Source organism: Bos indicus x Bos taurus, chromosome 15, assembly GCF_003369695.1.
Source record: "Bos indicus x Bos taurus breed Angus x Brahman F1 hybrid chromosome 15, Bos_hybrid_MaternalHap_v2.0, whole genome shotgun sequence".
Lineage (NCBI taxonomy): Eukaryota > Metazoa > Chordata > Mammalia > Artiodactyla > Bovidae > Bos > Bos indicus x Bos taurus.
The window spans coordinates 36,446,643-36,510,850 of record NC_040090.1 but is presented as its reverse complement, the minus strand read 5'-3'; the positions used below and the strand labels follow the sequence as shown (position 1 = coordinate 36,510,850).

At 37.2% G+C, this 64,208-nt stretch overlaps 2 protein-coding genes and 1 pseudogene across 2 annotated transcripts; all 3 read right to left on the bottom strand.

Annotated features, from left to right (window-relative positions):
• Positions 1-22,079: 22,079 nt before the first annotated feature.
• Positions 22,080-23,063, bottom strand: LOC113904994 (olfactory receptor 52N4-like). The gene has a single exon (XM_027562040.1). The coding sequence runs from the start codon at positions 23,061-23,063 to the stop codon at positions 22,080-22,082; it is 984 nt and encodes a 327-aa protein (XP_027417841.1).
• Positions 23,064-37,716: 14,653 nt separating this feature from the next.
• LOC113904810 (olfactory receptor 52N4) lies at positions 37,717-38,682 on the bottom strand. The gene has a single exon (XM_027561897.1). The coding sequence runs from the start codon at positions 38,680-38,682 to the stop codon at positions 37,717-37,719; it is 966 nt and encodes a 321-aa protein (XP_027417698.1).
• A 14,374-nt stretch (positions 38,683-53,056) lies between these two features.
• On the bottom strand, positions 53,057-59,127 carry LOC113904993 (annotated as a pseudogene).
• Between the last annotated feature and the right edge of the window lie 5,081 nt (positions 59,128-64,208).

The following is a 64,208-nucleotide window of genomic DNA, read 5'->3' as shown; positions in this document are numbered from 1 at the left end:
TCAGCAAGGTGAAAAGACAGCCTTCAGAATGGGAGAAAATAATAGCAAATGAAGCAACTGACAAACAAATAATCTCAAAAATATACAAGCAACTCCTACAGCTCAACTCCAGAAAAATAAATGACCCAATCAAAAAATGGGCCAAAGAACTAAATAGACATTTCTCCAAAGAAGACATACAGATGGCTAACAAACACATGAAAAGATGCTCAACATCACTCATTATCAGAGAAATGCAAATCAAGACCACTATGAGGTACCATTTCACACCAGTCAGAATGGCTGTGATCCAAAAGTCTACAAATAATAAATGTTGGAGAGGGTGTGGAGAAAAGGGAACCCTCTTACACTGTTGGTGGGAATGCAAACTAGTACAGCCACTATGGAGAACAGTGTGGAGATTCCTTAAAAAACTGGAAATAGAACTGCCTTATGAGCCAGCAATCCCACTGCTGGGCATACACACTGAGGAAACCAGAAGGGAAAGAGACACGTGTACCCCAATGTTCATCGCAGCACTGTTTATAATAGCCAGGACATGGAAGCAACCTAGATGTCCATCAGCAGATGAATGGATAAGAAAGCAGTGGTACATATACACAATGGAGTATTACTCAGCCATTAAAAAGAATTCATTTGAATCAGTTCTAATGAGGTGGATGAAACTAGAGCCTATTATACAGAGTGAAGTAAGCCAGAAGGAAAAACACCAATACAGTATACTAACGCATATATATGGAATTTAGAAAGATGATAACAATAACCCTGTGTACGAGACAGCAAAAGAGACACTGATGTATGGAACAGTCTTATGGACTCTGTGGGAGAGGGAGAGGGTGGGAAGATTTGGGAGAATGGCATTGAAACATGTAAAATATCATGTATGAAACGAGATGCCAGTCCAGGTTCAATGCACAATACTGGATGCTTGGGGTTAGTGCACTGGGACGACCCAGAAGGATGGTATGGGGAGGGAGGAGGGAGGAGGGTTCAGGATGGGGAGCACATGTATACCTGTGATGGATTCATTTTGATATTTGGCAAAACTAATACAATTATATAAAGTTTAAAAATAAAATAAAATTAAAAAAATATTAAATACATAATATAAAGGCATGCTATTTTAATACTAGGCGGTTCAAAATTATACTATCTACAAGAAAAAATATTAATATGGACTTGGTGGACTTAATCTTAAACCATGTAATAATATTTCATTTACTTTTAACATAACCAAGAAAGGTAAATAAAAGTTATATATTTATATACATATGTATGTTGCATCATATATTTTTATAACTTCTAAGTTTCAATCATTTATTTTAGTACCTTGCTTTGTTTTTTAAATTTGGAACTCTTTCTTAAATGTCTTGCAATAGTTTACTATTACCTAACACTAATCAAAAGCCTTTAGAAAGCGGATTTGAAGCTATGTAATTACTGAGACTCATCTACTGGTAGTATTGACTTGGAGTGCTCTTTTCTTTATTGTGGAAATCCTTAGTTAGAAGTGATCTCTCAGGGACTTTCAGTTTTTCCTGAATATAATCCACCAATTTATTCCTGTAAGAATATGTGACTGGTTGTCAGCATTCTTGACAGTGAATGGTAGAAGGACAGTGGAAATCATACCATAATGTAAATGATGGATTAAGCCTTCTCATTTTTATGATGGCTCATATTTGGCATTATATTTACACTCTTTTGTTAAATATTCTTCCCACAGTAAACTTGTAGTCGTCATAAGATTACATTAACATTTAGCATTGTTTAAAATGATGAATAAATCTAAGATTTCAACTGTTCCTTATTGTATTTTCTAACTACATCCCATTTTACCTTTATGTTTTCACATCAAATACATGGACAGAGGAGCATGGCAGGCTACAGTCCACAGGATCTTTAAGAATTGGACACAAGTGAAGCAACTTGGCATGCACACCTTCACATCAAAGGAAGACAGTTTAGATATTGTAAAAAGTGACTTGTTTTGAAAATAGCAAAGTAATACATGGCAAACTACTTCATAAGAGTGCTTTTCAAAGACTTATATTGTGTTACTATAAACTCAGAGTAATAAAGAAGTAGTCAGGAAATGGCAACTAAGCAAAATTCTGGAGATTAGGATATTTTACAAAAAGGAAAGATGAATGGTCTTTGACCTAAAGCTTGATTTGTTTGTTGCTGTTGTTTAGTTGCTAAGTTGTGTCTGACTGTTAGAGATCCCATGGACTATACCCCACCAGGTTCCTTCGTCCACAGGATTTCCCAGCCAAAAATATTGGAGCAGATGCACCTACGGACATCTTATCTTTGACAAAGGAGGCAAGTATATAAAATGGAGAAAAGACAACCTCTTCAATAAGTAGTGCTGGGGAAACTGGATAGCGACATGTAGTAGAATGAAAATAGAACACTTTCTAACATCATACACAAAAATAAACTCAAAATGCATTAAAGATTTAAACATAAGGCCAGAAACTATAAAAATCTTGGAAGAAAACATAGGCAGTGCACTCTTTAACATAATCACAGCAAGATACTCTATGACCCACATCCTAGAATAATGGAAATAAAAATGAAAATATACAAAAGGGTTTAATTAAACTTAAAAGCTTCTGCATAGCAATGGAAACAATAAACCAGATTAAAAGGCAACCCTCAGAAAGTGAGAAAATAATTGCAAGAGAAACAACGGGCAAATGATTACTCTCCAGAATATATAAGCATTCCATACAGTTCAACATCAGGAAAACAAATAGCCCAATCAAAAATATGCAGAAGACCTAAACAGACCTTTCTCCAAAGGAGACATAGATGGCTATAAACATATGAAGAGATGCTAAATATCACTCATTATTAGAGAAATGTAAATCAAAACTACAATAAGGTATCACCTCACAACAGTCAGAATGGCCATCGTAAAAAAATCTACAAATAATAAATGCTGGAGAGGGTTTAGAGAAAAGGGAACTCTCTTGCACTGTTGGTGGGAAAGTAAATTGGTACAGACACTATGGAGAATAGTACGACAATTCCTTAAAAAAAAAAAAAAAACTAGGAATAAAACTTTAGAGCTTAAAACTTAAGACCCTAAAACACTTTAAGACCATAAAACACCTTAAGACCCACAATCCCACTGCTGGGCATATATCTTGAGGAAATGATAATTGAAATAAACACAGGCACTCCGATGTTCGTTGCAGCGCTATTTACAATATCTAGGACATGGAACCCTCCAATGTTCTTGCCTGGAGAATCCCAGGGACAGGGGAGCCTGGTGGGCTGCTGTCTATGGGGTTGCACAGAGTCGGACACAACTGAAGCGACTTAGCAGCAGTAGCAGCAGCAGGACATGGAAGCAACTTAGATGTCCATTGACAGATGAATGGATAAAGTAGTTGTGACACATAGATACAATGGAATATTACTCAACCATAAAAAGAACACGTTTGAGTCAGTTCTAATGAAGTGGATAAACTTAGACCCTATTAAACAGAGTGAAGTAAGTCAGAAAGAGCAAAACAAATATACACTAAAGAATATATATGGAATCTGGAAAGATGGTAATGATGACATTTACTCAGGGCAGCAGGGGAGATGCAGACATAGTGAACAGACTTGTGGACACAGTTGTAGAAGAAGAGTGTGGGATGAATTGGGAGAGTGGTATTGAAAAATATATGTTACCATATGTAAAATAGTTAGCCAGTGGGAATTTGATCTGTGATGCAGGGAGCTCAAACCTGATGCTCTGTGACAACCTAGAGAGGTAGGATTGAGTGGACGGTGGGAGGAGGTTCAAGAGGCAGGGGACATATGTATACCTATGGCTGACTCATGTGGATGTATGGCAGAAACCAGCAAAATATTGTAAAGCAGTTATTCTCCAGTCAAAAATAAATTTAAAAAAGATGACTGAAGTGGGTTGACATTTCCTTCTCCAGGGGATCTTTCCAACCCAAGGATTGAACCAGCATCTTCTGCATTGGCAGGCAGATTCTTTACCACTGAGCCACCAGGGAAGTCCAAAGCTTGATTAGGAATGTGCTAGATTAGTGTTTCATTCTGATCTGTTTGCTCTTTCCAATTTATATCAGATTAATAGTTTTAACCTTGTGATTTACCAATCAACCCTCTATTCTGTCTTATGCCCTTCCACCAACAAATCTAACTTCCATCTGTGCTTCTTTAGAACAACTTATTTTCATAGAGGACAGAAACCCACTTCTTGAATCTTTTTAGCATGATATCATTGGAACTGTGGCAGGCTTTGTAGGGAGAGAATAAATTTATTGATGCCGCTTATATATATCTGTGTGTGTGTATTTTAGTTTTAATGTCATGGTAATATAAAAACCCTTTGTATTTTTTAATCAACCACAGTTTATCCAAACCCTTAATATTTGGACGTATTGTATTTATATTTACAATATCTAGCAAGACATCATGGATATATTAGAATACAGTCCTTGTAAGAGAATAAATAGCATTCTTAAATTTTATAATATCAATGTAACAATACATTTCATATATATGTGCCTATATATTGTGTTTTGACAAAAACTTTAATCATATGATATTAAAACATAAATTTGGCTATTTTCAAATGACATATAATTAGACCATTCTAGCAAGGATTATTTAGCATTCAGTTCAGTTCAGTTCAGTACCTCAGTCGTGTCTGACTCTTTGCGACCCCATGAATTGCAGCACGCCAGGCCTTCCTGTCCACCAACTCCCAGTGTTCACTCAAACTCATGTCCATCAAGTCAGTGATGCCATCCAGCCATCTCATCCTCTGTCATCCCCTTCTCCTCCTGCCCCAATCCCTCCCAGCATCAGAGTCTTTTCAAATGAGTCAGCTCTTTGCATCAGGTGGCCAAAGTATTGGAGTTTCAGCTTTAGCATCAGTCCCTCCAATGAACACCCAGGACTGATCTCCTTTAGGATGGACTGGTTGGACCTCCTGGTTGAATAAAAGTTCATAATGTGTATTTAACAAGTTTTTCACAATTTTCTTCTTCTGTGAAGTTACTTTTATTTCACAGGAAATGAAAGAATAAATATATGTTTAAAGAATATTTTAGCAATCAACTTTTGAACGTCTTTTTAAAATTAAATTCACACAACATAAAATTAATAATTTTAACCATTTAAGTTGTACAACTGAGTGGTTTAAAGTACATTCACAATGCAATTCAAACATCATTGCTATATAATTTCAGAACATTTTCACTATCTCAGAAAGAAATACTACTAAACATTAAACAGTTGCTTATGATTGCCCCATTCCTCAGCTCCTAGCAACAGCTATTTTCTTTATATTTCTATGGATTCACCTATTATAGACATTTCATAGAAATGAAATGATGTAATACATATCCTTTGTGTCTGGATTTTTTCCCTAGCATAATTATTTCAAAATACATTTATGCTGCAGCATGTATAAGTATTTCTTTTCTTTTCCTGGCTGAATAATGATCCATCTTATGGATATGTTTCATTTTCTTTATCCATTCAGCAGCTGATGAACATGTAGTTTCTTTGCACTTTTGGGCAAATGATGCTACAAGTGATCCTATAAATTATCATATAAATGATTAAATATGTACCAAAACAATATTTGTTATAACACCTGTTTTCAATTATTCTGATTCAATACTTAAACACTAGGTGGCTACACCACTCAGTAATTTTATATGCAACTTCTGAAAAACTGCCACATTATTTTCCACACTGGTTGCAGCATTCTACATTCTCACCAGCAATGTATGAGAGTTTCAGTGTATCTACATCCTTGCTAACTCTTGCCATTTTATATTTTTTTAAGTTATTGTATCCATTCTAGCGGTGTATTGTTATCTTATTTTGGTTTTGGTTGACATTTGCTAAATGATTAACAATATTAATCATTTTATGATTTATTGGCTATTTGTATTATTATTCTTTGAAGCATACCTACAAAAGTTATTTGCTCATTTAAAAAGATAAGAAACATACTAGCCAAGCAAACAGCAAAATGACAGAAGTCAGTCCTTCCAGAGAGTAATCACAACGTATGTAAATGGGGTAATGTTTATATGTTTATATGTAAAAGGGGTAATGTAATGGGGTAATGTCTTATATTAAGAAAGTATAAAATTTGTGCACTGATGACCAAAAAATTATGAAAAGAATTTAAAAAACCTAACTAAATGGAAAGACTTCCCATGTTTATGAATTATAAGACTTAATATTATTAAAATGACAATATTATCCAAAATATCTATAGATTCAATGCAATTCCTACAGTTTCAAGAAAATGTAAATTGCCAAAACAATCTGAATACAGAATAAAATTGGATGACTCAAACTTCCTAATTCTAAAACTTAGTACAAAGCCATGATAAGAGGGATGGTACGGGGAGAGAGGAGGGAGGAGGGTTCAGGATGGGGAACACATGTATACCTGTAGTGGATTCATGTTGATATATGGCAAAACCAATATAATATTGTAAAGTTAAATAATAAAATAAAATTTAAAAAAAGAAAAAAAAAAGATGCAATATTGACATGAGGATAGGCACTTATGGTGTAGAATTAAAAGCATAGAAATAAACTCATACATCTAAGGTATATTTATTAGACTCTAGCCCCTAGACCTTTTGATGAGGCAAGTATTGTCTCCAACAGAAATGCTGGGGTGGCAGGATCCCCAAATGCAAAAGAATGAATTTGGACCTTGACTTCACACCACATACAAAAATTTACACTAGATCAAATACTTAAATACAAGCTAAAATTATAAACCAATTACACACAAAAAAGAGAGGTAAAATGTCATGACCTTAGATTTGGCAGTAGCTTATTAGATTCATATCATATTGCTTGAGGACCAAAAGAAAAAAAATAAATTGAACTTTATCAAAATTAAAAAGCAAACAATTTTTTTTATATCAAAGAATACTAGCAAGAAAAAGACAAATCACAGAATAGAAGAAAATACATGCAAATTACAGATCTGAAAAGGATCTAGCATTCAGAACATGTATGAGTTCAGTTCAGTTCAGTCACTCATTCATGTCTAACTCTTTGCGACTCCATGAATTGCAGCACGCCAGGCCTCCCTGTCCATCACCAACTCCCGGAGTTCACCCAGACTCATGTCCATCGAGTCATTGATGCCATCCAGCCATCTCATCCTCTGTCGTCCCCTTCTCCTCCTGCCCCCAATCCCTCCCAGCATCAGAATCTTTTCCAATGAATCAACTCTTCGCATGAGGTGGCCAAAGTACTGGAGTTTCAACTTTAGCATCAATCTTTCCAAAGAGCACCCAGGACTGATCTCCTTTAAATGGACTGGTTGGCTCTCCTTGCAGTTCAAGGGACTCTCAAGAGTCTTCTCCAACACCACAGTTCAAAAGCATCAATTCTTCGGCACTCAGCCTTCTTCACAGTCCAACTCTCACATCCATACATGACCACAGGAAAAACCATAGCCTTGACTAGATGGACCTTTGTTGGCAAAGTAATGTCTCTGCTTTTGAATATGCTATCTAGGTTGGACATAACTGCATCTTTTAATTTCATGGCTGTAGTCACCATCTGCAGTGATTTTGGAGCCAAAAAAAGTAAAGTCTGACACTGTTTCCACTGTTTCCCCATCTATTTCCCATGAAAAGATAAGACCAGATGCCATGATCTTCATTTTCTGAATGTTGAGCTTTAAGCCAACTTTTTCACTCTCCTCTTTCCCATTCATCGACAGGCTCTTTAGTTTTTCTTTGCTTTCTGCAATATGGGTGGTGTCATCTGCGTATTTGAGGTTATTGATATTTCTCCCAGCAATCTTGATTCCAGCTTGTGCTTCCTCCAGCCCAGTGTTTCTCATGATGTACTCTGCATATAAGTTAAATAAGCAGAGTGACAATATACAGCCTTGATGTACTCCTTTTCCTATTTGGAACCAGTCTGTTGTTCCATGTCCATTTCTAACTGTTGCTTCCTGACCTGCATATGATTTTCCAAGAGGCAGGTCAGGTGGTCTGGTATTCCCACCTCTTTCAGAATTTTCCACAGTTTATTGTGATCCACACAGTCAAAGTCTTTGGCATAGTCAATGAAGCAGAAATAGATGTTTTTCTGGAACTCTTTTGCTTTTTCCATGATCCAATGGATGTTGGCAATTTGATCTCTGGTTCCTCTGCCTTATCTAAAATCTGCTTGAACATCTGGAAGGTCAGAAGCCTGGCTTGGAGAATTTTGAGCATTACTTTACTAGAGTGTGAGAGGAATGCAACTGTGCAGTAGTTTGAGCATTCTTTGGCATCGCCTTTGTTTGGGATTGAAATGAAAACTGAGCATTTCCAGTCCCGTGGCCACTGCTGTGTTTTCCAAATTTGCTGGCATATTGAGTGCAGCACTTTCACAGCATCATCTTCTGGAATTTTAAATAGCTCAACTGGAATTCTATCACCTCCACTAGCTTTGCTGATAGTGATGCTTCCTAAGGCCCATTTGACTTCACATCCAAGATGTCTGGCTCTAGGTGAGTGATCACACCATCGTGGTTATCTGGGGTCGTGAAGATCTTTTTTGTATAGTTCTTCTGAGTATTCTTGCCACCTCTTCTTAATATCTTCTGCTCTTGTTAGGTCCATTCCATTTATGTCCTTCATTGAGCCCATCTTTGCATGAAATGTTCCCTTGGTATCTCTAATTTTCTTGAAGAGATCTCTAGTCTTTCCCATTCTGTTGTTTTCCTCTATTTCTTTGCATTGATCGCTGAGGAAGGCTTTCTTATCTCTCCTTGCTATTCTTTCGAACTCTGCATTCAAATGGATTCTACTTTGTTTTTTGCTTCTCTTTTTTCTCAGCTATTTGTAAGGTTTCCTCAGACATCCATTTTTGCTTTTTTGCAGTTTTTTTCCCCTTGGGAATGTTCTTGCTCCCTGTCTCTTGTAAAATGTCAGGAACCTCCATCCATAGTTCTTCAGGCACTCTGTCTATCAGATCTAGTCCCTTAAATCTATTTATCACTTCCACTGTATAATTGTATGGGATTTGACTTAGGTCATACCTGAATGGTCTGGTGGTTTTCCCTACTTTCTTCAATTTAAGTCTGACAGCTCCTGGTCTTGTTTTTGCTGACTGTATAGAGCTTCTCCACTTTTGGCTGCAAAGAATATAATCATTCTGATTTCGGTGTTGACCATCTAGTGATTTCCATATGAAGAGTCCTCTTGTATTGTTGAGGGCAACATAACCAGGAGGGGAAGAAAAAACAAAAACAAAAAACCACAGAATACTTGCCTAACTACACTCACAGCAGAGAAGTAGCACAGATGCTCACATCCACCACTAGCTAGAGGGGGCTGGACAGGGAGGCGCGAGTTGCATGTTTAGGGTAAGAACCGGGCCTGAATGCCCTTAGGACAATCTGAGGGATCTAGCATGAGTTAGCAACCCAAACTGTGGGATAGCCAGAGATAGAAAAAATAAAATAAAAAAGAGAGACAGAGAACTTTCCCACGGAAAGTTCTAACCTAGGGTGCATCCTGGCATGCTCACAGAACAAAGGATTGAGTGAATAGCAAAGGAGAGCTAGCCAGCTGCGGACTGGACCCTCCCCCTACCGGATGCAGAGAAGCAGGCATGCGACAGCTCAGAAGGTAAGGGGCAATCCCGGCCCCAGAGACCAGCATCCTCCACCAAACTGTGAGAAGGCTCCCAGTTGCTAACCATCTTTCTGGGATCCTGGATGGTTGACATCTGCCAGGAGGGTCACAGCCAGAGATCAGTTCCCCAGAGGAGACACACGGCACACCTGAGATGGCGCTCTCATGGTGCACCCTGAAAACAAAGCAGCTGGGACTAGCATGATAAATGCCCACCAAACCAAACAAAAGAGGGGGAGATAAGGAGTCTACCTGAAAAAAAATTCAGGATAATGGGATAATGATAGCAAAGATGATCCAAAATTACAGGTTACAGGTAAGTAGACTAGAGACAAGGATTGAGAAGATGCAAAAAATGTTTAACAAGGACTTAGAGGAAATAAAAAAAAGTCAATCAGTAATTAATAATGCAATAACTGAGTTTAAAAGCAGTCTGGAGGGAAGCAACAGTAGAGTAACTGAAGTAGAAGATAAGATAAGCAAGGTGGAAGATAGAACGATGCAAATAAATGAAGGAGAAAAGAAAAAAGAATTAAAAGAAATGCAGACAACCTCCAAGACCTCTGGGACAATGTTAAACTCCTCAACATTGGAATCATAGGAGTCCCAGAAGAAGAAGACAAAAAGAAAAGGCATGAGAAAACACTTGAGGAGATAATAGTTGAAAACTTCCCTAAAATGGGGAAGGAAATAGCCACCCAAATCCAAGAAACCCAGAGAGTCCCAAAAAGGATAAACCCAAGGCAAAACACCCCAAGACACATATTAATCAAGTTAATGAAGATCAAACTCAAAAAAGCATAGATTAAAAGCAGCAAGGGAAAGCAACAAAAAACCCACAAGGTGATCCCCACAAGGATAACAGCTGATCTTTCAATAGAAACCCTTTAAGCCAGAAGGGTACTGCAGGACATATTTAAAGTGATGAAAGAGAAGAACCTACAACCCAGATTACTATACCCAGCAAAGATCTCATTCAAATATGAAGGAGAAATCAAAAGTTTTACAGACAACCAAAAGCTGAGAGAATTCATCACCACCAAACCAACTCTTCAACAAATGCTAAAGGATCTTCTCTAGACAGGAAACACAGAAAAGGTTTATAAACTCGAACCTAAATCAACAAATTAAATGGCAATGGGATCACACTTATCAATAATTACCTTAAATGTAAATGGCTTGAATGCCCCAACCAAGAGACAAAGATTGGCTAGATTGAACAAATACAAGACCCCTATATATGCTGTGTATAAGTACCCACCTCAAGCCAAGGGACACATACAGACTGAAAGTGAAGGGCTGGAAAAAGATATTTCATGCAAATGCAACCCAAAAGAAAGCAGGAGTAGCAATACGCATATCAGATAAAATAGACTTTGAAATAAAGGCCGTGAAAAGAGACAAAGAAGGACACTACATAATGATCAAAGGCTCAACCCAAGAAGAAGATAAAACAATTATAAATATATATGCACCCAACATAGGAACACCACAACATGTAAGGCAAATGCTGACAAGTATGAAAGGGGAAATTAACAGTAACACAATAATAGTGGGAGACTTTAATACCCCACTCACACCTCTGGATAGATCAACCAAAGAGAAAATTAGCAAGGAAACACAAACTTTAAATGATACAATAGACCAGTTAGGCCTATTGATATCTAGACATTTAACCTAAAAACAATGAATTTCAGCTTTTTCTCAAGTGCACACGGAACATTCTCCAGGATAGATCACATCCTGGGCCATAAATCTAGCTTGGGTAAATTTTAAAAAATTGAAACCATTTCAAGCATCTTTTCTGAGCACAATGCAGTAAGATTAGATGTCAGTTACAGGAAAAAAGCTTTTAAAAATACAAACATATGTGGCCAAACAACATGCTTCTGAATAACCAACAAATCACAGAAGAAATCAAAAAAGAAATCAAAATATGCAAAGAAACAAGGAAAATGAAAACACTACAACCCCAAACCTATGGGATTCAGTAAGAACAGAGCTAAGGGAAAAGTTCATAGCAATACAAGCCTACCTCAAGAAACAAAAGAAAAATCAAATAAATGGCCGAACTTTACACCTAAAGCAACTAGGGGGGAAAAAAAAAAAGAAATGAAGAACCCCAGGGTTAGTAGCAGGAAAGAAATCATAAAAATTAGGGCAGAAATAAATGAAGAAGAAAACAAATGAGACTATAGCAAAAATCAACAAAACTAAAAGCTGGTTCTTTGAGAAGATAAATGAAATAGACAAACCATTAGCCAGATTAGTCAAGGAAAACAAAGATGAGAATCAAATCTACAAAATTAGAAATGAAAATGGAGAAATCATAACAGACAACATGGTAATACAAAGGATCATAAGAGACTACTATCAGCAATTATATGACAATAAAATGGACAACTTGGAAGAAATGGACAAATTATTAGAAAAGTATAACCTTCCAAAACTGAACCAAGAAGAAATAGAAAATCTTAACAGACTTACCACAAGCACGGAAATCAAAACTATAATCAAAAATCTTTCAACAAACAAAAGTCCAGGACCAGATGGCTTCACAGCTGAATTCTACCAAAAATTTATAGAAGAGCTAATACCTATCCTACTCAAACTCTTCCAGAAAACTGCAGAGGAAGGTAAACTGCCTAACTCATTCTCTGAGGCCACCATCACCCTAATACCAAAACCTGACAAAGATGCCACAAAAAAAGAAAACTATAGGCCAATATCACTGATGAACATAGATGTAAAATTCCTCAACAAAATTCTAGCAAACAGAATCCACAACATATTTAAAAGACCATACATCATGACTGAGTGGGCTTTATTCCAGGGATGCAAGATTCTTCAGTATTCACAAATCAATCAGTGTGATACACCCCATTAACAAATTGAAAGATGAAAACCATATGTTTATCTCAATAGATTCAGAGAAAGCCTTTGACAAAATTCAACATTCATTTATGATAAAAAAAAAAAAACCCTCCAGAAAGCAGGCATAGAAGGAATATACCTCAACATAATAAAAGCCATATATGACAAACCCACAGCAAGCATTATCCTCAATGGTGAAAAATGGAAAGCATTTCCCCTAAAGTCAGGAACAAGACAAGGGTGCCCACTCTCACCACTACTATTCATCATAGTTTTGGAATTTTTAGCCACAGCAATCAGAGAAGAAAAAGAAATAAAAACAATCCAGATTGGAAAAGAAGAAGTAAAACTCTCATTGTTTGCAGATGGCATGATCCTCTACATAGATAACCCTAAAGACTCCACCAGAAAATTACTAGAGCTAATCAATGAATATAGTAAAGTTGCAGGATATAAAATTAACACACAGAAATCCCTTGCATTCCTATACACAAACAATGAGAAAATAGAAAGAGAAATTAAAAAAACAATTATATTTACCATTGTGATGAAAATAAAATAAGATCAGATCAGATCAGTCGTGTCCGACTCTTTGTGACCCCATGAATCAAAGCACCCCAGGCCTCCCTGTCCATGACCAGCTCCTGGAGTTCACTCAGACTCACGTCCATCGAGTCAGTGATGCCATCCAGCCATCTCATCCTCTGTCGTCCCCTTCTCCTCTTGCCCCCAATCCCTCCTAGCATCAGAGTCTTTTCCAATGAGTCAACTCTTCACATGAGGTGGCCAAAGTACTGGAGTTTCAGCTTTAACATCATTCCTTCCAAAGAAATCCCAGGGCTGATCTCCTTCAGAATGGACTCGTGATTTCCTTGAAAATAAAATACTTAGGAATAAATCTACCTAAAGAAACAAAAGACCTACATATAGAAAACTATAAAACACTGGTGAAAGAAAGCAAAGATGACACAAATAGATGGAGAAATATACCATGTTCATGGATCGGAAGAATCAGTATAGTGAAAATGAGTATACTACTCAAAGCAATGTATAGATTCAATGCATACCTATCAAGCTACCAACGGTATTTTTCACAGAGCTAGAACAAATAATCTCACAATTTGTATGAAAATACAAAAAACCTCAAACAGCCAAAGCAATCTTAAGAAAGAAGAATGGAACTGGAGGAATCAACCTGCCTGACTTCAGGCTATATTACAAAGCTACAGTAATCAATACAGTATGGTACTGGAACAAAGACAGAAATATAGATCAATGGAACAAAACAGAAAGCCCAGAGATAAATCTATGCACCTATGGACACCTCACCTTTGACAAAGGAGGCAAGAATATACAATGGAGAAAAGAGGATCTCTTTAACAAGTAGTGCTGAGAAAAGAGGTCAACCACTTGTAAAAGAATGAAACTAGAACACTTTCTAACACCATACACAAAAATAAACTCAAAATGGATTAAAGATCTAAATTTAAGACCAGAAACTATAAAACTCCTAGAGGAAAACATAGGCAAAACACTCTCTGACATAAATCACAGCAAGATCCTCTCTGACCCACCTCCCAGAGTAATGGAAACAAAAGCAAAAATAAACAAATGGGACCTAGTTAAACTTAAAAGCTTTTGCACAACTAAGAAAACTGTAAGCAAGGTGAAAAGACAGACTTCAGAATTGGGGAAAATAATAGCAAATGAAGCAACTGACAAAGTAATAGTGAAGTCACTCAGTCATGTCCAACTCTTTGCAACCCCATGGACTGTAGCCTATCATGCTCCTCCCTCCATGGGATTTTCAAGGCAAGAGTACTGGAGTTGGCTGCCATTACCTTTTCCAGAGTATCTTCCCAACCGAGGTGTTGAACCCAGGTCTCCTGCATTGTAGGCAGATGCTTTACCATTTGAGCCACCAGGGAAGTAAGTGACAAAGAATTAATCTCAAAAATATACAAGCAGCTCATGCAGCTCAATTCCAGAAAAATAAACCACCCAATTAAAAAATGGGCCAAAGAACTAAACAGACATTTCTCCAAAGAAGACATACAGATAGCTAACAAACACATGAAAAAATGCTCAACATCACTCATCATCAGAGAAATGAAAATCAAAACCACAATGAGGTACCATCTCACGCCGGTCAGAATGACTGCTATCAAAAGTCTACAAATAATAAATGCTGGAGAGGGTGTGGAGAAAAGGGAACCCTCTTACAGTGTTGGTGGGAATTCAAACTAGTACACCACTATGGAAAACAGTGTGGAAATTCCTTAAAAAACTGGAAATAGAACTGCCATACAACCCAGCAATCCCACTGCTGGGCATACACATGGAGGAAACCAGAACTGAAAGAGACACCTGTATCCTAATGCTCATTGCAACATTGTTTACAATAGCTAGGACATGGGAGCAACCTAGATGTCCATTGGCAGATGGATGGATAAGGAAGTTTTGATACATATACATAATGGAATATTACTCAGCTATAAAAAAGAACACATTTGAGTCAGTTCTAATGAGATGGGTGAAACTGGAGCCTATTATACAGAGTGAAGTAAGTCAGAAAGAAAAACACTAATACAGTATATTAATGCATATATTTGGAATTTAGAAAGATGATAATGATGACCCTACATGCGAGACAGCAAAAGTGACACAGATGTAAAGAACAGAGTTTTGGACCCTGTGGGAAAAGGCAAGGGTGGGATGATTTGAGAGAATAGCATTGAAACATGTATATTACCATATGTGTAATAGATTGCCAGTCCAGGTTTGAAGCATGAGAGAGGGCGCTCAGGGCCGGTGCACTGGATGACCCTGAGGGATGGGATATGGAAAGAGGTGGGAAGGAATTTCAGGATGGGAGACAAATGTACACCCAAGGCTGATTCATGTTAATGTATGGCAAAAACCACTACAATATTGTAAACTAATTCGACTCTAATTAAATAAATTAATTTAAAAAATTTAAACACAGAATTACCATCAGTTCAGTTCAGTTCAGTCACTCAGTTGTGTCCGGCTCTTTGCAACACCATGAATCGCAGCACACTAGGCATCCCTGTCCATCACCAACTCCTGGAGTTCACTCAGACTCACATCCATTGAGTCAGGGATGCCATCCAGCCATCCCATCCTCTGTTGTCCCCTTCTCCTCCTGTCCCCAATCCCTCCCAGCATCAGAGTCTTTTCCCATGAGTCAACCCTTCCCATGAGGTGGTCAAAGTACTGCAGTTTCAGCTTTAGCATCATTCCTTCCCAAGAAATCCCAGGGCTGATCTCCTTCAGAATGGACTGGTTGGATCTCCTTGCAGTCCAAGGGACTCTCAAGAGTCTTCTCCAACACCACAGTTCAAAGGCAGCAGTTCTTCGGCGCTCAGCCTTCTTCACAGTCCAACTCTCACATCCATACATGACCACAGGAAAAACCATAGCCTTGACTAGATGAACCTTTGTTGGCAAAGTAATGTCTCTGCTTTTGAATATGCTATCTAGGTTGGACATAACTTTCCTTCCAAGGAGTAAGCGTCTTTTAATTTCATGGCTGCAGTCACCATCTGCAGTGATTTTGGAGCCCAGAAAAATAAAGTCTGACACTGTTTCCCCATCTATTTCCCATGAAGTGATGGGACCAGATGCCATGATCTTCATTTTCTGAATGTTGAGCTTTAAGCCAACTTTTTCATTCTCCACTTTCACTTTCATCAAGAGGCTTTTTAGTTCCTCTCACTTTCTGCCATAAGGGTGGTGTCATCTGAATATCTGTGGTTATTGATATTTCTCCCAGCAGTCTTGATTCCAGTTTGTGTTTCTTCCAGTCCAGCATTTCTCATGATGTACTCTGCATCTAAGTTAAATAAGCAGGGTGACAATATACAGCCTTGATGTAACTCCTTTTCCTATTTGGAACCAGTCTGTTGTTTCATGTCCAGTTCTAACTGTTGCTTCTTGACCTGCATACAGATTTCTCAAGAGGCAGGTCAGGTGGTCTGGTATTCCCATCTCTTTCAGAATTTTCCACAGTTGATTGTGATCCACACAGTCAAAGGCTTTGGCATAGTCAATGAAGCAGAAATAGATGTTTTTCCAGAACTCTTGCTTTTTCCATGATCCAGTGGATGTTGGCAATTTGATCTCTGGTTCCTCTGCCTTTTCTAAAACCAGCCTGAACATCAGGAAGTTCACAGTTCACATATTGCTGAAGCCTGGCTTGGAGAATTTTGAGCATTACTTTACTAGCATGTGAGATGAGTACAATTGTGCAGTAGTTTGAGCATTCTTTGGCCTTGCCTTTCTTTGGGATTGGAATGAAAACTGACTTTTCCAGTCCTGTGGCCACTGCTGAGTTTTCCAAATTTGCTGGCTTATTGAGTGCAGCACTTTCACAGCATCACCTTTCAGGATTTGAAATAGCTCAACTGGAATTCCATCACCTCCACTAGCTTTGTTCATAGTGATGCTTTCTAAGGTCCACTTGACTTCACATTCCAGGATGTCTGGCTCTAGGTCAGTGATCATACCATCGTGATTATCTGGGTCGTGAAGATCTTTTTTGTACAGTTCTTCTGTGTATTCTTGCCACCTCTTCTTAATATCTTCTGCTTCTCTTAGGTCCATACCATTTTTGTCCTTTATCGAGCCCATCTTTGCATGAAATGTTCCCTTGGTATCTCTGATTTTCTTGAAGAGATCTCTAGTCTTTCCCATTCTGTTGTTTTCCTTTATTTCTTTGCATTGATTGCTGAGGAAGGCTTTCTTATCTCTTGCTATCCTTTGAAACTCTGCATTCAGATGCTTTATATCTTTCCTTTTCTCCTTTGCTTTTCGCTTCTCTTCTTTTCATAGCTATTTGTAAGGCCTCCCCAGAATTACCATATGATTTAACAATTCCGCTGTGAGATATTTTTTTATTGTTCAGTCGCTCAGTCATGTCTGACTCTTTGCAACACGATGGACTGTAGCATGCCAGGCTTTCCTGTCCTTCACCATCTCCTGGAGCTTGCTCAAACTCATGTCCATTGAGTCAGTGATACCATCCAATCATCTCATCTTCTGTTGTCACCTTCTCCTCCTGCTTGAAAACAAATATTCCCAAAAAATGTATATAAATTTTTATAGCAGAACTTCTCAAAGAGATGCAGTTTGTCTCTCACATCTAACCACTGTCCCCAGCTTCTGTATCTGCTTCTACCCTATAGGATGACTCTTCAGGGCAGGCTGGACCCTTGTGGTTTTTCTGCCTATATGGGGGTACAGATGTGAGTTGTTGTAGAATGGCTATTGTAGGAAGTCTTGGCTACTTCTGGGGTCCCACTTGGGTAAGTGTCAGCAATGGCCAACACCACCTCACCCAGACTCCGCCCCAGGAATGAGTTGCATCTGCAGCCTGGTCAAATCTTTTCTCTGGTTCTGGCCACCTCAGATTCAGCACCATGTTGCAGCTCAAAATGAGTCAGTCCAGACAGTTCACCAGGACTGAGACTGGAGAACGTGACAAGGCAGTTGCAAAAATCCCAATGGCTGCTAGGACAGACTTTTTCTGCCCTTCCTGGGGACAAACGTGTAGGCACATGCTTTTCAGGAGCAGAGTCCAGGCTTCTCCAGCCTTTCTACCTATTTCAGTCATTCTCTTATCCAGCCAAGAGGGTTTGTCTCCTCAGCATAGGACCCCAACAAATCACACTGGGAAAACTGGATATTCTCATTTACAAAAAATAAAATTGGACCATTACCTTATTCCATATACAAAAATTACTTTAAAATTAGTTAAATACTGAAACATAAGAACTGAAAAATAAGACATAGGGAACACTCTTCATGATAATTATGTTTGAAAATGGTTTCTTAAATATTACAACAAATAAAATTAAAAAAAATTACAACAAAAACACAGACAACAAAGCAAAATCTAGAAAAATGGACTATATTAAATCTAAAAACTTGTCTGCAACAAAGAAAACAATAGAATAAAAAGGAAATCCATGGAATGTGATAAGTTCTGTTATTTGCAAAGCATATATTGATAGGGGATTAATATCAGAATATATAAAGAACACTTTCATCTCAACAAAAAAAGACAATCTAATTTTAAAATTAAAAAAAAAACCTTGAAAAACGTTTCTCCAGAGAAGATATACAAATAAACAGCAAGCACACAAAAATATGCTCAACATCATTGATTGTTGTTGTTCAGTCGCCAAGTCACGTCCAACTCTCTGCAACCCCATGTACTGTAGCAAGCCAGGTTTCCCTGTCCTTCAATATCTCCCTGAGTTTTCTCAAACTCATGTCCATTGAGTCAGTGGTGCCATCCAACCATCTCATCTTCTGTCCCTTCCTTCTCCTCTTGCCCTCAATTTTTCCCAGCAACAGAGTCTTTTGGAGTAAATTGGCTCTTTGCATCAGGTGGCCAAAATATTGGAACTTCAGCTTCATTATCAATCCTTCCAATGAATATTTAAGGCTGATTTCCTTTAGAATTGACTGATTTGATCTCCTTTCTGTCCAAGGGACGCTCAAGAGTCTTCCCCAGCACTGGAGTTTGAAAGCATCAGTTCTTGATTAGGAAAATACAAATCCAAACCACAATATGATATCACTTCACACATGGTATAGTGGCCAATATAAAAAACTAACAAACGTAAAATAACTAGTGCTGGTGAAGATGTGGAGAAATTGATACCCTCATGTATTCTTGTTGAAATGTAAAAGGGTGTGGCATCCATGGCAAAAGAAGAGATTTCCTCCAAAAGTTAACAATAGTATTAATATGTAATTCAGTAATCACAGTTCTGGATGTATATCCAAAAGAAGTAAAAACAAGATCTTGAAGAGATATTTGCGCAACAATGTTCATTTCATCACTATTAACATTAGCCAAAAAGTGGAAGCAAGCTAAATGTCAGTAGACCACTGAAAGAATAAATAAAATATGGTATATACATACAATAGGATGTTATTCAATCTTAAAAAAGGAAGAAATCATATCATATGTCACAACATGAATGAACCATGAGGACATTATGCTGTGTGAAAAAAGATAGTCATAAAAAGACACACAAGAATTATACATATATGAGGCATCTATAATGATGAGACTCATAGAAACAGAAAGTAGAATGTTGGTACAAAGAGATGAGAAGAGAAAGAAATGGAAAAACTGCTGTTCACTCTGTAAAGAGTTTCTTCTTTGTAAGAAGAACAAGTACTAGAGTTCTGCTGTACAGCATTGTAAATACATTCAACTCTGCTTAAATGTACCCGTAAAAATGGTTTATATGGTAAATCTTATGTTGTGTGTATTTACTACCCTTAAAATAATTTGTTTAACAACCAAACTCTTAGAAAGGGAAAATAGAATGGTGGTTACCAGAGATGTGGAGAAGGAAAAAAAGGGAATAGTTCAATAGGTATATAGTGTTGGTGTTGCAAGATAAAAGAAAGTTCTAGAGATCTGTATACAGCAATGTGCATATAGTCAATACTACTGTGTGTGTATGTGTGTGTGTGTGATCAGTTGTGTCCAACTCTTTGCAACCTCATGGACTGTAGCCTGCCAGGCTCATCTATCTATGGAATTTTTCGGGCAAGAATAATGGAGTGGGTTGTCATTTCTTCCTCCAGTGGATTTTCCTGACCTAGGGTTCCAAATCACGTCTTCTGGGTCTGCAAATTTAAAAATCCTTTAAATGATCATTTTTATGTTATCTTTCTTTACCACATAAATATAAAAGAATGGGTTTAAATTTTGTCATCCTTTTCCCTTAACAATTGTATGATAACATGATGGTTATTATTTAACCTGTTAATGTGGTTGATTGTTGAATACTGAAACAATCTTGAATGCTGAGAATAAAATCCACTGGACTAATTATTTAATAATGGTATATAATTTTTGTGCATTTTTGAATTTTATTTGTTGGGTATTTTTTAGGAATTTTTCCATCTAGAGTCATGAGAGATATTGTTTTATAGATTTTGTTGCTGTTGTTCTGTCTTTCTCCAGTTTGGGTATCAGAATAACACTAACTTAATAGAAAGAATTGTGAAGTATTCCCTTCTTTTCTATTTTCTAGAAGATATTGCATAGAATTGGTGTTAATACTTCAAAAGTTTGGTAGAATTCTCCAATGAAAATACAAGGCTCTGGAGATTACTTTTTTAATAAAAATTCAATGGCATTAATGGTAACAGAGCTATTGAAATTGTATTTTTCATATTGAGTATATTTTGGTGTGTTTTCTGAGCAATTGTCAAGATTTTGTGTAGTGTAGTATTTCCACGTTACCCTTTCATTTTTTCAGAGTCCAACATGATATTCTGTTTCATTCCTGGCAATGTGTATTTGTTTCTTCTCTTTTTCTCCCTATTAATATTGATAGAAGTTAGTCAGTTTAATAGTCAAGTTAGTTAATGATATTTTCAAGTAGCAAACTATATGCTTCATTGATTTTAACTTTATTTTTCTGATTTTAATTTCATTATCTTCTCCTCTTTATCATTCCCTTTCTTCTACTAATGAAATAGTAGTCATTGTAGGAGTTATCAGTTCAGTTCAGTTCAGTTGCTCAGTCATGTCCAACTCTTTGCAACCCCATGGACTGCAATACACCTAGCTTCCCTGTCCATCACCAACTCCTGGAGCTTACTGTCATTCTTTTTCTAGATTTGGAATATTGCTTGGATATTTTTTCTCTTTTCTAATGTATGTATTGAGTGCTCTAAGTTACCCTTTCAACAATACTTCAGTGTGTTCCAGAAATTATGATACATTGAATTCTATTTTTAGTCAATGTATTTTTTTAATTTTCCTTTAGACTTCCTCTCTGACTCATGGATTATTTACAAGTGTCTTGCTTACTTTCCAAATGTTTGTAGGTTTTCCTGTCTTTTAAAATTTTTTATTTATTGTCAGATTCTGTTGTAGTTGGAAAATACACAGTATATGCTTTGGATCTTTTTGAAATATTTAGGTTTTTTTTATGGCTCAGGATAATTCTTGTTATAGGTATATGTTTCATGTACACATGAAAAAAAGAATGCGTATTCTAGTATTGTTGGGGAAATTGTTCTATAAAGATCTATTAGATACTGTTGATTGAACTTCTGTTGGGTTTTATATTCTTGTTGGTTTTCTGTATAGTTGTTCTATCCATTGTTGAGAGAGGTATGTTAAGGTTTCCAACTGAAATTTTCAATCACTATTTGAAAAGAAGACCAGTATCTATGGCAGATATCTGTTCCTTATTCATTTTTTAATAATTATTCTGATTTCCACTATGTTTTTTTTTTTTTTTTCATTGTAACTTGGGCTAATGTGGAGACTAGTCTTTCACAGAGGTGAGGAGATAAAAAATTCGTAAGACAGTGTGTGTGCCCATGGGGCAGGGGTGTGTCAAGGCTTTGGGCATTCTGAAAACATTGCCTCAATCAGCACCTTCACTTGTTGTGACCCAAATGTTACATTTAAAAAGATAGTTTTAGATCCTGACCAAACATCCAACAGAAGTATCACTTTGTTTCTTTCCCTTTGGCCTTTCATCTTTTCCCTGAAAGATATGGGATATAGGATTTTGTATTCTTAGAGCCTGAAAGGATCCTTAGGACACAATCTCGTATCTGCTTGGTTTTCACCCCGTAGACAATAGGGTTCATAGTGGGAGGTAGGAGAAGGTAAATATTGGCCACAATGATGTGACAAGATGAAGGAACTGTATGGCTCCCAAAGCGATTAAAAAAGAAACAGAAGAAGGCTGGGCTGTAGGAGAAAACTATAGCACAGATGTGGGCAGTGCAGGTGCTGAAGGCCTTCCGCCGAGCTTCTGTTGATGATAGACTGACCACTGCCCGGAGGATCATGGTGTAGGAAATGGCGATGCACAGAATGTCAAAGCCTCCAATTAGGAAGGCAGCCATCAGACCATAGATAACATTGATCTTGATATTTCCACAAGATAGCTTGGCCACAGATAGCTGGTCACAGTAGGTATGGTGTATTAGGTTGCCTCTGCAGTAGGGTAGTTGCTTGGTGAAGAAAACCAAGGGAATGATAAGAAATACTGCTCTCAGGAAAGTGGCAACCCCAACTCTTGCAATGACAGGATTGGTGAGGATAGTTGAATAGCGCAGGGGGTAGCAGATGGCCACATAGCGGTCCAGGGCCATAAGCATGAGCACCCCAGATTCCATCCCTGTGAAGGTGTGAATAAAGAACATCTGGACCAAACATTCTTCAAAGCTGATTTCCTTGAGTTGAAACCAGAAGATGCAAAGAGCTTTAGGGGTGGTACTAGAGCACATGACAAGGTCAGTTAGGGAAAGCATGGCCAAGAAGTAATACATGGGTCTGTGTAGTGAGTCCTCATAGCGAATGAGGTAGAGGAGTCCACAGTTCCCTACCATAGCTACAACATACATGGAGCAGAATGGGAAGGAAATCCACATGTGCATGTCCTCCAGTCCTGGGATCCCATTAAGAATAAAACAGGCTGGTGTCACATCTGTTTGGTTCAGCATTATCATGATCAGGCTGGTATAGTCACTAAGAAGCTTATATGGTTTCACTTTTATTTTTTGTTTTGCTTTGCTTTTTGACCCTCCTAGATTTGGAAAAAAGAAAAAGAAATCTCAGTTGCAGTTCCTCTATCTGTCTGTTTTAAGTTTGCATTTTAAATCAAAGAATCAAACATTTTAATGCCAGGAAATATTTATTTACACATAGCTTAAGCCAGGTATATAGTCTTTGTTAATTTATAAATGATCAATTCATTCAACAAATATATATGTATCGCCTATTATATGCCAGGCACTATCACATATATTGCAACAACATTATTTTAAACAAAAGAAAAAATTCCTATAATTGATAAATAAGAATCTCAAAATAGATAAATCTTCATAAATTTTTAATTAATTGGTTGCAGTCTTTCTAATTAATTTTTGTTTAATCCTACATAAATGTTAATTATTATACACATCTCCTTTTGGGTGTTTTCTTAAGGAAAATCTCATTAATTACTCATCAGTGACACAATAGATGTGGTTAGGATGCATTTAATATTGCTCTTATTTCTAATAGAGTTCATAAATATGCTTACTGTAAACCAGGCACAGTTCTAGGATTTTATAAAAATTAACTCATTTAGTCTTCACTACAAGCTCAGAAAGTAATCTTTTATTAATCTGTACTTTGCTGCTGCTGTTGTTCAGACTCTAAGTCATGTCGCTTTGTGACCTGATGAACTGCAGCACGCCAGGCTTCCCTGTCTGTCACTAAACCCTGAGTTTGATCAAACTCACATCCATTGAGTTGATGATACCATCCAATCATCTCATTCTCTGTCAACCCCTTCTCCTCCTGCCCTCAATCTTTCCTAGCATCAGGGTCTTTCCCAATGAGTGGGCTCTTTGCATCAGGTGGTCAAGGTTTTGGAGCTTCAACTTCAGCATCAGTCCTTCCTATGAATATTCAGGGTTGATTTCCTTTACGATTGACTGGTTTGATCCCCTTGCTGTCCAAGGGACACTCAAGAGTCTTCTCCAGCACCAGAATTCAAAAGCATCAATTCTTTGGCTCTTAGTCTTTTTAATGGTCTGCACTTTATAAATGAGTAAATGGAAACCCTTGGTAGAAATTTTCTTCATACATAAATGTCATAGGTTTTTCCAAATTCTAGCCTCAGGTATAGATATTAAGAAGATTTTGATCTTTTTGACACTACCTCTCCTTCCTTTGTTTTTCTTCATTTATTTGCTTTCTGGCTTTGAAATAGTTAAGAAAATTTTATAGTGTCTGTGCTTTCAAGTTTAATGTTGATAATGGTGATGATAGATGAATCAAGGGAATATTTCATGCAAAGATGAGCAGAATAAAGAAGAGAAATGGTATGGACCTAACAGAAGCAGAAGATATTAAGAACAGTTGGCAAGAATACAGAAGAATTATACAAAAGAGATCTTCATGACCCAGATAACCACGATGGTGTGATCTCTCAACTAGAGCCAGACATCCTGGAATGCAAAGTCAAGGGGGCCTTAGAAAGCATCACTATGAACAAAGCTAGTGGAGGTGATGGAATTTCAGTTGAGCTATTTCAAATTCTAAAAGATGATGCTATTAAATTATGGCACTCAATATGCCAGCAAATTTGAAAAATGCAGCAGTGGCCACAGGACTGGAAAAGGTCAGTTTTCTTTCCAATCCCAAAGAAAGGCAAGGCCAAAGAATGCTCAAACTACTGCACAGTTGCACTCATCTCACACACTAGCAAATTTATACTCAAAATTTTCCAAGCCAGGCTTCAGCAATACATGAACTGTGAACTTCCAGATGTTCAAGGTGGATTTAGAAAAAGCAGAGGAACCAGAAATCAAATTGCCAACATCCATTGGATCATCGAAAAAGTAAGAGAGTTCTAGAAAAACATCTACTTCTGCTTTATTGACTATGCCTAAGCCTTTGACAGTGTGAATCACAACAAACTGTGGAAAATTCTGAAAGAGATGGGAATACAAGACTACCTGAACTACCTCCTGAGAAACCTGTATGCAGGTCAGGAAGCAACAGTTAGAACTGGACATGGAACAACAGACTGGTTCCAAATTGGGAAAAAGTACGTCAAGGCTATATATTGTCACCCTGCTTATTTAAATTCTATGTAGAGTACATCAGGCAAAATGCCAGGCTGGAAGAAGCACAAGCTGGAATCAAGATTGCCAGGAGAAATATCAATCACTTCAGATATGCAGATTACACCACCCTTATGGCAGAAAGCGAGGAAGAACTAAAGAGCCTCTTGATGAAAGTGAAAGTGGGGAGTGAAAAAGTTGGCTTAAAGCTCAACATTCAGAAAATGAAGATCATGGCAATCGGTCCCATCACTTCATGGCAAATAGATGGTGAAACAGATGAAACAGTGGCAGACTTTATTTTTGGGGGGGTCCAAAATCACTTCAGATGGTGACTGCAGCCATGAAATTAAAAGATGCTTGCTCCTTGGAAGAAAAGCTATGACCAACCTAGACAGCACATTAAAAAGCAAAGACATTACTTTACTGACAAAGGTCCATCTAGTCAAAGCTATGGTTTTTCCAGTAGTCATGTATGGATGTGAGAGTTGGACTATAAAGAAAGCTGAGAGCCAAAGAGTTGATGTTTCTGAACTGTGGTGTTGGAGAAGACTCTTGAGAGTCCCTTAGACTTCAAGGAGATCCAACCAGTCCCTCCTAAAGGAAAATAATCCTGAATATTTATTGGAGGGACTGATGCTGAAGCTGAAACTCCAATACTTTGGCCACCTGATGGGAAGAACTGGCTCATTTGAAAATATCCTGATGCTGGAAAGATTGAAGGCAGGAGGAGAAGGGGTTGACAGAGGATGAGATGGTTGGATGGCATCATCAACTCAATGGACATGAGTTTGAGTAGGCTCCAGGAGTTGGTCGTGGACAGGGAATCCTGGAATGCTATAATCCATGGGGTCCTAAAGGGTCAGACATGACTGAGCTACTGAACTGAACTGACTGATATCTTGTTTTGTGAAGTCATTTACTGGGCATTGTGAATATGGAAATCTATGGCCATGAATTTTCATTTTGGAAATTTTCTTCTATTAACTTTTGATCATTTCTTCCCATCCATGGTCCTTGTTATTTTACTACAATTACTTTTTGCCAGATATTGAATCTTCTGGGCTTTTTCTTCTCTTTGTGCTTAAAATTTTTCTCATCTTGAATCAATTCATTTTTTGGATTCATTTTCTAGAAAATTCAACTATGTTTTCCTAAATCACACTAACACTACACCCCTGTGTAGCACTGTTGTTGATGGATTTTACAAGATCTTACTTTCTCTGAATTTTGTGACTCTGAGAACAATATTTTTATATATACTTAATACACATATGTTATATATGTGTATATTATATATATATGCTTCAAATGTATTATTTCAATAATGCCTGTCTCAATTTTTATTTATTTTTATTTTTTAAATTTTATTTTATTTTTAAACTTTACAATATTGTGTTAGTTTTGCCAAATATCTAAATGAATCCAATTTTTATTTTTAAAGATTTTTTGCCTTTCATTTGAAAGTGTTACTGAAATATATGATAACCATTGACTATTAATTTATGCTTAAGAAAGAGGTTATAGAAAGTTTCTGATTCTAAATACCAGTGATTGGTGAGTCTCATCAACTGGTAGCATTTATTTTGAGTCCTCAGGTTGGAACCTCTGCTTCGTTGGAGACAGTTATCAGGTTCATAGCTTTTTTCCTGAGGAGCTTTCATGTTTTGCTGAAAAAAATCCAGTAATCTACATCCTGGAGGGTTACATAACAGGCTGCCAGTGATCTTGGAGTGACACAGTGGAAAGACTGAGGCTCTCACACTTCAATGTGAATATGAGATTCAACCTTCCCATATTAAATGATGCTTCATTCTTGACCTTTGTCACACCTGAAATATATGCATTTATATTACCTGTTAAACTTTCTTCCCAGAATAAACTTCCAGTCACCATAAAATAAAAGTACCATTGTTTAAAATGGTAGATGTATTAGAGCTATCGGATTGTTCCTTAGTCAGTTTTTCTACCTATATTCTGGTTGTATCTTCATGTATTTATACCGAGGATGACAGGTTAAACCACTGCAAAAGGAAAGTTTTTGGAAATAGTAAAGCAATATAGGATAATCATGTTTCTTAAAGCACTCTTTAAATTACTCTTTCTATGCCATTGTGAAAACCTTCAGTTCAGTTCAGTCTCTCAGTTGTGTCCAAATCTTTGCAACCCCGAGGAGGACTGCAGCACGCCAGGCCTCCCTGTCCATTGCCAACTCCTGGAGTTCACTCAAACATGAAAACCTTACGCTAATATAAGAACACATAGAAATGAAAACTAAGTGAACTTAGAGTTACATCAAGAAAACTTTCTAGGAGAAATGGACAATTCATCTCAGACCTGAAGCAAGCTTATATTTCTGGCAGATCAAACAGGTAGAGCAATATTTTCTCTTTTTTGCTTTTGCTTTTTCCTATTCAAATCATACTGACATTTTTAGCTTTGTGAATTTACAGTCTTCTCTCCTTTTTTCCACTCCCCCATCCTTTCCAAAATAACCTCTATATTACATTTTTCACGAAAATTCAACTCTTGGACAGGTTAGAGTGCCAATCTCTAAAGCTTCTTAATAAGATATAATACCAAAATACTTGGCTTATAGTCACAGAATAAATTTGTAGATGAAATCATTTTTTCCACTAGCTTAATATCATGATATTATAAAATCTTATTATATTCTTGAATCATACACAATATAATAAAATCCTTAATACTAAGATTTTACTTCATACTTGCATTGTATAGCAAGACACTTAGTACATACTAGATGTCAATAAATATTTTTAATGAATTAACAGATTATGAATTATACTTTTATACTTGAGTTTAAACATTGTTAAACTAAATGCTGTAGTCGAAACATTATTATTTGGAAGATATAAAGCAACCACCAGAAGAAACAAAATATAATATGTATCTAATGTGAGTAAGGTCGATCAGTCGTGTCCGACTCTTTGTGATCCCATGGACTGTAGTCTATCAGGCTTCTCTGTCCATGGGATTTTCCAGACAAGAGTACTGGAGTGGGTTGCCATTTCCTTCTCCAATATGATCTAATAAATCACCAGAAATTGTACATGCCCCAAAAGTACATAATAAAGTGGAGAAAACAAAAGAAATCTCAAGAAAGCAAGAAAAATAATGTGATAGACAAAATAAACATATTTGTTTGCAAATAGGATCAATCGTTTAAACTAAAGCTTTATTTTTTAAGAGATATATATTAAAAAAGAAGTATGTCAGAAAGAAAATCATGCTGAAAGTATGCACAAAAGTTTTATGGGAAATAGAAAACACCAAAATAATATAAACATATCAAGAAATTTGGGAGGAAATACTGATTTCAGGCAATGCCAAAATGTAAGCAAGAAAATGTTGGATTAAGAGCACTTTTGAGGAAAATAGACAAAGGCTTGATATGCAGCAGTTAATGTATCAAACTGTTCCCTCTTTAGGTACTAAAATAAATTCTCCTGCTCAGTTTGTTGAGCCACAGGTGAAGTTTCAAACTTGGGCATCATTTAAATCATGTCACAGCTTATTAGCTGATCCTCCATTTCTTATTTTAGTGCCATTGGTGTTGCTTTAAATTATTAAGACCAAGAGTAGCAAAAGCTTTACATGTCACACTTTGGAAATAAAGAATACTGTGGATTTACAATATAAGAGTTGTGTTTCCATGAATACCAAAATTGCAATCAACTTTCTTTCTGTCAGGCTTGTAAAAGTACATTTTATGTTTGAATATGGTATTATATATTTTCAGATTACTTTCACAGATGTTACTAAAAGAAATAAAAATGCTATAAAAATCACAGGTATGTATATATGTCCATATGTTTATGCATATATATAATAAGCATTGAAATAAAATAGACATTGAAATTTGTTTTTGATAAATATTTAGCTGCTGCTGCTGCTGCTAAGTCGCTTGAGTCCTGTCCAACTCTGTGCGACCCCATAGACGGCAGCCCAACAGGCTCCCCCATCCCTGGGATTCTCCAGGCAAGAACACTGGAGTGAGTTGCCATTTCCTTCTCCAATGCATGAAAGTGAAAAGTGAAAGTGAAGTCGCTCAGTCGTGCCCCCGACTCTTAGCGACCTCATGGACTGTGGTCCACCAGGCACCTCCATCCATGGGATTTTCCAGTGCTGGAGTGAGGTGCCATTGCTAGTGTGTACTAAATTGCCATAAATTGTTGGAAAAATAGTATCAACATTCATTTCTGTTTCTTAACACATTTGAACAGTAGAGACATCAGGAAAAGTATAAATATTCATAACTGAAAAATAAACAGTCTATTACTGATGCTGTATTCTGAAGAATATTTTTCCTAAATATCAGGTAAATATCCCATTTTAACTTTTGTGTGTTCTTTATAAAGATATGTGTTTTTAATTACTAAAACTTTCTTGTTACAATTAAAAATTGAATCCCGTCTTCAATACATTTGAAACACTGTCAGATTCATACTTATATCAAAGTAATATAATATTAGCCACAAACTAAATAAGACATTTTCCAAAACAAATATTAAATTATTTCAAGCATCATAATTTATTTTTCCTCACAAGGAAAATTAACTAATATTACGCTGTGAATGTAGACAGATTATTGATAGTAACTTAGCACATGAATACCTGTTGTTTCTTCTCTATCCCAAACCCTGTAGATAGTTAGATTGCTTTCTCACTAGCTAGTCCTCAATCTTTAAAACCCTTGTTTTCTCTTCCTATGACAGTGGACTCTTCCAGGCAAATGTTGTTATCCAAAATGGTTGAAATATAGTCATAACTAAGTCTTTCTAAAAATGAACCAAGAAAAATTAGATGTTCATTTGAGAACAAGGGAAGAGAAGATAAAAAGCTAGACTGTTCTGACCATGACTGAGTAATACTCTCAACCTATTTCCCTATTTCTTCTTGTTGTGAGGGTGATTTATACCTGATTTCTAGTGCAACTGAACACATCATTCCTATAGATTAGCTATTCATAAACATGATGGAAATTTACATTGAAGTGCAATCTGAGAATTGGAAAAATAAACATTTTCCAACCTCCCAACTTTCAATGTAATTCTGCCTTCAAATATTGTTATCTGCATTTCTAAAAGTATCATAAACCATTTATATGCATTCAAAACTCTCTCCACTTTATCTTATTATCCTAATAATATCCTATCACTACTCCCACTGTTTATTTCCTTAAATACCTTAGCTCTGGATAGCAGAACAGTGAACTGAATATGAACTAGTCCAGGTGTTCAGAATCCTGGTTAAAAAATATCATGACTGTACAATATATGTACATGCATAGTCTTCAACTTCTAAATCCCTTGATATCTATACTATTGAACTGGACGTTTAAGAAAAATATGTGTTATATGTCTCAAGGGGATATTTCAGAACATTGAAGGCACAGATGCTTGTACAGCAATCAAGCTAACCTAATGGGAGGAGGAAAAGAGTAAAAGTTTTCCACTCTTACAGCTACATGATAATAAATAAAAGATTTATTCCATAGATTTGTATCTATGCGTGTGTTTATGTATAAGAACGTATTCAATGGAGAGGAATTACAATGAACATAAATCAGTTTTAGTAAAAGTGAATGATTTCAGTATTGTTTCTTTCCCTGGAAGTCATTCTAAGACACAGGTCGAAAGCTCTTCAATACAGAATGTTTCAACCACTCACATATTCATTAATTTATTCTTTTATTTGTTTTATTTTGTCATGTCTAAACCATCATGAGCATCTAGTACTCCCCAAATCATACTGGGAACTCTGCAAAAATCAGAGAACATGCACCCTAATTTTCAAGAAGTTTACTTGCAACTGAATTTGTTGTCCAGTTGCTAAGTCATGTCTGATCCTCTGTGACCTCATGGACTACAGTATACCAGGCTTCCCTGTCATTCATCATCTCTCAGAGTTTGCTCAAACTCATGTCCATTGAGTTGGTGATACTGAAATTGATGAATATTATGGCTTTCTAAAATGACATCAAAAGTTCTGGCTTGTTATGCATATGTGTTAGGTTAGGAATAATTAAGTATAAAAATGATGATGATTTTGGACTCTGTGGGAGAGGGAGAGGGTGAGATGATTGGGAGAATGGCATTGAAATATGTATAATATTATATATGAAACGAGTCGCCAGTCCAGGTTCGATGCACGATGCTGGATGCTTGGGGCTGGTGCACTGGGACCACCCGGAGGGATGGTATGGGGAGGGAGGAGGGAGGAGGAGTCGGGATGGGGAACACATGTATGCCTGTGGTGGATTCATTTAGATATATGGCAGAACCAGTACAATATTGTAAATTTTAAAAATAAAATAAAATTAAAAACAATGATGATTAAGATAGTAGCAATAATAAAATACAACAATTGATTCTAGATTTACATTCCTTCAGTTAGACAATAAAGGTAATATCCATACATTTTGATTAATATGTAAAAATAAAATGACTTTGGAAGGAGATTAAAAACACCATTAAATTCTGTAAAGTGAAGGTAACATATTACTCTTCTGATAAATATTTCTCTATGAAACTTCTTAATATACATTAGTCTATGTGTTTTTAACAAAAACTTGGATGACAGCATATTAAATATAAACACTGCTATTTTCTTGGGAAACTAAGATTTTTTTATACAAGAAATGATAATATTAAATATACATAGAAAAAATATTTTGCTTAATGTTTTTACTTTTATTTTTTGAGATGAAACACATAAAATGAATTATTTTGGCAATTTAAAAATGGACAATTCAGCATTTGTTAGTACGTTCACAATGATGTGTAACCGCTATCTCTCTACCTAATTGTAGAATATTTCCATTACATTAAAAGCAAGGCCTATACTCTTTAAGTATCATTTTCTATTGCCTCTTCCCTTCAGAATAGGACAAACACTAATAGGCATTCATTTCTATGACTTTTATTCTAGCCATTTCATGTACATGGAATGATAAAATATGAACTATTTTTATCTGACTTTTTTCACTTAGGATGTTTCAAAATTCATATTTTGCATGTGTTAATTCCTTTCATTGCGGCATTTCTTTTTATGTGTCAAAATGACTGCCATGGTGTGCCTAGATTAAACGTTGCTTCTGGGTGTGTTTGGAGATTGCACTAAGTGGTTAGCTAAGCTGCCTCATAGTATCTCTGCCTCTGCATCCATTTGTTTGGTTGTGGGGTCCTTACAGTAACACTACATCCCTGTGTGGTTGCATGCCCTAGATAACTGCTCACCAAGTCAAAAACAATTGTAAGTTTCTATTGTGATTTTTCCAAAAGCCCTGTGACCAAATCTCTCCCACTTCCCAGGACCTGCCACTGTTCACCCTTAGATAAGACCCCTGTAGAGCTACAAAACTTCTTCTTTATGGTAAAAATTGACTGATATATGCATCTGCATATTATTTTGGAAAGAATTGATATCTTCACATTCATGAGCACTGTATATTTTTTCATTTAAATATTTATAATTTATTTCATCAGTACCACATAGTTCTTTATATATTATAGTATACATATTACTATATGATAGCAATCATTGCAGATGGTGATTGCAGCTATGAAATTAAAAGACACTTGCTCCTTGGAAGAAAAACTATGACAAACCTAGTCCACTTAGTCCACCAGGCTCCTCTGTCCATGGGATTTCCCAGGCAAGAATACTGGAGTGGGTTGCCATTTCCTTCTCCAGGGGATCTTCCTGACCCAGGAATTGAACCAGGGTTTCCTGCATTGCCAAAGTAGATAGCATATTAAAAATCAGAGACATTACTTTGCCAACAAAGGTCTGTCTAGTCAAGGCTATGGTTTTTCCAGTAGTCATGTATGGATGTGAGAGTTGGACTGTGAAGAAAGCTGAGTGCAGAAGAATTGATGCTTTTGAACTGTGGTGTTGGAGAAGACTCTTGAGAGTCCCTTGGATTGCAAGGAGATTCAACCAGTACATTCTGAAGGAGATCAGTCCTGGGTGTTCTTTGGAAGGAATGATGCTAAAGCTGAAACTCCAGTACTTTGGCCACCTAATGCAAAGAGTTGACTCACTGGAAAAGACTCTGATGCTGGGAGGGATTGGGGTCAGGAAGAGAAGGGGATGACAGAGGATGAGATGGCTGGATGGCATCACGGACTCGATGGACATGAGTTTGAATGGACAGGGAGGCCTGGTGTGCTGCAATTCATGGGGTCGCAAAGAGTTGGACACAACTGAGCGACTTAACTGAACTGAACTCCTGCATTGCAGGCAGATTCTTTACCAACTGAGCCACCAGGGAAGCCCATGACAAACCTAAACAGCATATTAAAAGCAAAAAAAACAGAGACATCACATTGCCAACAAAGGGCCATAGAGTCAAAGCTATAGCTTTTCCAGTAGTCATGTACAGATGTGAGAGTTGGAGCCTAAAGAAAGTTGAGCACCAAAGAATTGATGCTTTCGAACTGTGGTGCTGGAGAAGACTCTTGAGAGTTCCTTGTACAGATCAAACTAGTCAATCCTAAAGGAAATCAATCCTGAATATTCACTGGAAGGATTGATTCTGAAGCTGAAGCTCCAATACTTTGACCACCTGATGAGAAGAGCTGACTCATTGGTAAAGACACCTGATGCTAGGAAAGACTGAAGGCAGGAGGAGAAGGGGATGACAGGGGATGAGATGGTTGGATGGCATCATCACTTCAATGGACATGAATTTGAGCAAACTCCAGGAAATGGTGAAGGACAGGAAAGCCTGGCATGCTGCAATCCATAGGGTCTTGAAGAGTCAGTCATGACTTAGTGACTGACTCTTGATCATATGATCATAACATATAAGCATAACCACCATTCTACTTTCAGATTCTATGGGAAGTACATTAGGTACTTCATATAGTGGAATCATGGTTTCCCTGGTGGCTCAGATGATAAAGAATCTGCCTACAACACAGGACACCTGGGTTTGACTCCTGGGTCGATATATCCCCTGGAGAAAGGAAGATTCCCTGGAGAAGAAAATGGCTACCCACTCCAGTATTCCTGCCTGGAGAATTCCATGGATAGAGGAGCCTGGTGGGCTACAATCTATGGAGTCACAAAGAGTTAGACACAACTAACAAGGGCTTCCCTAGTGATTCAGATGGTAAAGAAATGGCCTGAAATACAGGAGACCTGGGTTCAATCCCTGGGTTGAGAAGATCCCTTGGAGAAGGGAATAAATACCCACTCCAGTATTCTGGCCTGGAGAATTCTATGGACAGAGGAGCCTGGCAGGCTATAGTTCATGGGGTTGCAACGAGTTGGACATAACTGAGGTACTAACACATTTTTTAACATAGTAGAATCATATTTGTCCTTCTGTGACTGGCTTGCATTTATGCCTGATTATTTCATCATGTATATAAACTACATTGTTTGTTTGTGTTTTTGTTTGTTTGTATTTAAATTTTTATTTAAGTATAGTTGGTTTACTTAATGTTGGTTTACTTAACGTTTACTTAATGTTGTGCTAGTTTCAAGTGTACAGGAAAGTGAATCAGTTATATATATGTGTGTGTGTATGTGTGTATATGTATATATATATATATGTATGTATATATATGTGTGTGTATGTATGTATATATATAGGCTTCCCCTGGGGCTCAGCTGGTAAAGAATCTGCCTGCAATGCAGGAGACCTGGGTTGGGAGGATCCCCTGGAAAAGGGAAAAGCTACCTACTCCAGTCTGACCTGGAGAATTACATGGATTGTATAGTCCATGGGGCCACAAACAGTCAGACATGACTGAGTTAATTTCACTTTCATATATTTATATATATATACATATATATGTCAATTCTTTTTCAGATTCTTTTCCCATGTAGATTTTTTATAGAATATTGAGTATAATCATGAGTAGAGTTCTCTGTGCTATACATAAGTCCTTGTTATATCTATTTTATACATATTGAAATGAAGTCGCTCAGTCTTGTCCAACTCTTTGCAACCCTATGGACTGTGTAGCCCACCAGGGTCCTCCGTCCACGCAATTTTCCAGGCAACAATACTGGAGTGGGTTGCCATTTCCTTCTCCAGGGGATCTTCCCAACCCAGGGATTGAACCCAGGTCTCCCACATTGCAGGCAAACACTTTACCATCTGAACCACCAGGGAAGCCCATTTTATATACATAGTAGTGTGTATATGTTAATTCCAATCTCCTAATTTATCACTTCCCCCTACATTTCCCCTTTGGTAACCAGAAGTTTGGTTTTGAGATACGTGAGTCTGTTTTTATTTTGTAAATAAGTTCATTTGTACAGTTTTTATTAGATTCCACATGCAAGTGATATCATATGATATTTTACTTTCTCAGTCTGACTTACATAACTTAGCATGATAGTCTCTAAGACCATGCATATTGCCACAAATACCATTTTGTTCTTTTCTTTATGGCTGAGGCATTTCATATAGTGAAATCATATTTTCCCTTCTGACTATCTTTTTTCACTTAACATAATTTGTTAAGGTCTGTCTATGATGCAATCTCTGACAGGATGTCTTCTTTTCATGTATACAAACCATATTTCCTTACTTAGGCATACATCCATGTACATTTAGCTTTTTATTCACATCTTAGATACTGTGAATATTCAGTGATGAACATGAAAGTGTATATATCCCACTGAGATCCTATTGTCAGTTTTGGGGGGTAAATAACCAGAACTGGGATTGTTCTACCATTCAATAACTCTATTTTTAATTTTTTGAGGAACCTACTCTTTCCATAGTGGCTACACAATTTTATATTCTCACAGATGAGTTTACAAGAGTTCCAATTTCTTGACATCCTCACCAACAAATGTTTGCTAATTTTTATGATTGCCATCCTAACAGGATGTGAAAAGATATCTCATTGTGATTTTGATCTGTCTTTTCTGATAATTAGTGACATTGAGCAATTTCTTATATATCTGTTGACCATTTTTATGTCTTCCTTCCCAGGAGTGAAGAAAATCATAACATGTATTGTGCATTTGTAGTTTTAAAATGGCAGTTTTTTAAATTAATTTATTTATTTTAATTGGAGTCTAATTGCTTTACAATATTGTAGTGGTTTTCACCATACCTCAACATGAATCAGGGTGTACAGGGTGTGGTGTTTCAAGATACTGGAAATGCAGAATTGCATTCTTTATTCCTGAGAGGTAGCATTAGATGAACCCATAAGGAACTTTATTTGTTATTGTGGAAGTCCTTAGTGAGGTTGACAGAAGCAATTTCAGTTAATGGAAGGGATGACAGAAAGAAAAGCTAGGGAAAGAGTGATTTCAAGTTGAGGGGGAAAAATGGAGAGAATGTTGAAAACTCGTTTTAGAAGTTTTGAGGTCAAGGCGAACAGAGAAATGAGATGATACAGGGAGTATAATTGCAGTTTAGCGGGTAGAGTTGTTCTGTAGGATTTTACAAGATAGTAAAGAAAAACAATTAAATAATTCAATGCAATTTTGTGTGTGTGGTTAACTGAATTGGGGAGAGTCAATGTATGCTTTTTTTAGTTGAAAAGAGAGATAAAAGTAAAAATTCAGTTTTCTCTAAAATTCTTATATATAGTTGACTAAGTTCTGAAGAAACTAATAAAAAGTACCATTTCCTTTAGTCCCTCACTTGCTTATTAATTTGGAATAATCTTAATGATTAGTCCCTCACTTGTTTATCAGAATTTTAATTATCTGAAAGATTTCATTTATTAGTTTAACAATTGGAGATAAGATGAAAAAAAGTCAATTTTGATCCAATCTCATGCCATACTTATAAAAATAAGTTATGCTCTTTTTGTAGATTTGCTTGACACTTATCTACCTCACCTTCCAGATTGTGTGCTTTCAGATACACTTTCAAAGGAAAATGAACACCAGATTAGTCTGTAGTACAATAGTGTATGTAGTCTGGCTAAGAGAGACCTATTCAGTGTAAGTGAAGTGAAGTGAAGTGAAGTCGCTCAGTCGTGTCTGACTCTGCGACCCAACGGACTGTAGCCTACCAGGCTCCTCCGTCCATGGGATTTTCCAGGCATTTTATTCAGTGTCAAGTAAGATTCTAATAAAATTCCCAGAACCTTAAAATTCATCATAGGATACTTTCTACCTGTTCCTTGGAAAGAAAGAGATATTTTGTTAGTGATTAAAAGTAGAGAGTATATATTTTCAGGGGAAAGTCACAACTGGCTATCTGATTATTAAATTCACTATTTAAAACAAAATCATGTCCTCCCATTTTATTCACCTTTTTATGAAAAATGGTCTAACTTGTTTGTGTTCAAGAAAACTTGGGTTAGGTATTAGATTAATCTTTCACAGCAATGAGAAATAAGAAATTCTTAGAAAGATTGGTGGGTGTGGAGGTGATACTGAGATTCTCATGACAGGACATGCATTTGGAGATGCACTTACTACTAGATAAGTCCCATTTTAGGGGCCAAAATAGAACTTGCAAAGATTTTGCCAACTCCCGCCTAAACAGGTAACTAAAAGTCATCTTTCTCTTTTCTTTCCTGGGAATGCCCACTCATATGTTTTGGGATTTGGTATTCTTAGAACCTGAAAGGATTCCTAAAACACAGTCTCTTATCTGCTTGGTTTTCACCCCATACACAATAGGATTCATAGTTGGAGGCAACAGTAGATAAATATTGGCCACAATGATGTGACAAGAGGGAGGGACTGTATGGGCCCCAAAGCGATGGGAAAAGAAGGAGAAGAAGGCTGGGCTGTAGGAGAAAACTATAGCACAGATGTGAGCAGTGCAGGTGCTGAAGGCCTTCCGCCGAGCTTCTGCTGAGGAGAGGCTGACCACTGCCCTCAGGATCATTGTGTAGGAGGCTGTGATGCACAGGATGTCAAAACCTCCAATCAGGAGGGCAACAATCAGACCATAGATGGCATTGACCTTGATATTTCCACAAGACAACTTGGCCACAGACATGTGGTCACAATAAGTGTGGGGGATTACATTGCCTCTGCAGTAGGGCAGGCGCTTGGTGAGGAAAGGGAAGGGAATAATGAGCAACATCCCTCTGAGAAAGGTGGAGAGACCCACCTTTGCAATGACAGGATTTGTGAGGATAGTTGAGTAGCGCAGAGGGTAGCAGATGGCCACGTAGCGGTCCAGGGCCATGAGCATGAGCACCCCAGACTCCATCCCTGTGAAGGTGTGCACAAAGAACATCTGGATCAGGCATCCATCAAAGCCAATTTTCTTGAGATGAAACCAGAAGATGAAGAGGGCTTTAGGGACTGTGCTAGAGCACATGACAAGATCAGTTAGGGAAAGCATGGCCAAGAAGTAATACATAGGTTTGTGCAAGGAGTCCTCACAGTAGATGAGGTAGAGGAGTCCACAATTCCCTGCCATAGCTACAACATACATGGAGCAGAATGGGAAGGAAATCCAAATATGCACATCTTCCAGTCCTGGGACTCCATTCAGAATGAATGAGGGTGGGACCCACTCCGTTTTATTCAGCATTAGCATGATCAAATAGACTTAAACTTTATGTGACTTTTCCTAGAGTAAGATAAAGATAAGAGAAAATATAGTTTATGGTTACTTTATCTTTTTCTATGTTTTAAAATTCTGTAGTTTATTTGATTAAACAGTCAACTTTACTGAGTGACAGTGAGTATATCTTCTGTTTGTTTACTGATTATTTCATTTATTCACTCAATAAATTTTTATTAAGCAATTTCAAGTTCACATCACAGACACTAATTCAAAATTGTTTTTTAAAACTAGTTTTTCACCTTCAGATTTATAATAAAAAGTAATTCTGTTATATCTTCTCTAAAGAGATTTTGGATAGAAAATTTCATTTGTTAATAAATATATAGATCTCCCTGTGGGTGTGATCTTAGCATCCTTTGGTCACTATACCCATGAACCAAAAGATATGAGGACTTTAAAAATTCTTATTCTTGCTTAATAGTTGATTGTTGATATTTAATTATTAAGGCACTGTATGAAACCTTTTGTAAATATTAAATTATGTATTTCTCAATGGAGATCGGGGTCTCACAAATCAGAAAAATTGTGTTTGGTCCTTTCACATTTAAACTGACTCATTTTTGCCTTTTCTTATTATGGTCTATGTGCATTTATTAGAATGCTTTTAATTTCTAATCAGAATAAGCTTTCAGTAATAGGTTGTAAGTGGCTAAAATTGTTTGGGATGCATAAATATATCAATGGTAATGAATTTTTTTTTTTTATTATGTTTCTACCAATCTTTCTACTTTACCTTTAAACATTGTCCTCTGAGATTATCTGGTGTTTATAGCAAAACCAAAACAAATTAGTTTTACATTATTATACTTCAGTAAAAGGATTTATGTTCTTTGCCTTGATTATGTTTGTTACTCTAGTAATATTTATCATTCAATAAATACACTGACATCTCTAATTTTTATTGTTTTCTCATTGGTTGTCTCTGATCTTTTGAATGTACATTTTCATATATTTCACAACGGAACCATGTTAGTCGAGTTCTAGTAGGAGACAATACAAATAAATTCAACTTTACATTTGATATTTCTTCAGTTCAGGTCAGTCACTCAGTTGTGTCCAACTCTTTGCGACCCCATGAATCGCAGCATGCCAGGCCTCCCTGTCCATCACCAACTCCTGGAATTCACTCAGACTCACATCCATCGACTTAGTGATGCCATCCAGCCATCTCATCCTCTGTCGTCCCCTTCTCCTCCTGCCCCCAGTCCCTCCCAGCATCAGAGTCTTTTCCAATGAGTCAACTCTTCGCATGAGGTGGCCAAAGTACTGGAGTTTCAGCTTTAGCATCATTCCTTCCAAAGAAATCCCAGGGCTGATCTCCTTCAGAATGGGCTGGTTGGATCTCCTCGCAGTCCAAGGGACTCTCAAGAGTCTTCTCCAACACCACAGTTCAAAAGCATCAATTCTTCGGCACTCAGCCTTCTTCACAGTCCAACTCTCACATCCATACATGACCACAGGAAAAACCATAGCCTTGACTAGATGGACCTTTGTTGGCAAAGTAATGTCTCTGCTTTTCAATATGCTGTCTAAGTTGGTCATAACTTTTCTTCCAAGGAGTAAGCATCTTTTAATTTCATGGCTGCAGTCACCATCTGCAGTGATTTTGGAGCCCCCCAAAAATAAAGTCTGACACTGTTTCCACTGTTTCCCCATCTATTTCCCATGAAGTAATGGGACCGGATGCCATGATCTTCGTTTGCTGAATGTTGAGCTTCAAGTCAACTTTTTCACTCTCCACTTTCACTTTCATCAAGAGGCTTTTTAGTTCTTCTTCACTTTCTTACCACACATAAAATTTATTTCTCATTTAAGAGCAAAATTAATTAATTCCAAATTCCATGCTTGTGGCTAAATCTCATTTTCAACTTAAGGATTTGGGATAAGTAAATGCTACCTCATGCTTTTATTAATCTTTTAATTTCTCATATATATGTATTGAACATCTAAAATTTGACAATGTTGGGAACAAGGGTTTCACTCATTAAGGACATCAGAGTTAGTGGACAAAGATGCAAATAATTTATCATAGTAAATGTAATAAGAATTAAAATAAAAGTATGTGCAACCTTCTAAATGAGCACTAGACTATTAAACTGGATGTTTATTGTTGTTGATGGGGTGTTGAAGGAGGAATTGGTGATTATAAAGAAAGACTATGTTGAAGAGAAGGTGTTTGATACCTATTCAGAAGGGAAAACATGCTGTAAAGGAGACACATTTATAAAAGGAATTCCAGAGAAAAGAATCAATAAGCAAAAGTATGGAAATCAAATGATCAAGTCTGTGAGAAGTCACTGGGGTTGAGGGGACAAGTGATAATTTAGATGCTTGGCCAGGAAGTAAACCACAAAGAATCTTGCAATTATCAGATAATAGGAACTTCACTGATGCTAAATAATAAGTGATAAATAATTCATAAATATCCAGAGAGCCATTAGTTAACTTCATGGTTCTTGGAAAGCGTTTGGCAGTGAAGAAGCTAGAATCCTCTCCTACCTCTCCCTTAAGAAATACGATCTGCAGTGTCTAGGAGTTAGGTCAGAAGAAGGAAGGAAAAAATTTAGTGCTATTGTGGTCTCTGCTAAACAGGTAAGAAAAATGAGCTGCATGCAAGCCTAAGGCTGATTGCAAACAACAGATAATAATTTAGCCAGTGGGCTCTAAATCACCAAAAATGGATGTAAGCTTTATAGTTAGAACGAAAATAATTCTGTGACCTATTTCCCAAGAAAAAAAAATTGGTTTTATTAAACACCTTCTTAATAACCCTATAATTACCAGAATATGAAAGTTTATCTGATTTTTCATAGAAACATGGTCAACTATCATAATGAAAATCCCACCAATTTATAGGATAGAAAATTGGATTCTATAGATTTTTGTAGTTCACTTAATCTCCTTGAGATTTTATTACATCTCAGTTTTTCCAAGATCAGGTAGTACAAGAAGAGCAGTATAGAAGAGAAATATATAGATTTTAACCTTATCTGTCTATTTCTTAAAGATATGCATGAGGATGATTTCTATAACTTCCTTAAAAAACAAATTACTCATCCCTTTAAATGTGATTAAAAATACTACATAAGAAGTACAGAATCCAGAAACCAAATTCTGAAATACATGTTCAGCCATTTAATTTATGACAAAGGAAACACTATAGCCCAGCTCTCACAACCGTACACGACCACTGGGAAGACCATAGCCTTGACTATACGGACCTTTGTTTGCAGAGTAATGCCTCTGCTTTTCAACACACTGACAAGAAGCAATCATCTTCTGATTTCATGGCTGCAGCCACCATCTACAGTGATTTTGGAGCCCAAAAAAGAGGAAATCTGTCAGTACTTCTGCCTTTTCCCCTTCTGTTTGCCATGCAGTAATGGGGCTGGATACCACGATCTTAGTTGTTTAATATTTAGCCTTAAGCTGGCTCTTTCACTCTCCTCCTTCACCCTCATAAAGAGGTTCCTTAGTTCCTCTTCACTTTCTGCCATTAGAGTGGTATCATCTGCATATCTGAGGTTGTTGATGTTTCTCCCTCCTGTCTTGATTCTAGCCTGTAACTCATCCAGCCCAGCATTTCTCATGATATCCTCAGCATATAGGTTAAACAAACAGGGTGACAGCAGTCAGTCCTGTCATACTCCTTTCTGGATCTTAAACCAATCTGTTGTTCCATACAGGGTTCTAACTCTTCCTTCTTGATCTGCATACAGGTTGATCAGGAGATAAGGAATATGGTCTGGTATTCCCATCTCTCTAAGAGCTTTCCACAGTTTGTCGTGATCCACACAGTCAAAGGCTTTAGCATAGTTGATGAAACAGAGAGATTTTTTTTTTCCCTGAAATTCCATTGCTTTCTCTATAATCCAGCAAATGTTGACAATTTGGTCTCTAGTTTCTCTTCCTTTTCTAAACCCAGCTTGGACATCTGGAAATTCTTGGTTCGCATAACACTGAAGCCTAGCCTGCAAGATTTTATGCATCTCCTTATTAGCATGAGAGATGAGTGTGATAGTCCGATGGTGAGCACATTCTTTGGTACTACCCTTCTTGGGAATTGGGATGAGGACTGACCTTTTCCAGCTCTGTGGCCACTGCTAGGTCCTCCAGATTTGCTGACATAATAAATGAAAAACTTTGAACTGTATATTGCATTGTAAATAGTAGTGCATAATGCAACTTTGCAGCTTCTCTTGGCGTAAAAGGGTCTCTTGACAAGAATGAACAATGTCAATTCAGTGCCTTAATAAATTTCTCTGCAGAAAGAATAATTACCTGTGTTAAAGAAAATAGGGTACTGGGGTGTGGTCAGAGTTACTGGAGTAATAATACAAACACAGGACTATGGCCACTTATAAAATACATCTTTAATATATCTATTGCTTATATTCATCCTTAAACTTAATAGGTAATAGATGTACTTTCATTAGACCAGTTTAATCCTTGGATTCATATTTTTCTTTTCATTTGAGGGTTGTTTATTCCATGTAATTTTTTCTATCCAAAATCATTGAAACAAAAGTCATAGGTCTGTCTCTGTAGTACATAATCAAGGCAAATTACATTATGATTTTGAGGAATAAGAAAAGAATCAGGGAAAAACAAGAACATTTTTACCATCAGACTGAGATGGTAAAAATCAGACATTATGATTTTGAGGAATAAGAAAAGAATCAGGGAAAAACAAGAGCATTTTTACCATCAGATTAATTTTACCATCAGATTGAGAACCACTTTTCTAACTATTCCCCTATTTCTCTTTGTCATGGGAGTGATTTACTTCTAATTTCTCTTTGGATAGAGAAATAACAGAAATAATCATAACCACAATGTTACACTTGGGGAAATGCACATTTTTCATAAATGCCCAATATCATACAACACTTCTTCCTTAAAATTGTGTGACTAGAATCAAAGATTTATTTCTGGAAAAATAATAAGCAATTGCTATGTACCTATGGACCTTCTCCACTTTGTCTTACTGCTTACAAGAAAAAAAGAGAGAAAAGTAATCCTGTCATTATCCTTTCTTTTGTATATATTCATTACCTTATGCTTTCCTTTCACAGCAAAACAGTGAGATGAAGGCAATCTGGTCCAAGTATTCAGGGTCTTGGTTAAAAAAAGTTCAAATCTTAGAATAAATGTGTTTACATAGCAAGCAACCTCTTGCTTCCTTGCTATCTGTACTATCAAACTGAGTCTTTAAAGGAAAACGTGTGTTAAATGTCCCAAAGGGATATTTCAGAATATCAAGACACAAGCGTTGATGTGAGAATCAAAACATCCCTTATAGAAGGAAGAAACAGAGTAAACACTTTCCACTTTCAGTGCTGAAATAATGATATACAAATATGTGAATACTCTCATATGTGTGTTTGTGCATTAGCATGTATATTTGTTAGGGGAGAGATTGAAAGTAAACACAAGTTATTTTAATGAAAACTAGGATTAAATATTTTCTTTTAAATATTTTATCTCAAATGTATATTTCCCTTTTGGGTTTTCCTGGTGACTCAGCAGTAAAGAAGAGCCTGCAATGCAGGAGACACAGGAGACATGGGTTCAATTCCTGGGCCAGGAGGATCCCCTGGGGGAAGAAATGGCAACCCACCCCAGTATTCTTGACTGTGAAGTTCTATGGACAGAGGACCGTGGTGGGCTACAGTCCCTGGGGTCACAAAAGAGTCTAACACAGCTTAGTAACTAAACAGCAAGCAATATTTCCCTTTTACCCACTGCCCTTTGAAAACATATCAAAAGCAATTGAGTATGGACTCTCTCTCATTCACACCTTGATTTATTTTTTAAAATTTCTTCTTTTATTCATGCATTAGTTCATCTCCCCATTTAATAACATTTATTGAGAATTTTCTACTCTCCAAACAAAGCTAGGAAGTATATGAACACGGCCCCTGGTTTATAAAGTTTACTTTCAAGTAAGGGAAGTGATAAACATTATGGTGGTCTAGAAAATAAAGTCTTCAACAGTTTAAGCTTATTATTCTTACATATTAAGTTAGGAAAAATTAGATTAATATATGTCCTTAGCGGAGAAGGCAATGGCACCCCAATCCAGTACTCCTGCCTGGAAAATCACATGGACGGAGGAGCCTGGTAGGCTGCAGTCCATGGGGTTGCTAAGAGTCGGACATGACTGAGCGACTTCAGTTTTCACTCTCATGCATTGGAGAAGGAAATGGCAACCCACTCCAGTGTTCTTGCTTTGAGAACCCCAGGGACGGGTGGGCTGCCGTCTCTGGGGTCGCACAGAGTCGGACACGACTGAAGTGACTTAGCAGCAGCAGCATGTCCTTAGAATAATAATCATGATAATAGCAGTAATTTTAAAGATAACTGATTCAATTTTTACCTACTTAAAATAGATAATAAAAGTAATGTCACCATATATTGAATAATTTGGAAAAACAGGAGGTATTTTAAAAAGATATTAAAAAGCACCCATAGTCTACAACTTAGAGGAAACTTCTTATGTATTTTATCCTGATTTTTAAAAAATGCATGCATAAAATATAATTATATATATATTTATTATCTATGTTTTAACAAAAAAATCATAATATGCTACAGTATACACTGGTATTTTTATTTAACATTTATGAGTCCATTTTCATCTGAATTATTATAATTGAATAAAAGTTCATAATTTACTTAAAGATACCATAATCTCATATTATAGATCCTTTTAAAAAACTCTATAGCAATTGACCCATATGCGAAACTTTTGCATTTCTGATCTGATTATTTCCTCAAGACAAATTCCGATTTTGTATTGGAGTTCTCCTCTTCCATTCCAAAAGTTATGTGCCAATTTGATAAGAAACTGCTGTCTTATTGTCGTTTAATTATACTCTTGGTTACTTATTAAAAATGCTATTTTAAAATTTTATATTACTAGTTTTGATTCACTGTGATGAGAGTTGCTTCTTTTATTTCTCTCTACAGGGCTTGCTGATGGGATTGTGTAATCTCCTTTACAAGAGCATGATATTTTGTTAATTTTTCACATGTCCCCGAGAAGAATGAATATTGTCTGTTATTGGGGTATATGTTTATAAATACCTCATTTATTGGGCTTACTTTTCGTGTGTACTCTTGATTTGTCTTGGAAAAAAAATAGTGTATTCACATCTTCCACTTTTAGTTTTTCTGTTTATTTCTTCTTGCAATTAAGGAATTGTGTTAAGCTAGAAAATAAAATGCAATCATGATAGTTATTTAATCCTCAAGAAGGCAAAAAAAAGAAGAAGCAAAGGTAACAAAGAACACATGATAAATAAATAAAGCAAGTAAAAGATGATAGACTAAAGTTAACCATTTCAATAGTCATTTTTAATAGTTAATGTTGAAGTAAAAAGACACAAATAGGTTAAAAGTTAAAGGATGAAAAAAGTTACACAATGCTAGCACTAGTCAAAAGGGCTTCCTAGGTAGTGCAGTGGTAAAGAGTCTGCCTGCCAAGCAGGAGATGCAGGTTTGATCCCTGGATTGAAAGGACTCCCTGGAGAAGGAAATGGCAACCCACTCCAAAATTCTTTCCTGAGAAATCCCATAGACAGAGAAGCCTGGCAGGCTACAGTCCATGGAGTCGCAAAGAGTCAGACATGACTTAGCAACTAAAACAACAACAACAACACTAGTCAAAAGATAGCTGAAGTGACTATTTTAATATCAAATACTCTCAGAGAAAATAATTTTACCAAGGGGATAAAGAAAGTCAATTTCATAATGTTTATGAGTCTAATAAGAGAAATTCAGAATGTATGGAGTAAAAACATACAGATCTGCCAGAAAAATAGACAAATCCAAAAATACAAATGAAAATTTCAATTTCCTCTTTCTGTAATGGATAGAACAAGTACACACAAAATCATCAAGATGTAGTAAAGTTGTAAAATAATACAAACCATTCCAACCCTGGAGAAAGCTCTAAATGAGTACAGTTGCATTTTCCACTTGAATCATTACTATTTCTGACCCCCTCCTTTTTTAAATTAAAATAGTAAATAATTCATTTACCAGATCAGTTGCTGCATAGCATGTACCTGGGACTTAATTAACCTGTTCTAACATATATACAACCTCAGACCCTGCAATTGTAACTGCAGCTCCTGCTTGATCAAACTTTCAGTAGCCTACAGCCGTTCTCCAGGATCTATCTTTTTTTCTGCAAGGGCTAGACTGGAGACTTAAACCAAAATAGGATAGGGACAAGGTAATGGCACCCTACTCCAGTACTCTTGTCTGGAAAATCCCATGGACAGAGGAGCCTGGTGGTCTGCCGTCTATGGGGTCGCACAGAGTTGGACACGACTGAAGTGACCTAGCAGCAGCAGCAGCAGCAGGATAGGGACAATCACTAATTTTAGGTACTTTAGATCTTTAGTGCAGCTCTGAGAATTTCTCAACCAGGCTACAAGGGAGTCCACAAGCAAAGTTGGATCATTAAAAAAGCTCCATTTTTGGCAGGAAGGACCTAGCTCAAGTTCCTCTACTTTGTTCAGTCTTGTCTTGGAACAGCCAAGGGAAGCATGACCTTGGTGTGAGTGTCATGGCACATTCCAAGGTGCAGCAGTCAGCTGACATCAACAGGGCTACACAAATCAGCTTCTCTTGAAGGCACATGTCCAGGGCCACCACACTAATTATGAGAAAACATCAGTCAATCCCAAAGCTAGGGATGTTTTGCAAATGCCTACCACATCTCTTATAAAATATAAAGATCCAAAGTAAGGTGAGGAAATCTTATATCAAAATGAAAACCAGAGAAATCAACTAAAATATTTGGGATTTTATCCCAAACCTAGAAAGATTTGCTACAAGACGATTGACAAAATTTGGATGTGTACTGTGGATTAGATTATTGTAAAGTATCAGCATAATTTACCTGATTCTGTTGTATGTGTTATGGTTATGCAAGTAAATGTCTTTATTCTTAGAAATACACACTAAAATTTGTAAAAGTAAGCAGTCATAGTCTCTCCAACTTACTTCAAAACTGCTCAGAAAAAAAAAAAAGTATATAAATATACACACATACAAATGGAAAGAGAGAAAAAAAAAAAATGGTGCAAAATGCAACCTGTTGGTGAATCTGTGAAAGAATATGCAGAACTTGTTTTACTTCTACAACTACTCTATAAATATGAAATTATATCAGTAAAATGTATATCTAAATGTTGCTATTGATATTTACCTGGTAATAATTATATTTTTCAAGAATCTGTAGTATATGTGGAATTTCAGCTATTAAATTTGTGTTACTAATTCTTTCTTAATTCTAAGTAAATATTTATTTTGTGGTTAATTTTTAAGTGGATCCTTAAATTTGCATGTAGTCCAGAATCTGCTGCTGCTAAGTTGCTTCAGTCATGTCCAACTCTGTGCGACCCCATAGACGGCAGCCCAACAGGTTCCCCTGTCCCTGGGATTCTCCAGGCAAGAACACTGGAGTGGGTTTCCATGTCCTTCTCCAATGCATGAAAGTGAAAAGTGAAAGTGAAGTTGCTTGGTTATGTCCGACTCTTAGCGACCCCATGGACTGCAACCTACTAGGCTCCTCTGTCCGTGGGATTTTCTAGGCAAGAGTACTGGATTGGGTTGCCATTGCCTTCTCCAGCTTCAAAATCTAGAAAACCTGAATGTACCCCTGGCCACACTCATAGAGAAGTAGAGAAAACTGACCTACATGAAGAGAAAATTGGGCCAGTTCTCTTTCTATGTCTCTCTCATAGGCACAGAGAAGGTAAGAGACCATACTGCTTAAAGGCAGAAAATACTTAATACAGGAATTCAAATTTCTGTATTGGGAAGCCCAGTTTCACTTTCTCCCTGGCTTCTGTGTTAAGCCTCTGTACCCTCCTAAGTCACATACTTTTGGCTGATGTTGGTTTAAGGGAGATTCTGCTTCCTAAAACCAAAAGAAACCCTCTTGATTTCCAGTCTCAAGAGTCTACATTTGTATAGAATAAATGTTCATTATATCTTTAACGCATTTGCTTGACTTTCTTTTCTTTATTACATAAATCCTTTATTTTGAAGTAATGCATTGCTACAAAGTTACCTCAGTATTTAGAGTTAGAGTAACATCATGATTTTGAAAACCACAGCTAACAGCTTGACAATGCAAGAGTACATTAGGTCCTACATATACCAGGCGGCTCAGATGGTAAAGAATCTGCCTGCAGTGTGTGAGACCCGGGTTAGATCCCTGGCCAGGAAGATAACCTGGAGTAGAAAATGGCAACCCACAGCAGTATTCTTGCCTGGAGAATTCCATGGACAGTGTAGTCCATGGGGTTGCAGAATCAGGCATAACTGAAGCAACTGAGCACATATGTACATGCAGCATACTTGACTGCTGTACCATGTTTGAGTTTGAGCATAGTCTTGCTTCAAAAGAGTCATGTTCAACACCATTTCAAATTTGAACAGAGTTTGATGACAAAGTTTTAAAATGAATAAGCATGTATCAAATCAAGTATTTTGGAGAAATTATGTCAATTATTTACACTTTGGGTATGAGAGGAAAATGCACATTTAAGGTACTCTTTTTTCTCTATAACATACATTTTTACTTACTTTTTACATGCCATGCCAAGTTGCTTCTGTTATGTCCGACTCTTTGTGATCCCATGGACTGAGCCCGCCAGGCTTCTCTGTCCATGGAATTCTCCAGGCAAGAATACTGGAGTGTGTGGCCATGTCCTCCTCCAACTCCTTACATAATTGTATGCTTTTACTTATTTACTTTTCCCTTTTAAAAAGTAGAAAAATCTGTACTTATTTAATGTAACAAAATATTGTTAAAGGAACAAAAAGGATCAGGCAGATAGAATATTGTAAAAATCCACTGATTTTAAGAATTAAAGACTATAAAGAGCTTGCATTATATTCTTCATAGTTAGTGACATTGGCAAATTTTTACTGCTATAACAATTAGCAAAGGACACTCATATCCACATACCCTCTGATCAGGGTTCTCAAGTGAAAAATATAACACTGTATGGCAATCAAAATTGCTGTCTAATAATATTCATGTCTAATCATCTAAACAAGCTCCAAGAGATGGACATTCTAACAGGGAAAATGATACACAGAGATAAAATGCAGGCCAATGTAAAGGGCAGCTATTTAGAAGGAGAGCATAAACTTATTCCTTCACTGGCAGCTCTGAAGATCCTGAGTGCAAATCCATTCTTCCCTGTTAATTGCTTTGTGGGAGATGTTGTCAATTATCACTACTTTTTACCCCTTGGAAAATATAAATAAATTTGTCAAAACATATCTTCCCATAGTTATTCAAAAAGTTGCTATCCAACATAGAATTTTGTATAATTTATCTCATTTAATATCCTGGTATGGCATATTGGCTTCTTTCAGCTTAAGGAGTTCATAGTCACAAATGAATCCATTGCTATTGAGGTCAACTACTGCAAATGACTCTTCAAGTGCATCAAATCTGAGTGGGAATCATCTTGCCCATTTTAAGAAGATCTATGATATTGAAATGCCACCAAAGATGAACAACTCTGTGGATAAGTTGGGTAAAAACAACTTTCAGAACTGCTCAGGATGTAGTATCACAGAGTACCATTTCTGGCCCAGCAGCCTCTGACCAATGCACCAAGACAACTTCTGCTGCTCAAAATCTCTGCAGCTGATTGATTTTCTTTTTTGTAATAAAGTTAATGGGTTATTTTGAAAATTCATGGTCTGCACTTCTTACTGCTTCTCATAAATTTTTCTTCATTTTTTAAATGTCTTTGGAAATTCTCACTGTTACTCTTGCATAAATTCTTGACATTTAAATTGTTAGACTGTAATGTGTAGGTTATCTCTGTTGGAATGACATGTAATTTTTGTTTTCTTTCATTGCACTTTGATGGTGTCATGGTTATTTAGTAGAAATACCATCTTCTTGCATCTTTATTGAAAATATCAAGCATGTGTTTACTTAAATTATTTTAATGCTCTGAAATATGTTATTATTAAAGAATGTAGTTTTATGAATGCATGGAACATTGGGTTTTCTCTTTGTCAGACTCTAAATGACTATAAATAAATGCAAGTTTGTGTGAAAAGCCAGATTAATAATGAAAAATACTCTATGCTGTTTTCAGAATACCCGAGAACTGATAGAATTTACTTTTTAATTCTAGCTATAAAATGAGTGACTATAATCAATGTGAAATAGAATTACTAACATCTGGTGGGCCTGCATACAAATTAGACCTCATTTTCAAGTGGTGAAACATATCTCACAACATATCTCAGCAAGTTAAGGAAACATTCTAAGCATGGGCCCAATCTAAACCAGCGCAGATCACAATAAAATACATGATGCAAAGAGCCATTTCACTGGAAAAGACTGTGATCTTGGAAAAGATTGAAGGCAAAAAGAGAAGGGGGTGACAGAAGATTAGATTATTAGACAGCAAAAGAAGAAGGGGATGAAACAGGATGAGTTGGTTGGATGGCCTCACCGACTCAGTGCACATGAATTTGAACAAACTCCAGGAGATAGTGGAGGACAGAGGATCCTGGCATGCTTCAGTCTATGGTGTTGCAAAGAGTCAGACAGGACTTGGCAACTGAACAACAATAATAGCAAGCATGAGCTCAATGTAAACCAGCCCAGAACGTAATGAAATATATGACACTAATAGCCTAAGCTTTGTTTCTGCTATTCTTTGGTTTTAAGATCATGAAAAAAAAAAAAAATTCAGGGCAAGATTTTTCACTGGGATGAAAATTCTGCATCTGCTTCCTGCCTTACAGATATTTCTAGTTTGATCATCTATAAATTCCTCTCTTACTCAAGCAGCCTATATCCTTGTGTGACTGTTGTCATAGAGGCTGAGAAGTAGCTTGTAGCAGAGGTGTGGTGATGGAGGTAAAGCTGATGAATCAGCCACAAAAAAAAAAAAAAAAAAAGACTCACAAACAATGTTAATCAGAAAAGAATTCAATGAAGTTGATATTAACAGAGTTGTAGGAGGGAGTAAGGAAATAAAAAAACAAATGTTGAGAAAACAATAAATACTGGACTGTTGTTGTTCAGTTGCTCAGTCATGTTTGACTCTTTGCGATCCATGGACTGCAGCTCACAGCACACAGTCCCGCACCATCTCCCGGAGCTTGCTCAACTCATGTCCATCGGGTCAGTGATGCCATCCAACCATCTCGTCCTCTGTTGTCCCCTTATACTGCCTTCAGTCTTTCCCGGCATCAGGGTCTTTTCCAATGAGTTGGCTCTTCATATCAGGTGCCCAAAGTATTGGAGCTTCAGCTTCAGAATCAGTCTTTCCAGTGGATATTCAGGGTTGATTTCCTTTAGGATTGACTGGTTGGGTATCCAGAGACTAAGATCATAAGAACTTAATCACTCCCTTGCCCTTAAGGGGAAAAGAAAGGGAAAAAAGTGTTCTTGAGTAAAAACCATAAGAACTGTAGCCGCAAGCAGATGGTCGGCAAGGCAAGACCTTAAGGGACGCATCAGAGCCCTGATGTCAAAGCAGGCTAAGAGTAAAAGAAAAACAAAACAAAACAGAAAACCCAAACTCTTTCAACTCGTGGACAGTAATCTCCTGCCAGTGAGCTCAGTCCAACTGAATGCTAGACAACAAAGGACACTGGGTCATATGGTATATGAGCTTCAGACTTCTAGGGCACAGAACAGTGTAGAAAGGGCAGAGAGCAGATGTGGAGAAACAAATGGGGCAAGATAATGATCCTTCTGAATATTTCTCTCTCTCTCCCTCTCTCTCCCATGCATTTATCTACTGATCTACAACTTTCTCCTCGGTCTGGTCATCTAGCCATATTCTCCCCAAACCTCATTATAGTATAGTTGAGCTTTGCTTATCTGAAGTATTTTCTACCACTGCATCTGCATTCATATTACTGGAATGATGCTTGTTCAGCCAGATTGACTTTGCTACCAAGTCACAGCTATCAGTAAACAGGCAATATTTGTAATTCACATCCCATTCACTTTTATTTATTTGATTGCAAATGTGTATGCATGTGTATACCATTATTATATCCTATTTTTTATATGGGGAAGAGCTAAATCATTAATTACAGTTTTTTATTCCGTTTGATTTGTTTGTTAGAAAGTGTTTCCTTTCCTCACATATATTTAGCTCTTGTCCATAATTTGGAGCTACTGTGAAGCTTTCTTTTTTTTTTTCTTTCAAGTAATTTCATGGTTGTTTATATGAAAATGTGAGAAAGGTATCTCAAAGGCATTCACATTTCCTATCATCTCTGAATGTCTAATATCTACTCTTAAAGATGTTGAAGTACCTATACATCATGGAGAAGGTCTTGGGTGCCTTACTTTCTTTTCTAAACTCAAACGAAACCCCTTTTGGAAGCCTGCCCTAAGTTTCTTAGTCCTAAGTGAATACACCATAGGGTTGAGGGAAGCAGGCATAATATTGTGCAGCACATTTAGTAGAACTGGAATCAAAGTAGCTTTTGTCTCTGCCAAGTGAGTTACTCAAATCACTACAACAACTGTATAAAAGAAGAGGATGAGGATGAGATGAGAGCTACAAGTGCTCAATGCTTTAGATGCAGCTTCAGTTGAGTTCAGTCTAAGTACAGAGTACAAATCAAAGTCTATGACAATATTATAAGACTTAGATCATTCCCCATTCCAAATGCCAAAACCATTTGGCAAATGCTGTTTGGCCTCCTGCCATCACAAGCCAGGCTAGTGACCACAGATTAGAGCATAGACAATGCTCAGTCTCATTCTTGGAGCAATAATTATGCTGGGCAGCAAGCACAGGTACTGGAATGACAAGCAAGCCATTCTGAAGCACCATGAACAAGGTAGATTTGAAGATTAAGGACTGGTGACAATGGGATAGTGAAGAGGGTGACAAATAGCTATGTATCTATCAAAAGCCAGGCAGAGGAAGATACCAGACTCCATGCCAACAAAGCAGTGAAAGGCATAAATTTGAGCAAAACACTTAGGGAGGCTAATGACCTTGGACTCAAACCAGAAAATGGCTAGAATCTTGAGCATGACAGTCGTGGCCAGACCCATGTCCAACACAAACAGGATGCCTAAGAAGTGGTACACGGGCTGCTGAAGAGCAGAGTCCTGGCAGCTGGTGATGAGGATGAGGATATTAGCGCCACCCGCTGAGAGGTAGAGTAACGCCAATGGTAAAGAAAGCCAGTGTTGCCAACTGTGAATTCCTGGGAATCGCATCAGGATGAACTCAGAGATATGAAATTTAGAGCTATTGGAGACTTTAGGAGATGCAGACGTATTTTCCTAAGAGTAAAACAAATATATTTTTAAAGTTGCATTCTCTGAGCCTAATTATACTGAACATCATTTTGAAATGGTCTCTGCATAACATAGTTTGTAGTTTGCTATTAATGAAATGATTCTGTAGTCCATCTCACAATACATTTCAATGAAGTTCTAGGACTTTAGAAGTGGAAAAGTGAAAGTGAAAGTGTTAGTCGCTTAGTGGCGCCTGACTCTTTGTGATCCTATGGACTGTATCCTGCCAGGCTACTCTGTCCGTGGAATTCTCCAGGCAAGAATACTGGAGTGGCTAGCCATGCTCTTTTCTGGGGTATCTTCCTGACTCAGGAATCAAAGTGGAAAGTAAACATAAAAATTGCAATTATCAATATTGGTTACTCAGAGAAAATTCTTCATGAATCTCAAATTTTTATGTACATTGTCCTCAGTTGTTTCAGATTCCAGTTATTTCAGATTCAGGGACCAACACATAAATATAGTTCTAGGGTTTGATGTTGGTGTTGTTGCTGATTTGATTTTTAAATCTTCCATTTCCTTTTCAAAAATTCTGTGAAATCAAGCAAATGTGTTTGTTTTCTTCATATTTATCTTTCTTGTTTCAGACTATCATTAAGTGACATTAAGTAGATTTTGTAAATTCAGATTTATTTCCTTTATGTACTTTTTGGAACATTAGCTATGTTTTCTTACTGTACCACTTGAACTTGTAACCGATATTCATTAATATTTTATATACCATTCCAATAATTTGGTATTACAGACTTTTTTCTTTTTTTTTAAATTTTAATTGGAGGCTAATTACTTTACAATATTTTATTGGTTTTGCCATACATCAACATGAATCCACCACAGGTGTACACGTGTTCCCCATCCTGAACCCCCCACCCACCTCCCTCCCCATAACATCCCTCTGGGTCATCCCAGTGTACCAGCCCCAAGCATCCTGTATCCTGCATCAAACCTGGACTGGCTATTCATTTCTTATATGATATTATACAAATTTCAATGCCATTCTCCCAAATCATCCTCCCCCTCCCTCTCACAGAGTCCAAAAGACTGTTCTATACATCTGTGTCTCTTTTGCTGTCTCGCATACAGGGTTATCATTACCATCTTTCTAAATTCCATATATATGCGTTCAGTTCAGTTCAGTTCAGTTCAGTCACTCAGTCATGTCCGAGTCTTTGCAACCCCATGAATCGCAGCACACCAGGCCTCCCTGTCCATCATCAACTCCCAGAGTTCACTCAGACTCACGTCCATCAAGTCAGTGATGCCATCCAGCCATCTCATCCTCTGTCATCCCCTTCTCCTTCTGCCCCTAATCCCTCCCAGCATCAGAGTCTTACTGTATTGGTGTTTTTCTTTCTGGCTTACTTCACTCTGTATAATCGACTCCAGTTTCATCCACCTCATTAGAACTGATTCAAATGTATTCTTTTTAATGGCTGAGTAATACTCCATTGTGTATATGTACCACAGCTTTCTTATCCATTCATCTGCTGATGGACACCTAGGTTGCTTCCATGTCCTGGTTATTATAACCAGTGCTGCAATGAACATTGGGGTACACATGTCTCTTTCGATTCTGGTTTCCTCAGTGTGTATGCCCAGCAGAGGGGTTGCTAGGTCATAAGGCAGTTCTATTTCCAGTTTTTTAAGGAATCTCCACACTGTTCTCCATAGTGGCTGTACTAGTTTGCATTCCCACCAACAGTGTAAGAGGGTTCCCTTTTCTCCACACCCTCTCCAGCATTTATTGCTTGTAGACTTTTGGATCGCAGCCATTCTGACTGGCATGAAATGGTACCTCATTGTGGTTTTGATTTGCATTTCTCTGATAATGAGTGATGTTGAGCATTTTTCATGTGTTTGTTAGCCATCTGTATGTCTTCTTTGGAGAAATGTCTATTTAGTTCTTTGGCCCATTTTTTGATTGGGTCGTTTATTTTTCTGGAGTTGAGCTGTAGGAGTTGCTTATATATTTTTGAGATTAGTTGTTTGTCAGTTGCTTCATTTGCTATTATTTTCTCCCATTCTGAAGGCTGTCTTTTCACCTTGCTTATAGTTTCTTTTGTTGTGCAGAAGCTTTTAAGTTTAATTAGATCCCATTTGTTTATTTTTGCTTTTTTTCCCAATATTCTGGGAGGTGGGTCATAGAGGATCCTGCTGTGATTTACGTCGGAGAGTGTTTTGCCTATGTTCTCCTCAAAGAGTTTTATAGTTTCTGGACTTACGTTTAGATCTTTAATCAAATTTTGAGTTTATTTTTGTGTATGGTGTTAGAAAGTGTTCTAGTTTCATTCTTTTACAAGTGGTTGACCAGTTTTCCCAGCACCACTTGTTAAAGAGATTGTCTTTAATCCATTGTATATTCTTGCCTCCTTTGTCAAAGATAAGGTGTCCATAGGTGTGTGGGTTTATCTCTGGGCTTTCTATTTTGTTCCATTGGTCTATATTTCTGTCTTTGTGCCAGTACCATACTGTCTTGATGACTGTGGCTTTGTAGTAGAGCCTGAAGTCAGGCAGGTTGATTCCTCCAGTTCTGTTCTTCTTTTTCAAGATTGCTTTGGCTATTTGAGGTTTTTTGTATTTCCATACAAATTGTGAGATTATTTGTTCTAGCTCTGTGAAAAATACCGTTGGTAGCTTGATGGGGATTGCATTGAATCTATAGATTGCTTTGGGTAGTATACTCATTTTCACTATATTGATTCTTCCAATCCATGAACACGGTATATTTCTCCATCTATTAGTGTCCTCTTTGATTTCTTTCATCAGTGTTTTATAGTTTTCTATACATAGGTCTTTAGTTTCTTTAGGTAGATATATTCCTAAGTATTTTATTCTTTTCGTTGCAATGGTGAATGCAATTGTTTCCTTAATTTCTCTTTCTATTTTCTCATTATTAGTGTATAGGAATGCAAGGGATTTCTGTGTGTTGATTTTATATCCTGCACCTTTACTATATTCATTGATTAGCTTTAGTAATTTTCTGGTGGAGTCTTTAGGGTTTTCTATGTAGAGGATCATGTCATCTGCAAACAGTAAGAGTTTTACTTCTTTTCCAATTTGGATTCTTTTTATTTCTTTTTCTGCTCTGATTGCTGTGGCCAAAACTTCCAAAACTATGTTGAATAGTAATGGTGAAAGTGGGCATCCTTTACTTGTTCCTGTATTCCTCCACCATCTTAGGACCGCCTCGGTATTACAGACTTTTAAAGATTTGTAGACATAAAGCATATTGCAGATTGATAGGGGAAAGCTTTCTTTGATGTTTGACTTTGTATGGACTTCTGAGGTGGCCACAGAAGAATAGTTTAAAAGAAGTTAAATGATAATGATTAAATTTGTTAATATAAGTATTCATATAGGAAGCAACCTTAGCAAATTATTATTTTTTAGTTGAATCTTAAAGAACATACGAAGACATGTAAAACAGGATTTAGGGGCAGGGAATAAGGTGCTTTTGATTTTACTTAATGAATAAGAATGATTTGTCTTCACAGTGGCCACTGTAGATTTAGAATCATGTTCAAAACTAGACTCATTGGCTTTTCTCAGACTCTATTGTTTTTCACATACTTTTAAAAAATTGGAGTATAATTGCTTTTCAATGTTGTTTTAGTTTCTACTGTTCAACAACATGAATCAGCTATAGGTATACATATATACCCTTTCTCTAGAGCCTCCCTCCCATCGCCCCTCTACCCCACCCCTTTAGGTCATCACAGAACACTGAGCTGAGCTCCCTGTGCTATACAGCAGCTTCCCACAGTCTATCTCTTTTACACATGGTAGTATATATATATATATATATATATATATATATATATATATATATATAAATGCTACTCTCTCAATTCATTTCTGCCCTCTCCTTCCTGCTGTGTTTTCTATGTCTACGTCATGCGTACCACAGAGTTCTAAAGAAAAGCCCTGCCAGGACTGCTCCTCATGAACTTTTATTCTGTCCAAGGGCCCAACTAGACAAGCTTAAAATTTACTAACTGGGCTTTCCTTTCCACAAATAATTGCTTCCTTACTCTGTTGTTGATGTCTTTCTTTTGTTTCACTCATACACCCCTTCTCTTCAGTATTATTGCTTCTATCATCTCACCTGGTCACACCTTCTCTCCCCATGCTTCTCTCTTTTTGTCAACAATCTTACCTTTCTAAAATTGATATTCCCTTGCTTAAAACAATGTATGCCCTTGCATTGTCTTTCAAATATAATTCAAATTCCTTTATAGTGCAGAATGCACTCTCTGACATGAATGAGTCAACTGAGATCAACTCTTGGTTTTACCTCTTTGTATCTTATACTTCAGACAAAATATTTGCTTTTAACTAAAATTTTTTATTTTGCAACACATTCAATTATCAATATTTGACCATGTGAAATGCTATTTCAGATTTATGAGTAAAAAAACAGAGACTGTAAAATTATGTTTTAAAACATTGTATGAGAAAGTTTTGAAATAAAATATTTAAAGTAATTTTAGTTAACCATTTGGGCTTCCCAAGCGGTGCTAGTAGTAAAGAACCCACCTGCCAATGCAAGAGGCATAGGAGACATAGGTTCGATTAGGAAGATCTCCTGGAAGAGGGCAGAGATTCCCACTCCAATATTTTTGCCTGGAGAATCCTATGGACAGAGGAATCTGGTGGACTACAGTCCATTGGGCGGCAAAAATTTGGACATGACTGAAGCGACTTTGCAGTATGCATTAACAATTTAAATTACCTATACGTTTATTCTTGACACAATTGCTTTTAAATCAGAAAAAAAATTCTAAAAAGAAATTAAAATTCCCCTTCTGGCATTACCAGCAAAAGAAGATTCATATTAAAAACTAGATGAATTATTTTCAGATGTTTTTGCTACTTCTCTGAATAAGCACGCATGTCCTAATAATGATACAAATCACCCTTTTTAAATGATGGCTATGATTTGATGAACATTAAAATCATCTAAATTTTTTTTCAGCAAATTTTAATGGATATGACAAGTAGATTTGGAGATAAAACTAGTTTGACTGTGGATTTTTAGATGAGAGTTCTGAAGGATCCCAGTACAATACCTCCATTATGAGAGTTTGGAGGTTTGTAGCCCATTTGGTGGTTCAAAGTCTGGTATTTTTGTCAAACACTCATTTATTACCATGCATTCTTGTAATCATTCTTGTAGCTTTGACATTTTCCCCATTTTCCTTAAAATTTTTCCTTTGATTGATATTTGCTTGCATAGTACATTTAAGAGAAGGAACGAGTCTGAGATCACAAAAAGAAAATAATTTTTTCAAAAAATTTTCAGCAATTTGAGGTTAGCAGTTAATATGTGAATCTTGAAGATAATCTGGCAATAGTTTTTAGAAGAGGTAGTTTCTAGAGCAACCATTGTTCAGTCTCTAGGTCGTGTCCGACTCTGTGTAACCCCTGCTGCCCCCACCTCCCCCTGCCGTGGATTGTAGCCCATCAGGCTCCGCAGTCCATGGGATTTCCTAGGCAAGAATACTGGAGTGGGTTGCCACTTTCTGCTCCAGGGGATCTTTCTGACACATTGCAGGAGGATTCTTTACCACTGCACCAAGGGGGGGCAACCATACAAACTTAATGTTTTCTAACTCTAGCTCTCAGTTCAGTTCAGTTCATTTCAGTTGCTCAGTTGTATCTGACTCTTTGCAACCCCATGGAGTGCAGCATACCAGGCTTCCCTGTCCATCACCAACTACCAGAGTTTACTCAAACTCATGTCCATTGAATTGGTGATGCCATCCAACCATCTCATCCCTTGTTGTCCCCTTCTCCTCTTGCCTTCAATCTTTCCCAGCATCAGGATCTTTTCAAGTGAGTCAGTTCTTCACATCAGGTGGCCAAAGTATTGGAGTTTCATGTACAACATCAGTTCTTCCAATGAATATTCAGGACTGATTTCCTTTAGGATGGACTGGTTGGATCTCCTTGCAGTCCAGGGACTCTCAAGAGTCTTCTCTAACACTGCAGTCCAAAAGCATCAATTCTTCAGTGCTCAGCTTTCTTTATCATCTCTCACATCCATGCACGACTACTGGAAAAACCATAGCCTTGACTAAACAGACTTTGTTGGCAAAGTAATGTCTCAGCTTTTTAATACACTGTCTAGGTTGGTCATAACTTTCCTTCCAAGGAGTAAGCGTCTTTTAATTTCATGGCTGCAGTCACTGTCTGCAGTGATTTTGGAGCCCCAAAAATAAAGTCTGCCACTGTTTCCACTGTTTCCCCATCTATTTCCCATGAAGTGGTGGGACCAGATGCCATGATCTTAGTTTTCTGAATGTTGAGCTTTAAGCCGACTTTTTCACTCTCCTCTTTCACTTTCATCAAGAGGCTCTTTAGTTCTTCACTTTCTGCCTTAAAGATGGTGTCATCTGCATATCTGAAGTTATTGATATTTTCCCAGCAATCTTGATTCCAGCTTGTGCTTCATCCAGTCCACCATTTCTCATGAGATACTCTGCATATAAGTTAAATAAACAGGGTAGCAATATACAGCCTTGATGTACTCCTTTTCCTATTTGGAACCAGTCTGTTGTTCCATGTCCAGTTCTAACTATTGCTTCCTTACCTGCAGATAGATTTCTCAAGAGGAAGGTCAGGTGGTCTGTTATCCCCATCTCTTTAAAAATTTTCCACGGTTCACACTGATCCACACAAAGGCTTTGGCATAGTCAATAAAGCAGAAATAGATTTTTTTCTGGAACTCTCTTCATTTTTCAGTGATCCAACAGATGTTGGCAATTTGATCTCTGGTTCCTCTGCCTTTTCTAAATCCAACTTGAACATCTAGAAGTTCACGGTTCATGTACTACTGAAGCCTGGCTTGGAGAATTTTGAGCATTAATTTACTAGTGTGAGAGATACGTGCAATTGTGTGGTAGTTTGAGCATTCTTTGGCATTGCCTTTCTTTGGGATTGGAATGAAAACTGACCTCTTCCAGTCCTGTCGTCACTGCTCAATTTTCCAATATTTGCTGGTATATTGAGTGCAGCACTTTCACAGCATCATCTTTTAGGATTTGAAAGAGCTCAACTGGAATTCCATCACCTCCACTAGCTTTGTTCGAAGTGATGCTTTCTAAAGCCCACTTGACTTCACATTCCAGGATGTCTGGCTCTAAGTGAGTGATCACACCATCATGATTATCTGGGTCATGAAGTTTTTTTTGTATAGTTCTTCTGAGTATTCTTGCCACCTCCTCTTAATATCTTCTGCTTCTGTTAGGTCCATACCATTTCTGTCCTTTTTTGAGCCCATTTGCATGAAATGTTCTGTTGGTATCTTTAATTTTCTTGAAGAGATCTCTAGTTTTTCCCATTCTGTTGTTTTCCTCTATTTATTTTCAGTGATCAATGAGGAAGGCTTTCTTATCTCTCCTTGCTATTCTTTGGAACTCTGTATTCAGATGGGTGTATCTTTTCTTTTCTCTTTTGCTTTTCCCTTCTCTTCTTTTCACAACTATTTGTAAGACCCCTCAGACAGCCATTTTGCTTTTTTGTGTTTCTTTTTCTTGGGGATGGTCTTGACTCCTGTCTCCTGTACAATGTCACGAACCTCTGTCCACAGTTCATCAGGCACTCTGTCTATCAGATCTAGGCCCTTAAATCTATTTCTCATTTCCACTGTATAATCATAAGGGATTTGATTTAGGTCATACTTGAATGGTCTAGTTTTCCCTACTGTCCTCAATTTAAGTCTGAATTTGGAAATAAAGAGTTCATGAACTGAGCTACAGTCAGCTCCCAGTCTTGTTTTTTCTGACTGTATAGAGCTTCTCTACCTTTGGCTGCAAAGAATGTAATCAATCTGATTTTGGTGTTGACCATCTGGTGATGTCCATGTATAGAGTCTTCTCTTGTGTTATTGGAAGAGGGTGTTTGCTATTACCAGTGCATTCTCTTGGCAAAACTCTATTAGCCTTCGCCCTGCTTCATTCCATATTCCAAGGCCAAATTTGCCTGTTACCCCAGATATTTCTTGACTTCCTACTTTTGCATTCCAGTCCCCTATAATGAAAAGGACATCTTTTTTTGGATGTTAGTTCTAAAAGGTCTTGTAGGTCTTCATAGAACTGTTCAACTTCAGCTTCTTCAGCATTACTGGTTGGGACATAGACTTGGATTACTGTGACATTGAATGGTTTGCCTTGGAAATGAACAGAGACCATTCTGTCATTTTTGAGATTGCATCCAAGTACTGCATTTCGGACTCTTTTGTTGACTATGATGGCTACTCTATTTCTTCTAAGGGATTCCTGCTCCCAGCAGTAGATATAATAGTCATCTGAGTTAAATTCACCCATTCCAGTCCATTTTAGTTCACTGATTCCTAGAATGTCAACGTTCACTCTTGCCATCTCCTGTTTGACCACTTCCAATTTGCCTTGATTCTTGGACCTAACATTCCAGGTTCCTATGCAATATTGCTCTTTACAGCATCAGACCTTGCTTCCATCACCAGTCACATCCACAACTGAGTGTTGTTTTTGCTTTGGCTCTGTCTATTCATTCTTTCTGGAGTTATTTCTCCACTGATCTCCAGTAGCGTATCAGGCATCTACCAAGCTGGGGAGTTCATATTTGGGTGTCCCATCTTTTTGCCTTTTCATACTGTTTATGGTGTTCTCAGAGCAAGAATACTGAAGCGGTTTGCCATTCCCTTCTCCAGTGGACCACATTTTGTCAAAACTCTCCACCATGACCCGTCTGTCTTGGTGGCCCTACACAGCGTGGCTCATAGTTTCATTGCGTTAGACAAGGCTGTTGTCCATGTGATTAGATTGCTTAGTTTTCTGTGATTGTGGGTTTCATTCTGTCTGCCCTCTGATGAAGAAGGATAAGAGGCTTATGTAAGCTTCCTGATGGTGAGACTGACTGAGGGGGAAACTGGGTCTTGTTCTGATTGTCAGGGCCATGCTCAGTAAATCTTTGATCTGATTTTCTGTTAATGGGTGGAGCTATGTTCCCCCCCTGCTATTTACCTGGTCCAAACTATCCTGGAGGTAATGAAAATAATGGCATTGCCCTAAAAATATCCCATGCATTTATGGCTATACTCAGTGCCCCAACCCACGCCTCTGCTGGAAACTCCTGGACACTCACAGGCAAGTCTGGATCAGTCTCTTAAGGGGTCACTGCTTCTTTCTCCTGGGTCTTGGTGCACACAAGGTTCTGTTTGTGTCCTCCAAGAGTCTAGCTCTATGATGGGGTTAATGGTGACCTCCTCCAAGAGGGCTTTTGCCATACCCAGGTCTGCTGCACCCAGAACCCCTGTCCCTGTGGCAGTCCACTGCTGATGCATACTTCCACAGGAGACATTCAAAAATAATTCTAGCCATAATTCCCTTGAATAGGTTCTCCAAGCTTCTATGTCCTCCTGGGGTAGAAGCAAGGGTCACTTTCTTGTCCACAGTATTTCCAAAAACAGAATAAGAAAAGGTTAATAATAGCCATGGAATGCTCTGGTATTTAACCAATGTGACTATGTCAAGGCTTAGTACTTACTGTGGTTATATGCTGAGACTCACAGTCTAAGTTCCTAGGAAGAGGAGAGGTTAACAGCAGGAAGGGAAAAAGCACAACTATTTAAAAAAGATTTCACATAAGATGAAAAAATGTTCTCAGGTGACTCACAGCACAGAAATTATGAGTTTCTGGAATTTATGGGAGGTAGTACTAGCTTAGTGACCTAAGGATAATGGATCTCCTTTGGAGACTTGAGAAGAGAACGGCCCATAGAGAAACTGAATTCCCAAGATATTAAATCCTGAAAGGTTGGAAAGGAGATTAACTTAGCGAGGTTTCCAGTAACTTAACCTGAGAACTTCCATAAGCAAACAAACACACAAAATCTTCATTGATGAAGCCAAGATGATTCTATAGAGGTTGGTAATTTTATTAGAGTGTCTGAATTGTTGAGTACAAAAATTCACATGTTCCTAAATTCTGTAGTTAGGATGTTGCACTCAAAAGAAAAAAATAATCTTAAAGTAGAAAGTACTCATTGACCCCAAAATAGATACTGAGTTGCTATTTTACTGAAAATGCATGGTTTTGGAGAAGATGCTTGAGAGTCCCTTGGACTGCATGGAGATCCAACCAGTCCATCCTAAAGGAAATCAGTCCTGAATAT

Coding starts and splice junctions, on each gene's coding strand:
- LOC113904810 (XM_027561897.1), bottom strand. CDS start 38,682: ATGCTAATGCTGAATAAAACGGAGTGGGTCCCACCCTCATTCATTCTG.
- LOC113904994 (XM_027562040.1), bottom strand. CDS start 23,063: ATGATAATGCTGAACCAAACAGATGTGACACCAGCCTGTTTTATTCTT.